A 68,269-nucleotide genomic window follows, 5' to 3' on the forward strand; every position below is an offset into this window, starting at 1 on the left:
AGTGAAATCGATGAAAATCAATTTAATTTAGCGTTTATTAACAGGATTGTATGAGAATTGATATGGTAATTTAATAGATTTAGTGATCAATAAGAGATTGTTGAACCTCTCTATATATTCTGGCTAGGATATTATATTCGGTGATAGTCTTGTCATTCATGTTACTTAAATGGATAAATTGCTATCGGTTTATCAAGCTGTTAATTAACGTTTCTATAGCCATATAGAAATTAATCAATATATTCTGGAGATGAAATCATTTTATAGTTATTTCAGAAAAACTATTTAAGAGAAAGATACGTAAGTTTTGCTTATGGCGAGAGAAAATATTGTAATTTAGAGATTTTATTTTATATAATTTTGTTTTTAAGAAGTGACGTTGTGGGTAGATTAATAAATAAATAATAAAAAGTAGGTGCACAAATATAAATTTATTTAATGAAAATTTAAACAGTCGAGAACCAATCGCCGGAGGCAGTTGCGATGACGCAGACCTGGACAGAAGAGGAAATACTTGTGATGTATGTCCCTGGGAAACTGGGCCTGAACCACCTCCAAGCAGACGAACACCAATGGGTAACAATCCTATAAATCTAACTCATTACATAATTATCAATCCCTAAACTTATTTTTTAATTTTTAGCTTCCACTTCCGAAGAGCCCTCAGGTGCGGTGAGTCCTGCGTCTTCAGCAGGCAAATCGCGCAAAAACTCGAATACAGATTCGTTTGCCGGGGTGATGAAAGTAATGTGTCAGCTTCTAATGCCGCAATTATTGGAGCTAATTCGACTAGTGCAATTGCTGCAGCAGCAGTCGGCGAGGTTGCGGAAAGATTGCGTCGCACTTGCGGGATTCGACAGAGTACTATGGACTGTGATAATAGATCAACAAGGTTACTATCGGAATAAATTCTAAACACTTTGCCGAGCTTATCTTCACTAAATTCAATTTGTTTCAGAAGACTTTCGATAGCAGCTCAACCAGAGCACAGACGAGCATCAGTAACTTTGCCAAGTACTACGACGAGCGGTTTGGCTAGTTCTTCCCTGTTTTTATCCGCGGATCATGCTCTTGCCTTACCCTTAATCATCCCACAATCGCGATCTGGGGAAATTACAAGTGCAGTAGTTGCAACCCCTAGAACTCCTAGAACACCTGCGATTAGTGTTAGTGAATCACTGCATGGACAACGAGAGGACACTTTGCAAGAACAACCTGAGGAACAACAAGAAAAAGATGATACTGCTGGAAGTGAAGTACTAGCGGATAGCCAGGTATGAAAGTTACTGATTGTCCCATAATTGAGGTGCGATTGTGGATATTACGTGTATTAATTGTTTGCCATAGTTATTGTTATCGGAACCTGCATCATCCAGTGAAGGCACTCCGTTACCGACGCCAATTCCTCCTAACATTGCTGGACAAACAGCGATTGCGCCGCTTGCAGAAGTTGAAACAGTTGATCCCACTGCCGAAGAAGATTTTGCACTTGTTGAACCTCAACCTAGGTCTACGCAGAACGTACAAGTATAAGTTTGTTTAATCTTATATAATAAAATAAAACTTCTTATCAAAGGAAGCATATCAATGTCTCAATGTCGTCTTACATTTTCTTTTACCATTCTAAGATGAAGCTGCCTCATCAATTGTCCGAATCGTCCAAAAAGAGCGAAGAAAATGTGACTCGTACCTCTGAGGAATCTGTGTCAGGAGAAATAACTGATGAATCAAAATCGACTCCAATTAATGACACAGAAGATGGCAAAACTAGTGATAAATCAGAAACTAAAGTTGGTGATAAAAATGATTCAAAAACAGAAGGACCAACCGAAGAATCGGATCAGGCCGCTGGAACCAGCGCAGAGGATGAACAGAGGCGAGAAGTTTGCCCATGGGAAGACGAGTAAGTGCGACTTTTGTAAAAAATAATCGAACTAGTAAAAATGATTGCGAGATAATTGAATCTCTTAGTAAGAAATTAATTTTTCTATAATAAATAGGTATATTATTTCAGAGAAACGTGTTTAGTGGACACTACGCCGTTCGTGAAAACTTATGCCACGCTCGGTTATCTGTGAAAATTGTGTTTTGGTTTACGTACTGTATTTCAAAATACTTCAACGCATTTAAGCGTTATGTACTAATCCTATAATGACTAAACTAAAAATTCAAAATGATATTGCGATCTATGATTCTTCATAAAGTAATTGAGAAAAATAACGCCCTTACCACTTCTACCAAAAATTTATAAAAATTTACATAATGAGGATATTCAAAATTTTATAAAAGTCTTGATTTTTTTTTTGTAACCTTGTACGAACAAAATTTTCGGTTAAAACTATACAAAATTCAGGATATTCAAAATTTTATACAAGTCTTGATTTTTTTTTTTTGCAACCTTATACGAACAAAATTTTCAGTTAAAAATATACAAAATTCTGAAACTAGTTAATAACTAGTAATTATTTACTAACGACATTTAAAAGACTACATTTTTAAGGGGATGAAAATACAGATAGTTAAATTTAAATGCAATTTGCAGAAATCACTCCAATTTCTGCTCCAAGGGGTTTTACGAACAAGTATTTGATGATGCAGTTTAAATTAAAATTCCTATAAAATCCATAGACATAGCAAATATATATTTTCAGTCTACAATTATCAATTATTATTATTTTGTTCATATTAATATTTTTTAAGTAATTTATCTCAAGCGAAAACAGTTAATAGCAAATTCATGTTCGTTAGTCGGTATAGGAAAAGCATAATTACAGTTGACGCGTTTAAAAAAAAGTAGGACTTTATTATCAAAAATTTGCACTTGTGTTAAATTTTAATTAATAAAGTTCATGAAATGAGACAAAGTTGTCAAAACAATTTGAAACTTATTTGCAGAGCCCGCAATAGGTTCCATATTCTGACAAACTTTTGTCCCATTTCAACAGTATTTGAATATTTATACTAGCAAAAATTTATTAGCAAATAATTTAATAGTTTTCATATAATGACCAATTTTGAATTTTAAACAGAGCGTTTTGAATAGTCGCCGTTGTTTATTTCGCCGAAATAAAAATATTTCTGTGTAGTGTGAAATTACTTGCATCTAGTGTAAGGAGTAAAAGTATACATTAAGCCATATAAAATATATTTATTAATAACTTATCACATATTTCAGTGTGTAACGATAAAAGATGTAGTGTAATTCGATGTATTAAATTTAAAATTTGTTATTTTGAGCCTGTAATTTGAGATCACTTCAACGTGAGGAAGACAAAATAATTGCGAGCGTAAATCAACAACTTTTTAAAAAAGTCTCCAAATCGTCGGGAGGTCTCTTATTAAAAAAACGGCTAAGTAAAAATAAATTTGTAAACGTTTCATATATTTGCTACTATTATCTTAGTAGCATTAAATTTACAATAGTTTAAGATAAAAAATTATTCCAAAAATCAAAAAAAAAAAATTAACCCGATAGGTTTTGTAGCTTGTAACCCATTATTAGTGTACGGAATCTATTTGTAATGTATAAGAATATATTTGTATCACATATAATGCATGATTAAATTTGACTTATATAATAAACTAATTTTAACATAACCAGATATAAATGGATGAAAAAAATTAAAAACCAAAAATATATGTATTTATATACGTTGGCATATGTACCGAACGCTTTTTGTCGGTGTAATCGTACGCAAATTAATATAAATTACACATATTATATCCAGTTTAGATTTTAAGTAAAAGACGAAATGAACCACGCGACTTTAATAAAATATTTCAATGGAAAATTATCGCTCTTATTAATTTTTAATATCAGTGATTATTGCTTCCAAGAATGGCCCATGATAATGTTATTGCTGGTCTAGGTATTTTCGCTTGGGTAAATCTTTACTAAACAAATATTAAATAAAAAATACTATTAATTATGCATATTCATAGTTTTACTTTACTTTGATCCATCGTTTCAATTTAATAGAAATTATTACATTTTTTTATTGGATTTGAACCTGTAACTACTTTTTGGTAATTAATTTTATTTAATAAAAATCTCGATTGGTAAAGACACAATTATTCTGCTAAACAAATGAATACAGATGAATTATTACAAAATAAAATACATAATTACTTAAATAATAATGTTGAAGAAAAATCATATTAAAATCCAACAAGAATCTAATTGGATTGATTGATTTGCATCTAAACCCTTTTATTTTCATATGTTCAATAGTATTGATGCTAATTAAAACAAATTGTACATTAACAGGAATATTATTCTAAAAAATTAAATTAGAAAAATATAATAATCAATCAAAAATATCTAAAATTCTTATTAAATAATATTAATCATTTTAGCAATCATAAGTAATATTGATCATTTTAATGATATTGTTTGAGTTTTTTATGAACTCTTAACTCAGAGTTACATAATTTATATCATTTTTTATTGCTAAGACAAGGTTCTTATTATTTTCTAACAAAAATGGAAATGTTAAAATTGATATAAGAATCCAACAAGAATTTAAATGAATTAGTCATTTTTTTTAATTTTAACTCTTTTATTTTTAATATGTTTAACAGTTTTTGATAGTTTTCAAGCTAAATATATAAATTCTGAATATTATTACAAAAATATGTCATAAATAATTATTTTTAAGATTATAATAATTCAAAAAGTGCGTAAATTTCATATTAAATTGAAATAATATTGATCTTTCTTATACAAGATTTTGCATTTTCATAATTATTATTATTTTTGACGAATTTTTAATTACATTTTTTATATTATTTATTACATGAGCATTTTGATTTATTACACATTTTAATTATATCGAGCTTTTTGTATAAAAAATTAAAATGATTCAGTGAAATTTCTATTGAAAACAATTCATTATTCATAAATAAACAATTATGCTGGTAAATAAGTTAAATTAGCAATTTTTATACTTTTTTTACTAATATTTAATATTTAAGGTAAAAAAAATCACGCCATTTTTTGAGGATTTTACTTTAAACTGTATATATCAAATATTATGTAATTGATTATACAATTAGACAAAATTTCACATTTTTAATATTACAGAATATTTTATTTTGGTTTTAAATTGTTTATACGAATGAATTCAAATTAATTTAAAAATTGGTAGTTTTTTTAAATAAGTATTAGTAAAAAAACAATCATTTTATTAACTATATTTAAAATACACATAAAACTATTAAATTTAATGGAATCTATTTATTTACATTAATCTTTTGCATTATGAAGAATCATTAGAAAGATCGCCTTGGCACTTATGATCATAGCTAAAAATATTAAAAAATTAATTCTCTATATTACAACGATAAGAATTTTTAAAATTAGTATTTGTTTGTTATGCAAATATGTAGTGAAATAGTTCATAGTTGTTAAAATGATGTATTATATGATATTTGACATAATTCAAATGATACAATACTCTTTAAATATTAAAACTTAATGAAAAATTAACATAATAAGAAATACAATTGCAAATAAGAATCATAATGGAATAAATATTATTTAAAAAATGAAGTAGCTGCAGAAAGCTCGGTTGGATATTTTTGTTAAACTTAATTTTTCGGTTCTCAAGTCTTTTAGGATATATTGTACAAAAATGTTTTGGGTCGTTTTTTATTTTTCCATGCAAAAATAATAATTCTTAATTTCTATAAATAATTATTTATAGAAATTTAAACAAAACATATAGTCTACTCAATGTGCATTATTAATATTCATTAATGTAGTCTATGTATTATTGTGAATATGTAATTTATGCGCTCTAAACAGAGGAAAAGTAAAATTTTAATAATTTTCAAGTATTCATAAAATTTTAAACTAATAGTCATATCTATGTGTTTCGAAATATGACTATAACAAATATATACTCGTATACAGGGTGTCCCAGAAGTCAATGACAAGGCGAAAGGGAGAGTGACTGTGTTGATTGTAACTATCATGAAAAAATTTAAAAAATTAAAAAAAATATATATACTAAAAATGAGTAAAAATAAAACATCTAAAGTTTAAATGAACAAACATAATAAAAATTAACCATAATAACCGATGAATGCTTAAAGTTTGACTAAAGCTCTAGGTTGTACATAAAAGCTCACAATTTTGAAACTGCATGTATAATTTAATTATAACTTTTTTGTGATAATTATAATCAATATAATGTTATCCCCTTTTGGTTTGGGGTTGAATTTTAAGACACCCTGTATAAAATAAATATTTAAATTTAAGTCATTTCAGTTACAGTTCAAAAGATCCTTTCAAGTTCCTTTTCATTTCAATTATCAGGTGATCATTTTCCCTCGAACGTGTTAGTTTAGTTATTGTGTGTCCTTTCTGAGGATTTTGATTTTGCTGATTATTGTAAAATAATTATTACTTAGCCGTAATTGATATAAAAACTACGAAGATATTGTCAAAAGTTCTAGTGATATTGTAGTTAGCAATGTATTGTAGTTTGAAATTTGCATAAATCTTTTGCGATCGTTTGAATGGATTCTGAAATTTGTTGTTCATCATAGCTCTCCAAATATGATAGAAAATTAGTATATTAAAAATGCCAACTCAGGTATTATAATATTTTACCTGTCACATTTATAAATTTCTGCTAATTGGTAATGCATACCTTCCCAAATATACTTTTTCATACATTTTTAATTCATGGGACGTTAAAATATTTTTTTTGTTTTTTCTGTAGTTAAAAGCTATCGTCTAACATCTAAATAAAATATTGAATATAATATGGATAATATTTTATAAATAATTTTGCGTAGATAGGTGTAGATAAAATAATTTTCATATATAATAGGGCTATAAGTAGTCACCTAAAGATTTAATAAAAAAAATTATTCTCGAATCAGTCTTTATGATATAACAATCTATTTAACTTTTTTATCTTTGGTCTATAAATTTTTTTATTCTTATCAGGACTCCATGAATGTTTTTACCATACATAAGTACTACAAAAAACCTTCATACTAAATCTACGAATTTAGCTATTAACAGTAACAATAAGTGAAAATAATTGTCATAAAACGCTAATCTTATTTAGTGTAAGAATGAATGTTTATTACATTGTAATTCCCAAATATATTCTATATATTTTTTATTCAATACTTAAAATAGAAATACTAAATTAATTTCGTTTAAAATATATTGTCCTATTAACGTTTATTAATATATTTCACTATAGCCATATGTTTTTGTGATCGAAAGCTAGAAATAATAATTATATTTTAAACCGTAAGTGTGAGCGTGTTTAAAGATGCATATATACATTAGATGTGTAAAAGTGTGAATATTATGCATTTTGTAGATGGTATGATGTTTTAAAATAATATTGTTATAGATATGCTTATATAGTGTTTAAAAAATTATGTAAAGCAGGATAGATATCCAATAAAAGAAATGTTGTTGGAACAATGTTTTTAAAAATATCATTTACACTTTGCAATCAATTTTCTCTTATGTAAGTAATGAAGAAAATAAAACCTGCTACCTTTTAATCTATTATGGCTTGGCCAAGTGGAAGGTATTTTAATTGAAACAGAATAAAATTGACTTATTAAAACTTTATTTACAATATATATATATATATACCTAATAACATTATGAATATCTATTTTTATATATATTTACATCATGTTTTTCTATTAAGACCAGATTAAATTTATAACATCTATGTACAACTACAAAACTGTATGAATATAATAATAATACTATAACATTGAATTAAATACCCATTTATATAGATATTAGAACATCTTCCGGAACCATGGATGCCTTTTTGTGGTGTCGCCATATATTAAAATCTGTAAGTATTGGGCGTCCATATGCTGTATGTAGTTCTCTAAATGTTATTTTGTTTTTGTTCTGCGAGTCGGTATTTTTTGTTGATTCTGGAAAAATATTATTTGTGTATATTTTTGAGTGATAATTTGACAAATTTAATATCTAATTTTACCTCTCTTAGGAGCTACAGGAGTAGACCCTTGGTTATTGTTGAATGGGTTATGTCTTTGTCTGGGTGGCGGAAGAGGTAAACCAGAAGCTCCATCACCATTTTCTGCAAAAAGGTAATGATAAAATATTGATAAATGATACATAGAAAAAGAGATTTAAGTGGTAAAAGTGCAGGAGAAATAATAGTCAATTGAATATATGATTCGTAGATATTCATGTAATATGCTATAAAGCCCATTTTATATGTTTGCCATGTAGTCTATTATATATATATATATATATATATATATATATATATATATATACAAATAGATATGACATTTATTGAATATTTACCTTCCAATTCATCCAACTGTCTCTGTAACTCTGCTACCATCAGTTTCATGTAATCGTAACCCGCACAAGCCAAAGCCTTCATCCATTGCTCCATGACTTCTTGAGAATCAGCACCCAGAATGTAAGATCTATTGTTAGGTCCATGGAACATTATTTTAAAACTAAAATGCTCTTCATCTTCTGCCAATTCTAGAAAACATTGGGAATGAAATGTAAGTTAGAATGAATATTATGTGATGTTATATGTATTTTTAATGTACCTATTGTGCATCCCTCGAGGATGATAACACCGAGAGGTTCTTTATCTGCTTTTTTCTCAAAATAAAATAATAGATTCCCTTTGAGAACGAACCATCTTCTTTGGAAGGCTTTGTTGATTTCGCCCTTTTTGCTAAGCCAACCTTCACGATCTACAGGAGTAGATGATGTAGCAAAAGCACAGAGATTTTTGTCATTGATTTTCATTTTATAAACTAGATTTACTTTACAGAATCGAATAAAAAATTAAAATTCGAGACCAAAGTGACGGCCAACATTCATCTGTCACTTTTTAGGTTATGAATCTGCAAATGTCAAAATCAGTGTCATGGTGTCATGGGGAAGTTGAAATATCTGTCAAAAAATTAGTAATAAGTAAAAAAATTGGCTTCAATTATTTTAGGTTTTTGTTTTCAATAATAGTTAAAAATATTGACCCCTTTGATGTGAATGTGTTAGGAAATGACCACATATAATGAGTTTAAATTGTCAAGTTACATTTTATCAAATACATATATTTTACTACTGTCATTTTCCAGAAGGACTGTAACTGTAATTTTCCAGAAGGCTTTAGCTTTTAGAAAAGGGCTTTGATATGGATTGGATATGGATTCTAATTGTTAAAAAAGAACTAACAGATTTATCAAAAACAATATTGATGTGTTCACCTGAAGCAGAAATTTTGAATCAACATCATTCTCAATTTCAAAATGATCTGAACATAAAGCATTTAAATTAAGGGATGATAGTAAGTGATATAATAAGTTATAATATGAAATATTCTCTGTAAAAACTGTTACAGTAGGTACTATTGTAGCTAAATCAAGACAAAACTAGTTACGGAAAAAATGTTGAACAAAAGGTTCCAGTTCATACATTTGGCAGAGCAACCTTAATTGTCTTATATTCACTAGGTATATAAAACATCTAAATTATATATATATATATATATATATATATATATATATATATTATTTCTATTACTTATTTAGGAGTAGCACCTTATCATAATGCTGACTCTATAAGAATATTCAGTAAGTCTCATATATAGTTATTTTTCTTTCTTTAAGTATTTATTAGCTGAGAATCTTGACACTAATGGACAAGTTGATGTTATTTACACTGGCTTCAGTGTAAATAACAAGGTTTTCAAGCTTTTGACAAAATTGATCATAACATTCTTCTTACTAAATTATCTAATATTGGTCTTAATTCTTTACTTATCTATTTTTTTAAGAGTTATCTTCATAATCGTAAACAGTTTGTCTATCTTAATGGATTCTTGAGCAATATTGAAAATATCAGTTCAGGTTTACCTCAGGGATCCATTCATGGTCCACTACTATTTATTATTTTTATTATTGACATATCTGAAATTATTAGCTGCCCACATTTATTATTTGCAGATGATCTCAAACTATATCTCAAAATAAATTCTATTTGTGACTGCTTATTATTACAGTCTCAATTTGACTCTTATCACTCTTCCTGTGTCTATAACAAATTACATTTAAATATATCAAAGTGCAAGATTTTTAGTTTTTTACATAAGCGCGTTCCAATACATTTTGATTATAAAATTTCTAACACCATCGGCATTGATAGATGTAATAAAATTTCAGATTTAGGAGTTTTATTTGATTGTGGTTTGTTTTTCACTGATCATGTAACTGATATTTGTAATAGAGCACATAAATCTTTAGGTTTGATACTGAGAAATTGTAAACAATTCAATTCTAACAATGCACTTCTTTGCATGTACTATTCTAATGTACATTAAAAATTAGAATATGGTTTGATTATTTGGTATCCTCATCAAGTCAATAACTCTGATGCGATAGAGAAGGTTCAGCGAAAATTTCTGAAATACCTTTATTATAAAACATATAAAATTTACCCTGAACGTGGCTTTGACCACAACACTTTACTAAAAGTATTTGGTATTCCTTCCCTTGCCTCACATCGATTTATCTGTACAATTATGTTCTTATTTAAACTTTGCAATAATTCTATAGACTGTCCTCTTATTCTTAAACAAATATCCTTTAATGTTCCAAGGCTATCTACACGTTCACAATTATTTTTCAATTATCCTACTCTTAAATCTAATTCTCTCTTAAATTTGCCTATTTTACTTATGTCCTCTAACTTTAACTTAATTAATAATGAAATAGATATTCACAACACTTCACCTAATCTCCAGCTGCTCAAGTTAATCTTTTTATTTTCTTTTCAAATATCTTATTATTTTATCTTATTCTGTAGTTTTATGTTAATAACTAGTATTTTATGTTAATAACTATATATTGTAATTTTGTATATATTTTAATTGTTATTCATTATGTAAAATAATTGTATTTTTGGGTCCTCTTGGAAGAAATCTGTGGGCTATATATTTAAAAAATAAATAAAACAAATAAATAATAATCTTCGTGAACCTGAGAAAAAAACAACTTACTTATAAAATAAATGATGCTGAAACCTAGGAATGATGAAATATTCTTAAGATTTAACTCATGAATGTAGCAATAAACTTAAGATTTTTTAATGATGATTTAGATTTGAAATATCTCAAATATCTATCAATTGTAGGAATCACAATAAACTTCTGCCAGCAAGTTTTCGAAGCTGCTGCTATTTCTGGATTAATAGGCTGATGCTGTTTTTTTTTGTATTATCGAATCCTACACTTGTCAAAATTACAAATGGAGCAAATTTGAAGTAAGTTTTAATAGACAAGGTTTTTAATTCATTAATTAATAACTGAAATATCATATATAAACAAATTAACTTCAGTAAAACCACCTATAGAAAATATGTAATCATGCTCATAATTATTTCTACCTAAAAAAAATTATGGCATCAATTATTACAACAGATGGATTGTTAGATCAAGTCATGACTTGTTAATTAATTATTCTTGGAGGTGAAATAAAATTAAACAACTTTATTTAATAGAAAAAATATTTTAATAATAATTTTATGTAAATATTACTAGTCATTTTGATATAGTATTTGTTCATATAAAATAATCAATATACACTTTATATGGAATTGAATCACATTTGTAATGAAATTTTATATAAATTATTTAACTTAGTAAGTTATAAATACATTTTAATTATATTTTGATAAATGTGGTTTAAGGCAAATTAACAAAGTTGTCTGTGCCAGCAAATAATATTCCTAGTACTAATACAATTTATTATTTATTATTACAAGTCATTTTTTCCATTATAGGAGATTTCAAGTATTAGAAATATACATTAAACAGAAAAACAGAGATGATGAATAGAAGATCAAGTAAGTTTTGCAACATTTTATATACCATTACTTATAATAGTTTTAGGAAGTTTAATTTTATTCATTTAAAAACTTAAATATCGAATGATAATTCCAATGAATTTGCCAATTCATGTGGTAATAGAATAGAATAAAATGATAAATCAAAGTAGATGCCAGTATATTAAACTTCAGTTGTAGTTACATGAAACACCAATATTTTTTAATGAAATGAGTTAAAAAAATAGTTAGAAATTCATATAGTTTGTTTAAGAAACACAATTTTGTACAAAAGTACATTTTGCTCACAATAATCTAAAAAAATACCACGAAAATCTATTAGAATTTCATGTGAATGTACTTGAATCAAATGAAATGAATGAATAATATATAATTGATTCTATAGATAAATTCTTTCTTAAATCAGATTTATAATGAAAAATTAATTCTTTGTCCCATCAAGCACTTTGAAGCAAAAGCATTATGGGGTTTTAATTAATTGTCAATGAATTGATAATTATTGATGTGCTTCGAATAATATTTTAATACCTTTGAAATGAATTGAGTTTAAAAATAATAAGAACTTAATATAGTTGATATAATATACATGCTTCACAAACAAGTATTTAAATATTAACAAATATTTCACTTATTTTATAGTGTTATGGATTCTTTTGCTGTTGCAAGTATACAAACTGTGAAGAAAAATAATTGTTCGGAATGGTAACAGAATTGTCCCTGTACTTCAGAGACAATGAGACAAAGTTCTTCATATATTAATAGAAGTATGCATTTATGCTGATTTCTAAATGCTGAAATCTTTAAAAATATAAATATAGGTAACTATAATTTATATTTGAAGAGTAACTATAATTTATAGGTAACTATAATTTAATGAGAATGAAGAATTATATTATAAAGAGAAGATAGATAACTTCAAGCTTCAAGCAAGACATGATTAATTCTCTTATGATACACATGCAAATACAATAGATAAATCACAAAACTAAGAAAGAAAAATAGATGTAACTTTATAAAGTAAAAGCAAATATAAAATATTTAATATTTTTTTCAATTAACGTTATAAGAATACATTGTTTTTTATTTAATTTCTCATATTTAATATGTAAAATAGTATAATTACATGCATTTAAATAATTTCATTCTGAATGATCTGAATTAATATAATATTTATAATAATAATGTAATTTCTGGGAACTTAACTTCCAAAAATAATGCTTTGATGATACTTTTTCATGTGATGTAGTTTATTATTTAATTAATTTTGCTAGCAATATAACATTTCATTATTCATTATTACAACCCAAAAATTTCTGTTATAGGAAATTCCAAGCATCCAGAACGATGTGTCTATCCAGATTATTCCCATCTGCAATGAACTTATAATGGATCACCTCCAACACAGACTATAGGAGTAATTTCAACTGGAATTAACTTATGAAGCACAATTAAGGAAAATGAAATATCTGTACATGAATATTATAATAAGAAAAAATGAAGCCATAGTGTAAATGTTTAAAACTTTATATAATTTTTTATGAACTGTTTGAAACTGTTTACAACAGAAGTTTTTATACAACTTATGAATTTCAATATAATACAAGTGCATTATTGAGATTTAAATCGATAGGAATTAAATTATTATATTTATTTGGTTATTAATAATACAGTAAGAATGTCGTTAGGTTCTGGTAATTAATATTATACATACAATTCTAATTGTAACTACAATTCTATAATTTTATATTAAAATATGTGTACAAATATGCCTGTATTATATTAGTTACAAACTTTTACTTCTGTTAGATATTGTACTTACTGTTTCTCTCTTTGTACTTAATGAAATATCTATTTATTTTATTTAGTTGTTGTCAAACAATTACAAATGTATTTAAATCATAATAATAAGCTTTCAATAGGCATTTTATAATTGCATAGTAAGTGCAATCTACTGTGTTATGATAAGAAAAAAATGTGTCTCTCAGTTGTTCCTTATTACATATAGGATAATTTATATATAAGTTTTATGGTTACATATCAGTTGCTAATATTTGTAATATTTTGTAATTATATAAATAAATATTTAAGTAATTTAATTTGATTTTTTTTAAACCTGGGTGTGTAATTTATAGAATTTTTCAGGTTGCTTTTGGCAAACAATAACCATAAATAATTTGAAAAACAATAATTAGTAGCTCTATAATTAATTTTATTTACTTAATTACAATCATATATTACATCCATCCATTTCATTTTATATGATACTCATTAATTTATATAAAATCGTTTATTAATAAATTTAAAATTAATTTATTCAAAAATCCTATCTCTTCTATCTTTCTTCTATGATAGAAAGAGCCGACATCGAAAGACCGAAAATGTTCATAGTAAACTGGGTCTGTAATCGTTGCGAAGTATCAGGCGAACAGACACGCTCAGAATATATATGATAGTATAGTACTATTCGCGCGGTCTATAGAGCTCGCGTACCCTTCATACATTTCATACATTTTCATACGAATTTTTCGGCCGATCTATTAGGGTAGCAGACACATTTTTCAATCAAATTTCGCTCGTATTTCACAGGGCCGGCTGCTGAAATGTTAGGGGTAATTATTTTTAAAATTAAAAATGCAATTTATTGTTTTGGGATATTTTGATAGGTTTTGGTGTTGGCAATGGTTGTTTACCATCAATATTATTGTATAAACATTGAAAAAAGTAGTAAATGTGCATAATGTAGCTGATAATTGCAAAATTTAGTTATTTGTGTGTACGTACTACAATTTTCGACCTTTCGTCAACGTTTTCAGAAGAACGGCTGTACCGATTTAAAAAAATTAAAAAGCATCGGATGTGGCTTAATGGGGACTCTACCCAATTCGGTTTTTGCCACGATCGGACAAGCCGTTTTTTTTAAATTAGTGTAATTGTGCAAAAGGTTTTGCCCACGTTTTTTCTAAAATCCTTAAATCGAATTTAAAAATTGAAAAACTATTCAAAAGATATTTGTTAGGGAATCATAGTTTTTAGTTTTTGGTAAAGATCGGCTGGGCCGTCTCTTTGTAATTAGTTAAATAATATGGAACAAATTTTATTTGGTATTAAATTTTATAAATTATACACATAGTATAATTCTTAAGATAAAATTCCATATATTAGTGATATTATAATTAGTGCAATTATTATAAAAATGTGTTTTTCCAACTTTAAAAAAAAAATTACATATTTGTTTTATTCAACATATAAAGATGTTCAAAATGCGGTCCTGGTTTCTTGTTAAATGTAGTCCTGCTTTCTGATTGGTCGCCTCGTTTTGACAGCTCCAAATATATAAATGGCGGACAATTCTCATTACTTCTTACGAAAATGCTCTTGTAATCGCTTCGAAGTATCAGGCGAACAGAAACGTCAGAATCTATATATGAAAGTGTAATGTTACTCGTGCACAATGTATGGTGTCTATAACGAATTCAAATAACCTCAATGTAAGTACAAATTGATTATCATTACGATCATTATATTTCAAATGGAATATCATGTGGCTATTATATATTATATTTTTTATATCAATTCCTATTTTTATGTTTATTATTAAAAGTTATATCTATGTTAATTATTAAAATTAAACTTTTAATTACATTGTTACATCGATGTAGTTTGAAAAATGATTACTATCTAGTGTTTCTTATAATAAATCTATATTCTTTCCACAGGTGCTTATAACTTGTAAGGAAACAAGAAAAAAAAATTAAATGAAATATATTATTGATGAATTATGTAAAGGCAGTTGTATTTAACTGTCTTGTCAGAAATGTACATTAAACAGAAAAACAGAGATGATGAATAGAAGATCGAGTAAGTTTTACAACATTTTATATACTATTATATATAAGAGTTTTAGAAAATTTAATTTTATTCATATGAAAACTTAAATATCGAACTACAATTCCAATGAATTTGCCAATTCATGTGATAATAGAATAGAATAAAATGATAAATCAAAGTAGTAATGTCAGTATATTAAACTTCAGTTGTAGTTACATAAAACATCAATATTTTTTAATGAAATGAGTTAAAAAATAATGAGACTTACATATAGTTTATGTAAGAAACACAATTCTGTACGAAAGTACATTTTGCTCACAATAATCTAAGAAAATACCACGTAAATCTATTAGAATTTTAAGTGAATGTACTTGAATCACATGAAATGAATGAATTTACTATAAGTGATACTATAGATAAATTCTTTATTGAATTCAATTTATACTCACAATTTCTTTTATTATGAAAAATAATTGTTTGTCCCATCAAGCACTTTGAAAAATAATTACTTTATATAGTGCAAATAATATATGTTTTCACTGTTGTAAGTATACATACTTCGGAGCAAAATAATTGTTCGGGATGGTAACAGAGGATTGTCCCTGTACTTCCGAGATAATGAGACAAGTTCTGATATATATATATAATAATAGAAGTATGCATTTATGCTGATTTACAAATGCTGAAAAATATAAATATAGGTAACTATAATTTTGTGCATGTACTGCAAAATAAGAATGAAGAATTATACTATAAGTGAAGAAAACTTTAAGCTTCTAAATACATTTATACAATCTTGTGGAAATGTGAAAATTTTTCATCACATGGAGATGAAAGATCAGATAGTAACCATATATTTTTCCTTTTGATACATACAATTACAATAGATAAATCACAAAACTAAGAAAGGAAAGTAGATGTAACTTCATAAACAAAAAGCAAATGTAAAATATTTAATATTTACTCAATTAACATTATAAAAATATCTATATTCTTTAAATATTTAATATTTAAAATAGTATAATTACAAGCGTTAAAGTAATTTGATACTGAATGATCTGAATTAATATAATTTTTTATAATAATAAAGTAATTTATAAGACTTTACCAAAAATAAGAATGGTTTGACTATTACTTTCATATTATGATACTTTTTTATATGATATAGTTTATTATTTAATTAATTTTGATTGTAATATAACATATCATTATTCATTATTACAACCTAAATATTTTCATTATATGAAATTCATCAAGAATCCAGAGCGATATGTCTATCCAGATTTTTCATGTCTGCAATGAATCATGCTGTGCATTTTCTGAGCTTAGAACTTATGATGGATTGCCTCCAACGCAGACTATAGGAGTACCTTTAACTGGAACTAACCTACAAAGTACAATTAAGGAAGATGAAATATCTGAGCATGAACATTATAATGAAATAAAATAAGTTTTAAATACATTTTAATTATATTTTGATAAATATACTTTAAGGCAAATTAAAGTTGTCTGTGCCAGCAATTATATTCTTAGTACTAATACAATTTATTATTTTTATTACAAGTCATTTTTTCCATTATAGGAGATTCCAAGTTTTTACCCTGAACATCATGCTTGTTTACCTATTATCCTGAGTATCTTTTAAGTTCAATCCTTGCAGTGGACCACTTCCAATGCAGTCTTTAGGAGTACTTTTAACTGGACAATAGGTGCAGTAAATTTACTACAATAGTAAATCTACTATACAATCAGTGTAGTAAAGCTACTATAATGAGACGTAAATCTAGTACAATGAGTGTAATAAATCTACTTCAATGAGTGTAGTAAATATACTACAATGAGTATAGTAAATGTACTTCGTGGATCGAGTAAATCTACTACAATAGATAAAGTAAATCTACTACAATGAATCTAGTAGTAAATCTACTACAATCAGTGTAGTGAATCTACTACAATGAGTGTAGTAAATCTACTACAATCAGTGTAGTGAATCTACTACAATGAGTGTAGTAAATCTACTACAATGAGTGTAGTAAATCCACTACAATGAATGTAGTAAATCCACTACAATCAGTGTAGTAAATCTACTACAATGATTGTAGTAAATCTGCTACAATGAGTGTAGTAAATCTGCTACAATGAGTGTAGTAAATCTACTACAATGAATGTAGTAAATCCACTACAATCAGTGTAGTAAATCTACTACAATGATTGTAGTAAATCTGCTACAATGAGTGTAGTAAATCTGCTACAATGAGTGTAGTAAATCTGCTAGAATGAATTTAGTAAATCTACTACAATGAGTGTAGTAAATGTATTTCAAGGATCGAGTAAATCTATTACAATGAGTGTAGTAAATCTAGCTAAATAAAATATCCTTATTATATTGGCAGTTTGTTTTAACTTTTTTTTGAATCAGTTTTACAGTTTCACACCTATTGATGATATAGATTTGAAACAATCTGTCGACATCTTGAAGTAATAAGGAAGATGAAACATTTGAGAATGAATTAATATTATTATCATATGATGTAAAAAGCAAGTTGCTTTTGTATCTTTGAGACGAAGTGAAACGTAAATGTTTAAAGACTAGATTTAGTTACATATGATATTCTTTGTATTGTCTTTTTATCAAATCAAGTATTTCATGTAAATGGTCTTTATAGAATGATGTACAATGCAATGCAATATATGTCCATTTATTTATTTAGATTTAAAATGTAATTGATAGTAATCAAGTTAATATTTATAAATTCAGTTAGTAATAATTATGTTCTGGCAATTAAAATTGTATTTGAATTTTCGATAACTGTATAAATTATTGTTATTATATTATAAAAGCTTATGGTATATAATTTATATTTTCAGCTCGTTTTAAGTATAAAATTGAAATCAAATATTTATTAATGAGCTAAAATAATTTCATAAACAATTTTAACTGGAAAAAATTATATTTTCAAGCTAATTTATTCACTTTGAACAATATACTTTATATAACAATACTTCAAACTTTTTTGTTTGAATTTCGCGCTTTAAATTGTACAAGATTGGGCAGCTGTCATTGGCTAACTTTAATTACGTATTACGTCAAATGTCAAGAGATTTTTGTGAATGAACTTAATCTCGCGTTAATTAAGATTTTTTAATTAAATCCTTGATTAGTTTTAATTAAATTGTGCATCAAATTGTTTAATTAAATCTATAGATCAATCTGACATAAAAAATATATCGTGCAACGTTTGTAAAAAGTAAAAAAAATTGATATGTGGGAAGTGCGTAGGTGTATCTTGAATAGTAATAATTATCTCTTTCAGTGCTAATGTATCCTTTTTTACCCTTTTGAATCAATGATTTACCCCCATTTTGAATCAATATTATAATTAAACCTTTTACTTTCAGTGCCAATGTATCCTTTATCTATATATATGCATATAGCAATTGTATAATTTATATATGAATGTGTATACTTTTGTAGGTTATGGTGGCGCATTTCCACATATCTATTTATTCAATTTTAAGTTCACAAAAGTCTCTAATGTAAGTCGTGTTTTTTGTGTTTCGTAGAGGATTTACTCGGACAATTGTAAAATGTCGAATAGACTTGTAAAAGACAAAGTTATGTAGTGGTTCTAAAGTAGTGATTTTGTGTCGAGTACTTGAGATTTCTGGCAGATGCTCCAGAGGTGATTCATGTATTAGTTTTGTGTTCTGCTAGCTGCTGCAGAGGATTTCTAACAATGTAAGTGCAGAGCATGTTTTTTACAAAGCGAGGCAAAAAATATATTTCTGATAATATATACAGGCATTTAACGTATTATTTATTTAATATTTAGCTTAATTTTGAATTCAAACAAGAATCAAATAATTATGAAAATCTTTGATGTTCGACACAATATTGTTTGTCGTCTTCAGTGAAACTATAATTTGAATACTAATAAATAAAAAAATATTACTTATAATTTATTTCCTGAAAAGGGTTTAGTATTATTGACCGATTTTGTATTACATGCTACTTTTATGCTTGTAATAATAATATTTCTCAATAATAATATTTAATGCTAGTTTTTCATATTAAATGAAGTTAATTTAAAGGTGGTTTGAGAACTTGTTCCTTTGTTATACGATATCATTTATAAAGCAGCTTGTATATATTTTAGTGGAATATTTTTTGGCTTGTGCATTATTATTATACAGTAGAACCTCGATTATCCGGACTAATTGCTGTCGGTAGGCATCCGGATAATTGAAAATCCGGATAATCCAAATTATGAAGAATAATGTTTTGTAAAAATAACAAATACATACATAGATATCAACAAAAATCGATGTTTATTAGAAAATTAACGCTTTTTTTTCACAATTAGATTACATTATACGTATTATATTAATCATGAGGTAAGATATTCAGGTGGTACGTAAAGTATCAATGAATAAGAAAAGTTGCTTACGAATAATATAGAGCTTCTTCTAAGAGTTAATTTTTTGGTCTGTTCATTTTCCGATTTTCACTCCCCTCTTTACTATCTAACTTGCAAGTGTACGACAAAATTGAATCGGCATTCTTTTTAGTATCGCTTATAGTGGATGTACCTACACCATACCTATTAGCTAACTTACGGCCTGTTTCGCGTTTTTTAATGATTCGATAATATCTGTTTTATCTTTAAGGGATAACACCACCCTTTAAAAATGTATATATGCACGTCAGAACAGAGAATGTATTATTAATGTATATATGCACATCAGAACACACTAGTAAAATATGCAAGTTTCGAGGTTCTACTGTAGTTATATACATATATCTGCTGAAAATATTGTATATATTATAATATTTGAGTCAATATCATTTTCTTAATAAGGTATACTTTATTAATTTTTAATGCATAAAATACAATTTATCTTTTGTTTATTCAACTACAACTATTTTGGAAATAAAAGATTTTAAATTTATTTGGCAGACATATGTATGAAAAACTTGGTTCTTATTTAATTTGTTATGGGGAAAACATGTTGATTCAGTTTTTTTTATTTATTTATTCAAGTGCATTTTATACTTGTTTTAAATATATAAAAGAGAAAAGTTTCTTTTTCTCTTATGTATCAAAGACGCTGAAAGTAATTTAAATTATTACAATTCCATAATAATATTCAACCAGAGATTCTTTTGCTGTATAAATAACACTATGAACTAATTTTGTATGGAATTTAGAATTTTCATATGTATATTAAATTTTTGTTACCAAATTATTAGTTAATTAATACAGCTTTTTGTAAGCATCGATTACTTATTTGTTGAAGGGGTCCTAGAATCCATCCTTAGGTAACTCCTAAATTGATGGTATTTTGTTACAACTTACAAATATACTTTGTTACAAAAATCTCTTTTTTATCACACTTGTTCATTATTATACAGAAAAAATATTTGTATTTGTATTTAACATTTCCAATATCAAGAATCATATGTTTTCCCTGTAGCGACATTGTCTGCATGTACATTCTTATTTATGGATAACACGATTGTTGGTTTTGATCAAAATATTTTAAATAGTCAATACAACTTACCAAATTGTTAATTAAATGCAGCTTTTAAAAGTCTTTTACTGTAGTTTAATTTTAAATTTATTCAATTATATTGCTGCATAGCTAAATGATAGATTTTTATTCTTTTATTGATAAAAACAATTTTGATCAAGACATGCAATCAAAGTTTCAAAGAGTTGACTTGAATGATTAGACAAAACGTAATTATGTTAACAAGTTTATTATTCGATTCAAGTTGTAAAAATTATTTAACTCAATTTCTAAAGGATAACAATCATATTTAAACAGTTTTGAAGTTTTTAATGTTCACATTTGAATATTTTTTATTATTTCATTTTACAAGTTTTATTGAATTTCTTTTCTAGCTTTTTCCAATAATTTGTATATTATTCAAGTCAACTACGTTTGTTTTTGTCTCGATTAATTGTAAAGGTTTCACATGCTTTATCAAGTCGTATAAACGATTTTAATTTGATTAATATGATTTCATTTCATCGATTAATTAAATAATTCTCTCGAATAATTTTTTTTTTTTATAAGTCCAAATTTTTTGATTATAATTCTTTCGAATAATTTTTTTTTTAAGTCCTTTCAGATATTTTTTTTTTCTAAGTCCAAATTTTCTGATTTTAATTTTTTCGAATAATTTTTATTTTCTAAGTTCTTTCAGATAATTTTTTTTTCTAAGTCCAAATTTTCTGAAACCTTTTCAATTAAGACAGACGAGTTATTTATGCATGCTGTATTATCCCAAAGCCAACATTCGAATGAATGAGGCTCACATTGAATATTTCACAACGAGAAAATTTTATTGGGACAAAGTTAAAAATTTTAACTAAGTCCCAGTAATTTTTTCTCGTTGTGAAAATTTCAACGTTGACCTCATTTCATTCGAGTGTTGGCTTTGGGAATTGGTGTGAGGGAACACTAAAAAACATAAAAAAGTTTCAGCATTGAACAGAAAAGAGAAAAATTCATCTGGGACTTAGGGGGTTTTTTTAGGTTCCTCCACCTCCCCTTCCCCTCCTCCTTCCCCTTCTTTTCCCATTTTTTTCCTTTTTTTTTCATTTTTTTCCATTTTTTTCCATTTTTTTTCATTTTTTTTCATGTTGTGGTTTTTCGGTAGATTTTTGGATCCGGCATGCATCTTCCGCAATGTGTCTCCCTGCGTGTAACCTCTCGCATCATGGACCTCAGGTTGACCATCACCTCGTGTGTTCGTTTCAGGATCCACTGCGCCTGCCAACAGCCATTTACCAGCACTGCTCCATTTTTTCTGCTTCCGAGTTGGTCGTCGTCGCCTTCAGCTGGACTCGATCCGCCTCACCTTGTGCCTGCCTCCAGAGCGATTTCACCGAGTATGCGGTCACTTAAACCGCTCGGCTATTTAAGTTATTGATGATAAAAGTTATTTTTATTCTCATATTGTATTAATATTGATTTTTAATAAAGAATATGTATCATACACATCTCTCTTATTCATCATCTGCCTCTACCCCTCTCTTTCCCCAGTGCTTCCTCTTTTTTTTTTTTTCTCTATGTATCTCTCTTACAGTCAAGTGCGAAACTTGAGTTTTTGGTTTTTCAGAAATTTACTAAGTGTCAAGGTCGAAATGCGACACCTGAATTTAATATTTTGAACTAATATTTGATATTTATGAAAAACTATACATTCGAATTTTCAAGCATCTTAGGGATTTGAACCGAGAAACAATGAGCAACCGTAGTGGCAACTTAACGATCTCGGCCAATTGGTTATAAAGAACCCTCCTCTATTTGCAAAAATATAAAGTCTTATTTTGATAATGAAAGATATAAGCTTCCTAAAAAAGTTGTGAGCCAATTGTGTGAATGGCCGAGGTCGTAAAGTTACGGTCGGTTCAAGCCAGAATAACAATTCGAGGTTCGCTAGTTCGAACCCCATTTATCTGAAAAAAATTTAAAGTCAATTTTTCTAACTATGTAAATAAGTAAGACATATAGATAAATAATTATATTTATTGAGTGTCAGTATTACAAAAATCGACAATATATATATATATATATATATATATATATATATATATATATATATATATATATATAATATAATATAAGAAATAATAGAAAGAGGATAATTTTTAACAAATTCGTATTTACGCCTGGTTAGCAGTAAACCAAACATACTTTGGTGTAATTTAAATTTTTTTTAAATGTTATTGAAAAAACCGGTTTTTCAGGGGCAGCCAAAATTGGCCAAAATCGTGACTTTCAAATGCAATTTTAAGGCCCTTAATGAATGAAATTAATAATTTTAATGAATGCATTGTGTAGACTAAAGTACAATCTTTATACAAAACCAAAAAATTACAAATTTATCGTCGTCTTCATAGTTAAAATCAGCTTCAAAGTTGGCCATTTTTCAAACTTCAAATTGGTAACAAATGCAGAAGAATTTTTTTTTCCAAAAACTGATTTCATATTCGGTATCAGCGCCTCGAAAACTATCAGAATCGGTCAAACCATTTTGAAAATCGCGAAAAAAAATTTTCATTTCATTAGTAAAATTTTGATTTTGCAACCAAAAATTTCGATTTTTCAGGGGGTGTATGTGGGTTTATCCAAAAACGGATAATATTTTCAAAATCAGCGTCCCAAAATCAATCAAAACCAATCAAAACATTTTGAAAATCGCGAAACAAAGTCGTTTTTTTTTAAAAAAAACTCGATTTTCCAACTAAAGATTTCGATTTTTCGCGAGGTGTATGTAGATTTATCCAAAAACGGATAGAATTTTTGAAATCAGCGTCCCAAAATCTTTTGGAATCAGTCAAAACATTTCCAAAATTGCGAAAACAAATCTATTTTTTTTGCTAAAATTACAATGTTGCAACCAAAGTTTTCGTTGTTTGGTTGATGATACACGCCCTGAAAGCTCATCAAACAGGATAATTTTGTCCTTTCCATCAAAAAGACTTTGTCCAATTAGTTGTTGATTATATTTTCCCTCTATTATAGGAGAGACCCAGGTTGTAAGGCATTTTCTTTGTCCAATTATAAGGCATTCTTATAAGTCATAAGCACCTGTAATAAGAATGAATTTGCAGAATACATCATTTATTATGATCGAATAATTTAGTATCATTTTCAAATTGAGTAAAATGTGTTTTAAAAAAAGCATGAATAACAGTCTATGTTTGTAATATGGTTTAGTAATTATAAATCTAAATTTTATCTATTTTTTACCAATATGGATAAATTGAAATGACTAGAACACAATTTTCAAGTTGTTTGATAAAATGTACACAGACACAAATTCGCGCTTCAGTTGAAAATTATACGAAATTTTAGTATCCAAATATATATACTAGTTTGCACTAAATTTTAGTAAGTTTTTAGTAAGTAATTTTAGTAATTTTAGTAATCTTTATACCAAACCAAAAAGATACAAATTTATCATCGTCTTCATAGTTAAAATCAGCTTCAAAGTTGACAATTTTTCAAACTTCAAGTTGGTCGTAGAGGTAGAAGGAATTTTTGTTTTCAAAAACTGATTTCATATTCGGAATCAGCGACTCGAAAACTATCAGAATAGATCAAAACATTTGAAAAATCGCGAAAAAAAATGTTCATTTCATTAGTAAAATTTTGATTTTGCAAACAAAGATTTCGATTTTTTGCAGGGGTATTTAGATTTATCTAAAAATGGATTACATTTACATTTGATTACAGCGTCTCAAAATCTATTAAAACCAATCAAAATATTTTGAAAATCGCGAAAAACAACTCGATTTTTGTAAAAAAAAATCGATTTTGCAACCAAAGACTTTGATTTTTTGCTAAGTGTATGTGGATTTATCTAAAAACGGATAGGATTTTTAAAATCAGCATCCAAAAATCTTTTGAAATCAGTCAAAACATTTCGAGAATTTGATATTTGATATTTTATTCATGCATCGGAGTTTATCCAAAAAACGGACAGCATTTTCGAAATCAACGCTCTAAAATTTATCGGAACCAGTTTAAACGTTCTAAAAAATGCGAAACAAACTCGATTTTTTTTGCAAAAAATTCGACGTTGCAACCAAAGATTTCGGTTTTTCGCAGAGTGTATGTGGATTTATCCAAAAACGGATAGGACTTTTAAAATCAGAGTCTCAAAATCTTTTGAAATCAGCCAAAACATTTCGAAAACTGCGAAAACAAATCCATTTTTTATGCTAAAATTACGATGTTGCAACCAAAGATTTCGTTGTTTTGCAGTGTTACATGCCCTGAAAGCTCATCAAACAGGATAATTTCGTCCTTCTCATCAAAAAGACTTTGTCCAATTAGTTGTTGATTATATTTTTCCTCTATTATAGGGGAGACCCAGGATTTATGGTTCTTTAAGGAATTGTAAGGCATTCTTTTCATGCTTTTTTTAAAACTCATTTTACTCAATTTGAATATAATAAATATCAAGTTCAAATCATGGACTATATCTATCCACGGATTTTTTAACAAAGTTTTTGCCCCTTTATATTTATGAAATATTCAAAGATATCACGCGGGTTTTTTATACTTTTTTAAACACATTTCACTTAATTTGAATATAATACATATCAAGTTAAAACCATGGACTGCTATTCACGGTTTTCTTAAAACATATTTTACTCAATTTGAGTATAATAAATATCAAGTTAAAACCATGCACTGCTATTCACGGTTTTTTTTAAAACATATTTTACTCAATTTGAATATAATAAATATCAAGTTAAAACCATGCACTGCTATTCACGTTTTTTTTTAAACATATTTTACTCAATTTGAATATAATAAATATCAAGTTAAAACCATGAACTGCATGTTGCAACCCAAGACTACGAGTTTGCGAAGAGGTATGTGCATTTATCCAAAAACAGATAGCATTTTTAAACTCAACGCCCCCAAAATATATACAAATCAGTTAAAACATTCAAAAAATTGCGAAAAAAAACTTGATTTTTTTGAAAACAATTCGATGTTACAACCAAAGATTTTGATTTTTTGCAGAAGTATGTGAATTTATCTAAAAACGGATAGCATTTTGAAAACAGCGTCCCAAAATCTGATAAATTCAATCAAAACATTTTAAAAATCACGAAAAAAGTTGGTAGTAGGGGAGTGAATTTTTCCAAAAACTGATTTTATATTCGAAATGAACGCCTCAAAATCTATCAGAATCAGTCAAATCATTTTGAAAATGCGAAAAAAAAGTTAATTTCATTAGTAAAATTTCGATGTTGCAACCAAAGATTTAGTTGTTTTGCAGTGATACAACAACCCTGAAAGCTCATCACTCGTGATAATTTTGTTCTTTCATTAAAGAGTCCAATGAGTTCCGGATTATATTTAAAAAAAAACGTGAACAGCAAACCATGAAAATAAACCATAGCTATATCTTTGGATAAACTCTGGATATATCTTTGAAAATTTGAAAAAATTAAACCGGCAAAAATTTGCAAAATAAACCATGGATATATCTTCGAATATTTTTTTTCTCAATGAAAACCATTCATAAACTCATTTCTTCGTATAAAGGACACGCACTGATTTCAGCCCTCCAAATAATCCGAAAAAAAAGATTATTAATCGTAATATGCATGTCGCATTCATACGAACTACAAAAATATTTAAAAAAATCACAATATATCTATAAAAAGAAATTTCTCAATTTTTTGATATTCTCGATTTTTTTTTAAATAGTAAAAATCTAAATTTAGGGAAGAGCGAAGTTTATTCTCTATAAAGAGACAAGTGTAATTGAAAATAAGAGCATAACTGTTTTGTTCTTTAATGATTACTATTTAGGGTATACCAAAATAAAGGATATAAGTGAAAAGCTTTACTTTGTTATGGATCCAAAAAGATTGATCAAATAGAATTTTTCAATGAACTTTCTAAAGTCTAAACGAATTAAAACCACAATTATATGCACGTCACCGTAATAAACCGTAGTATTATTATAAAATAAAAATTATTTAATTTTGAAAGCATACACTATCAATTCGAAATAATATGTTGTCATTTTCAATAAGTTTAACTATAGATGTTAATACAAATTAGTGAATTAATTAATATCTCAAGCCAACTACATAATAATATGAGAGTATATAAGAGTGTTTGTAAATATAATAGTACGAGAATGAGTAATAGCATTTTTGTACATAATAGTACGAGAGTATATAACAGTGTTTGTAAATATAATATAGTACGAGAATGAGTAATAGTATTTGCGTACATAATAGTACGAGAGTATACAACAGTGTTTGTAAATATAATATAGTACGTGAATGAGTAATAGTATTTGCGTACATAATAGTACGAGAGTATATAACAGTGTTTGTAAATATAATATAGTACGTGAATGAGTAATAGTATTTGCGTACATAATAGTACGAGAGTATACAACAGTGTTTGTAAATATAATATAGTACGTGAATGAGTAATAGTATTTGCGTACATAATAGTACGAGAGTATATAACAGTGTTTGTAAATATAATATAGTACGTGAATGAGTAATAGTATTTGCGTACATAATAGTACGAGAGTATATAACAGTGTTTGTAAATATAATATAGTACGTGAATGAGTAATAGTATTTGCGTACATAATAGTACGAGAGTATACAACAGTGTTTGTAAATATAATATAGTACGTGAATGAGTAATAGTATTTGCGTACATCATAGTACGAGAGTATATAACAGTGTTTGTAAATATAATATAGTACGTGAATGAGTAATAGTATTTGCGTACATAATAGTACGAGAGTATACAACAGTGTTTGTAAATATAATATAGTACGTGAATGAGTAATAGTATTTGCGTACATAATAGTACGAGAGTATATAACAGTGTTTGTAAATATAATATAGTACGTGAATGAGTAATAGTATTTGCGTACATCATAGTACGAGAGTATGTGTTTGTAAATATAATATAGTACGTGAATGAGTAATAGTATTTGCGTACATAATAGTACGAGAGTATATAACAGTGTTTGTAAATATAATATAGTACGTGAATGAGTAATAGTATTTGCGTACATAATAGTACGAGAGTATACAACAGTGTTTGTAAATATAATATAGTACGTGAATGAGTAATAGTATTTGCGTACATAATAGTACGAGAGTATATAACAGTGTTTGTAAATATAATATAGTACGTGAATGAGTAATAGTATTTGCGTACATAATAGTACGAGAGTATATAACAGTGTTTGTAAATATAATATAGTACGTGAATGAGTAATAGTATTTGCGTACATAATAGTACGAGAGTATATAACAGTGTTTGTAAATATAATATAGTACGTGAATGAGTAATAGTATTTGCGTACATAATAGTACGAGAGTATATAACAGTGTTTGTAAATATAATATAGTACGTGAATGAGTAATAGTATTTGTGTACATAATACTACGAGAGTATATAACAGTGTTTGTAAATATAATATAGTACGTGAATGAGTAATAGTATTTGCGTGCATAATAGTACGAGAGTATATAACAGTGTTGGTAAATATAATATAGTACGTCAATGAGTGATAGTATTTGCGTCCATAATAGTACGAGAGTATATAACAGTGTTTGTAAATATAATATAGTACGTGAATGAGTAATAGTATTTGTGCACATAATAGTACGAGAGTATACAACAGTGTTTGTAAATATAATATAGTACTTGAATGAGTAATAGTATTTGTGCACATAATAGTACGAGAGTATATAACAGTGTTTGTAAATATAATATAGTACGTCAATGAGTAATAGTAATTGTGTACATAATAGTATGAGAGTATATAACAGTGTTTGTAAATATAATATAGTACGTGAATGAGTAATAGTATTTGCGTACATAATAGTACGAGAGTATATAACAGTGTTTGTAAATATAATATAGTACGTCAATGAGTAATAGTATTTGTGTACATAATAGTACGAGAGTATATAACAGTGTTTGTAAATATAATATAGTACGTCAATGAGTAATAGTATTTGTGTACATAATAGTACGAGAGTATATAACAGTGTTTGTAAATATAATATACGTGAGTAATAGTTAAAAGTATTTGCGTACATAATAGAACGAGAGTATATAGTACAGTATTTGTAAATAGTACGAGAGTAATAGTAACATGTGTACAATGTAGTAATATAATAGTTTGTAAATATAATAGTACGAGAATGAGTAATAGTATTAAAAGTCCATTTGTTCATTTGTTTAATATGTGTTGAGGAAAAAAATTGTACTTTACAAACCCTACACATTTAAATTTTGTATAGCAATCTATTTTGAAACAGGAAATATAGGCTTGAAATAGACCATAACATTCACTATATTTCTCAATCCAAACATTTGTCATTACCTGCATTTTATTATATGAACTCCTTTTTCTATAAAAATGTAAATGTACAACTAAATAAATATTGAAAATATAGTATAAATACAAATTATACTGATTGCAGAAGTATGATCCACGAAAGGTTTTGGAATGATTGAAATTAACCACTCTGGTATGTTGATGAATTTTTGGATTCTCATTGAACTGATTTTAAGAATGTTTATTGCAATCATGTACAATGTATATTCCTGTTATATGGACACTTAGTAGTTAAGAAACATTTTAAGTTTACTCTATAATAAGCGATTATATTTCACAATTATAAATTAAATTGAGTAAAATAGTTCCTAAAATGTGGGCGCCATCTTTAGCCCTTTACTGTTGTAGTCTAAGCCTTAACAGTTAGAAAACATTTCAAGTTTACTTACCAACAAAGCGTTTATTTTCGATAATCATAAACAGAATTGTGTAAACAAGTAATTCCTGAAGTGTAGAGGTCTTCTTAAAATAACAAAACAATATTGCACTTAACTATATTCGAAACGGAATCACATAAACGTCATGACACAATATTTAACGTTTTATTAAAACATTAATTAATTAATTAAGTGTCCAGGGATCGTTAAGAGTTTGTAAACGAATAATGTGCTTTATGCACAAATATTTAACTTTTTTTTCTTTAGTTTCATTTAATTCAATAAATTACTGGAATAATTTGTATGTTTGTAAAAATTTTAAGTAACAACTTGACTGCCTGTTAATACCGACTTTGACAGTCATGTTCACCAACTCTAGACTATGATCAACAACTTAATGAGTGATACCAACTTAATTTTAAACATAGTGTCTATGACAGGGCTTCTTAAACTATGGGTCGAGTAGGAAAATTCTGGGGTCGCGAGATATTTTAATATCAAAAATTTATATGTAATTATATATCATGTCTATATATTTTTATAAGTTTCATGATGTGCTTATGTATATGCATAGGTAAAAGAAGAGTATATTGTGTATTGTTACCTAATAAACTAAGTTGTGGCATCGTGCCTTAATATGGTTCTTAATTTTTTCCATATTTTCATAAACTGGCGTTATAAATAATGCAAAATTAGAAATAATTAAAACACACATCTTGAACAATAACAAATATCAGCTTCTTTTTTCTATGTATTCTTGTTTCATTCAAGTTCTTGTTTTTTTACCTATGTGCTTATTTATGTGTGTTATTTTTATTAAGCTTCTTTTATCTATGTTTTTCCTTTATTTAAATTTTCCCTCTTTTAACTATAAGCTTATTTATATTAAGCTTATTTATTTATGTGTAGAAAAAGTTTTAATATTTATATTGTCTAGTCTAGGATATAAGCTATCCATCATTGCTATATTGTCTATGCTTACCATTTCCAAGATGTCCGACTTGGCTAGTTGACGCTGTCAAAAGTCATATTATTACTGAACCTCGACAATATTGAAACTTTTCAAAAGCGTCGATTATTCGATTCAATTTAACAATATATTGGTGATAAAATTAAGTGAAAAATATTGCGTAATATAACGTTTATGTGTGGCATAACTAACAAACGAATGTAAAAATCCTGTTTCGTTTAGGTTATATTAACCAAACATTATTTTTATAATTAAATTCATCTAATTTTGTATTGTTATGTTTTGAAATTAAAGTAATATTCAGATTCGAAAAGAAGTATTGGCCATGGCTTCTCAGTTATCACGTAGAGATGTTGAGGATATGAAGTCCTCTATTGATAAAACTATACACAAAGTTGTAGGAAGTTCAGATTCCTTGATTTATAATACCGTAGAAAAATGTTTATTGAATGGTTATGATAGAAGAAAAATAGTAGATAAGTTGACTTCTGTAATAGACAGCAAGAAAGCTAGCAGATTGGCTGATAAACTACAAGATCTTTTGGATGATTTAAGGCATAGCCAAAAGTCTAAAAAAAGATCCCACGATGCTGATTCTAGAGATAGAGATTCCAAAAAACTTCGCAAAGAAGAAAATGATAAAACCGATACCGACAAGAAAAAGGAAAATAGTGCTGATAAACCACCTGAAGAATTATCACCAATGAAAATCAAAGAAATGATGAAAACAGCCCAGCGTGAAATTGAGGAACGCAAAAAGTCTTTACTAGAATTAAGAAATAAAACTCAACCTAAAGTGCCAATGAAGTTGCCTCCTCCTCAATTAGTTAAACCTACAATGCTCGGGCCTCAAGTGGGCTTGTTGAAAAGAGAAGATGCTGAAAAAGCAAGAAAAATTGCTCAACTACAAGCTCAAATTCAATCAAAATTAGCTAGTGGGATAATAATGCAAGGATTGATATCACAGCCACCTCCTATTGATAAGCCTAAACCTTTAATTTTGGATGATAAAGGTAATACTATTGATGTAACTGGAAAAGCTATTCAGTTAACACATGTTGCGCCAACACTAAAAGCTAATATTAGAGCTAAAAAGCGTGAGGAATTTAAAACTCAATTAAACGACAAAACTGGTGATGATTTATCTGAGAACAGTTTCTTTGATAGTAGAATTGGTGCTAAACCTTCCGTAAGGAATAAACGAGCTCTGAAATTTAATGAACCTGGTAAATTTCAACAAATTGCTGATAGAATACGAATGAAGGCGCAATTAGAAAAATTACAAAATGAAATTTCTCAAATAGCTAGGAAAACTGGTATTTCGTCCGCCACAAAATTAGCATTAATAGCTCCAAAAAGTGAATTGCAAACTGATGACATACCTCATATAGAATGGTGGGATTCAGTAATTGCAAAAGATGATTTGAATACGATGGATGGTGATAATATAGCTATCAGGCAGTTTTCAATAACTAATTTAGTAGAACATCCAACACAAATGAGACCTCCAACAGAAACCAATAAACCAGTTTACATGCCTGTTTTCTTGACTAAGAAGGAAAGGAAAAAACTTCGAAGGCAAAATCGACGTGAGGCTTGGAAAGAAGAACAAGAAAAAATTCGTTTGGGCCTAGAAGCACCACCAGAACCTAAATTAAGAATTTCGAATCTCATGCGAATCTTGGGAACAGAAGCTGTTCAAGATCCAACTAAAATTGAAGCTCACGTTAGAGATCAAATGGCCAAAAGACAGAAGGCACATGAACAAGCAAATGCTGCAAGGAGGCTAACAGACACTCAGAGACGCGAGAAAAAAATAAAAAAATTGAAAGAAGATACTTCTGGTGGAGTACATGTTGCTGTTTATAGAGTTAGAGATTTGCATGAAAATGCTAGTAAGAAATTCAAAGTAGAAACAAATGCCAAACAATTGTATATGACCGGATGCGTTTTATTATTCAAAGATTGTTGTGTAATTGTTGTGGAAGGTGGAGTCAAACAGCAGAAGAAATATAAAAGACTTATGATGAATCGCATAAAATGGGAAGAAGACTTGGTAAAGGACAATGATGGAAATGAAGTACCTAACACCTGTCATTTAGTATGGGAAGGTACCACTAAGTACCGGAATTTTGGTGAAATTAAATTTAAAGTTTGTCCAATGGAAAAAATGGCCAGGGAGTTCTTCCAGAAACATAAAGTAGAACATTACTGGGATTTAGCTTACAGTGGTGCTGTTTTGGAACAGGCTGAGGAAGAAATTTAAGAAATGAATAATGTTATTTGTAAAACATGTATATAATTAAGCAATTTTAATATTAGATAGCAAGAAATGTCTTATTTGAAAATAAAGCATTATTTTCATAAACTTGTTTCATTATATTTTAGAAAATAGAAAATTACGAGAATATGTACCAAGGAAAGCATCCATAAAGAATGAAGAAATGATGTTTAATTATATCACATAAAAGTATTTATTAAAATATTTAATTCCATGTTAATTGCATTTCATATGGTTTGAAATGTCTACTGCACACTGGAAAAAACTTGTCAATTGATTGGATTGATTATTTCTTAGAAGTTTTTTAAGATATAAGTATTCATATTTCTAATCAATAAAATATTTACTAATAAATATCTTATATTCTTATAGCTATAATTACATAATTATGTCCTTTCTACTTTTTTTAACCAGTTGACTATAGCTGCATAATTTCGATCCATCCATGCAATATTTCCTTCAGCTCTTTCAACAGCCTGGTCAATCGCTCGGCCTAGGTCTGCTCTATGAATATGACCGAAACGTCTTAACTGCGATATAAATTAATGGTTAATAATAATGATGCTCTCATGTGTTATTAAATTTAGGTAACATAGTATTTGAACGATCAATTGAGAATTCAATATCTAATACAGAACTTAATGCATTCTAAATTAAGTTATTAATCCTGCAATTTTTTTGTTACATGTTTATTAATGTATACTCACTTCGTCCAGTTCAAATTTAGTATTTATCTTCAAGGCTGCCAGTTTTAGAATACTTTGTAAATTTGTGAGTGTACTTCCAAGGCTAAAATCATAAATTGTTAGCAGGTATATTCTGAATTTCTTATGGAATAATTTAGCTTGCTTACTTACTATTTTTTAAGTTTATTCCAATTTTGTCTAATATAAGAAAATACGATTGGCTGCCCTATAACATTATCAGATACTGCTCCAAAAACACGGTACAGATCCTGTTTTCGAATTCCATGTTCTTCGGACATTGCACGATCCAAGTATCTAAATAACAATGAGTTAATAATTTGATGAATTATTATATTAAACAAAATTGCTTTGGTATTTTTACCTGGCAAGTAACCAGGTTTCTCTGGTGCATCCCAAAGCGCTCAAAAGTAGTTCCTTTTCAGAGCTAACCGTTGCTTTCAAGTAACGTTCCCAGGTGAAATCCCAATGATCCTGGCCACCAACTCGAACGGCTGTACAATATACTAAACTCTTCATATTTGCTGGAATTCTGGAAATTGTTAAAGTCAACATTTGATAGAATGGTCGTAATGATTAATATTGTTTAATTTCTTACGGATTATCACGATCTGGATTTGGCGTATTCTTCCAATTTTCAAACATGGTGACGCAATGTCTTAAACAATCTTCCAAACCCAATTCGCAAGCTAAAGAATAGATTTCCATTCTTTTATAAACTGTTAATAAGCTTTCTCCAGATACTTCTTTGAAACCAACTTCCATGTAGGTGGCTCGGAGTAAACGCAACAAGTATTGCTGTGATAAATGATATGTGTAATATAAAAACAATTCGAGCATTTAAATTGTTTCAATAATAAACCTTATAATATTCGAAAGCTCCGGTTTTTGCTAACATGTCGCCAATCATGGTCATTCCATTTATCGCTGCTTTCCATGGTACATATTCTCGTTCATGTGCTAAATATCTTGTTATTTCCAATGCAGTTGAATAATCTAAAAGATCAGCTCGAGCCAAAGGTTCAATGCATCATCCAGCAATTGAGCCCTATTGACGGCACTGATTTGAGCAAACCGATCAGGATCCAAAAGATGCTGTGAAATTAAACGCCAATTTTGTCGGTCATAATTAACTCTGTAAAAACCTAGAAAATAATAATGGATACAGTATATACTTATGTGTTAATACCTTAATAATATTTTACCAGTTTCTTGGATATTAACGATGATCCATTGATTGGAAGACAAAGAAGGTACTTCTACTTTTAGTGAACGAGTATTAAGCCAATGCTGTGTCTTAGTTGAATTAAAATCTGATACTTCTGAAGTTGTAAATGTAATAGGAATTTTCCAAACTTGTTTAGATGCTTTTCTTTCCGAAGACGATAACATAAAACGTATCTATTAAAAAAAAAACAAGATAGAAAATTGCCATTCAAAATTCAAAATTACTATAAAGCTTAATAGTTTTTTAATTATTTTTAATTACCTGACTAAAACTAACAGAAAATTTATCATAATCTCTATCAACGTGCACTACAGGAAATCCAGTTTGAAGAGTCCATGTATCCATAATGTCTTTAACAGTATATCCATCAAGTAAAACGCCTGCTTTTTTGCCTGCTCTGGTCAACGCCTCCCAAAGATCATCTTGTTCAGCAGCCTGATATTTTCTAAAACATAATATTGAAGAAAAATTATTACACTATAATAGTAAGAATTGAGAATTATATTATTACCTTGACTCTAAATAATCGTTCAAACCATGTCTGAAAACTTTGTTTGTAAGAAAGTGATCCATCATCCTTATTATCGCGGCACCTTTTGCATATGAAATTCTATCAAATATTTCATCGACTTCATCAGGATTGTGCACAACAACTGAGACTGGATGAGAAGATGATAAAGCATCTAGACCCATAACACTCTGCAGATCCAGAACTACGAACTGCTCCATTGACCGCCACGTGGGTTCAACCTAGAATAAAATATTTTTTAGTTTAGCTGAAGGATATTTGCTGGGTGACAATTTTTAATTTAGGTACCGCTTCCAATCCAATGTATTCAACATAAGTCGCAAATCCTTCATTCAACCAGAGGTCGGTCCACCAGAATGGAGTGACCAAGTTCCCGAACCATTGATGAGCCAATTCATGAGCCACTACGGTAGCAACTCTTTCTCGAAAAACACTCGATGAAACGCCTTCTTCATATAACATCGCCGTTTCTCTAGAAACAATAAAAGGATTAATTTAAAATAAAAAATTATTAAATATCTTAACTATTTTCTACCTATAAGTGATAAGTCCCCAATTCTCCATAGCCCCTGCACTGAAATCTGGCAATGCTATCATATCAAGTTTGGGCAATGGATATTTTATTCCAAAGTATTCTTCAAAGTATTTGAGCAGTCTAGGCCCCACATCTAATGCATAGCTGGTTGAAGATATTGCTTCACTTCTAGCCCATACAGTGAAATTACCATCAGATTTATTTGCCAAATCTGATACGACAAAGGCCACAAGATAAGTTGACATAGGCACCGATTCTTCGTAGTGATCCCAAACATAGCCTGGTACGTTTTCTCTAAAATTAGAAATTACTTATAATTATAATTATAATTATATATATATATATATATATATATATATATATAATTGTGTTTTATTCTTACACTGGTTCTGAAATAACATTTTTCTTTGGCATGTTCGATATAGAAGTATATTCACGAGGTCTCGCAACGTTTATGGTGAATCGAGCTTTCAAGCTCGGCTCGTCGAAGCACGGAAAAGCTCGCCGGGCGTCCGTCGCCTGGAACTGTGTAGCAGCTAACCATCTTGAAGGAAGAAATTGGAATAATAATAGAATATTAAGTTATTTAGGTAAAATATTATTTCAAAAACAATTTTTTTGCTTGCACTAAAAATTAATCAATATAATGTCCAAATAATGTCTATTACACAACTTACAATATCAGTAATAGTATAAATTAAATGAATTCTTTCAACACATTTTATTTTATCCAATTCAGGTTCTAAAAACATTTTATTTAAAGTAAGGGGGCATCCATTAACCACGTGATGGATTTTTAAGGACCTTTGGACCCCCCCTTGGTGATTTGTGGTAATATTCAAAATTATCCCCCCTCCCCCACCGAACATCACGTGTATTTTTAATTACGAGAAAAAATTGTAAATTTTCAAATTTTGTTTGAAAATGTTTGGATAAAAAATCAGGTTTAGAATAAATATCCTCTACGTGATATTTTGTGATTTTTTGTCAAACTCCCCTTCCTCTAAAAACCACACGTGATTAATAGAAGCCCTCTAATCATGGAACGTATATATATGCTCGTCCTAGATTCTGATTAGAATCGCTTAGTCTCATTTAAAATTCAATTGCTTATCGTAGGCCTATGATATTTTAGTATATTATTTTAGATTATAAAATGTATCGATATACAAAATTTTATTAAAATTGTCAAAATATTTTTTCGGTTTTTGGTTTTTTAAATCCGTTCAAAATTGTGGGCTAAAATGTGGATAAAAAATGTTACGCCATTCTGCTAGCTACAGAGAAATGGTTTGACCGATTGTTGTGCAAAAGTGATGAATGCTAGGGTTTATTGAGTTACATCAAATGGCTTTTAAATTTTTGAAATCGGTCCAGTTGAGAAAATTATCGGCTTACATACACAAACAAACACAGTTTTCAAATATGGTATCATTGGATTCAGATTGACTTGAAAAGTTGAGAATAGATAAAATTAGCAAATCGGATTTTTTCAAAAAAAACAAACTGCTCCTTCGGCAAATTAATAATATTTTTTATACTTGGTAATGCTATCATCTTAAGGTAAATAAAAGGTTATATAAATCAGGTCACCTTACCTTGTAGAATTATTGACCATATATGAACTCCTGTAAAATCCTTGCATATAATCATTAAGCACACCTTCATATTTCATATACACTACATATTCCACTCCAGCATCTAGCAACTCGTTTAATTTTAAAACATAAAATTGTCTAGTTTTATCTTCAACTTGCGATTCAACAACAATATCTTGAATTTTATCACCTTCCACCAATCTTCTAACGTTCACAGAACTTTCATTGACTTTGATATCGTTCACATTTAACGTAATCGAATTTGTATTCTCTAACACTTTAATGATAATACTAACTTCTCCGTTGAATGTAAAATTCCCTTCGATTATAAAAGGCACAAGGGCTATATTGTATGCGACTGGTACTATTGTCTTGGGTAACCGCACATCGATTTTTTTAACGGGAGCATCTGTAGAAATGTCTATATCGTTCGCGACGGTTGTCGTGGAGAAAAGGGCACAAAATGTTGAATTTTCCTCTAAAGAAACCTCTGAAAGTGGATCCATTCGGGGACAAGCCGCAAAGTTGTAGACCGCCAAACCGGTACCGACGACGGTGCAGATGAATATCGCAGCCAGGAGCACCAGAGAGCCATAGGTGAGCTGGACGACACCTTTTCGACGCTCATCTGGAATGAAAATAGACAAAAGATATATATATATATATATATATATGTATTTGGGTGGTCCTTAATATGGACATTTTTGAATTTCCTAGCTCCCAAGGGCTCAAATGGTTCCAAATTGATAAAAAACAATTCTCTGATAGTTTTATCTCTTAATATTGTCTTTTAGATAAAGCGCAATTCAATCAAAGTTTTGTATGGAAATAGTATGAAATTTTTTTCAAAAATAACGCCCTACGACATGTGGTTTAAATTTAAAAAAAATCATCAAAGTTTAAAATTATTTGAAGAGTCGAAATTTTAGTCAAAATTTGCTATTATGAAAAATATAAATAAGAATTTCGTTAACGTTTTTCATTGATTAGTTTTTAGTGAAAGCGAGAACCTAATTTTCGAGCTGAAATATTTTGTCCAAATAGCTATATCTCAATTTCGGTCATTGTGTAATTGAATTATTATATATATTGGGGTGTTCCTAAACCTTGCCCAATGGCAAAATGACACTTACACCTAGTCACAATAATTCTACTTACCAAATACTAGATGAGAGTTTCCCAAACCCGGAGGTTCAACTACTCCTAAGGTCTCACGTGTCATGGTATTTGGGTTATTCTAGAAAACAATGCAAAACAATTTTTTATAATATTTATAATTAGCGAATTTTATTAATTTTAGTTTATGAGGTGTTATTGTAATGAAATGTTATTTACGTGAAAATAAGTAAATAACATATACTAAATTATTTTTATAAAATAATTAGAAAGTGAAAAATTAAAATATATATTTAAAAAAATACTATTAAAAATTATACTTAAATTAACATGGTCCATTGATATGTCAATTTTTTTTATCAAATATTAAATTAAAAAACGTGTAAAACCATTAAAGGATTATGTACCTAATATTTCAAAAATTATATCAAACATTGTAAAACAGAATGTCACTTACCGTCAATATAAAAAAACTAAGTAGAAAATTAAGAAGCTCTATTATAAAATTTTTATTTCAAAATTTGAATAAAATACATGGCGGTAAAAATCTTAAAGTAAAAATCTTGTTCATGTTTTTTTTCCTTGACATTTAATAAAAATGATGATTTTTTGTTTTGTAAATTGAGTAAAAGAAACAGTATATTGTATTCATATATATGTAATAATAATAATGGGTAATACTGCCCTAGGGCATTTCCGTAAACTGAGTTGAAATCCAACTAGATTCAGGGAAGAATAGTGTGATATATGTATATATATAACAAATTTTGATAATTCATAAATAAAAGTTGGGTGTTTTACTAAATCATCTAATCATTAACAGTATAGTATTTTTACAATTTGCCTTGGCCTTGGATATGGCTGTGTCTATACTACATATAACAATATATATGTAAACTATTGTTATATAAGTCAATGTCTTTTTTATTTAATTTTTACAGTGCTCAGAACGAATTAGAATCCTATTGTCCGCCTGTTGGTTACGTGAGATATGTTATGATGAATGACATGCACGCTACGGTTTAGTTAAACATGCTATTATATTTACTGGAAAGTATTTGCATCTTATTAAAATATACATAAATAAATATTAATCCAAGTGATTCGAGTATGTGATTATTAAAAAATTTTTTTTTTCATATTTTAACCCTTACGGGACGGCACCGATTTTAAAACAATCTACTGTACCGGCTGAAAACTTGATTTCATGGTGTATGTTATGCAATTTGTTTGATAAAAATTTGTAGTCATTGAAGGACATACATTTATAATATGAATTTATTTTTGATCATTCTATAAAGAATGGTGATGTTCAAAACAATTTCCAAAATGTATAGCTTGTTGATTTTGACATGTTTTACAATAAAATATTGTTCGTCGCGTTCCTCCTGGTGCTTTTCTGTCAGAACATACAATACAATCCCTTCTATAGCAAAGAAAAAGGCTAAAAACAGTACTAAAATTAATTAATTAAATTTAAAATTATTTTTAAAATACAACACTGTTTATCACTGTTATGTGTAATTTATTCAACGTTTCGATGCAGCAATGCCTGCGAAGGACAATTTTCATGGAAATATTTAAGATTTTTATCTCTAAGTAAAAATTGATCCATTAATCACGTGATCGATTTTGTAAGGATTTTATCCAATTTCCCTCTTTCATTCAAAATTAACCACCCCTTCCCCCACCAAACATCACGTGTATTTTTATATACGAGAAATAATTTTTGATTTTTTTTCAAATGTTTGGATTTTTTTAAAATTCAGGTAAAAATAAATGCACGTGATATCTTACTATAAATAATTATATAATTTAAGTCTCATAGATCTTATATCCGAGTTCAGTTTATATGCAGATACATTACTTTTACTTTCTGGAACATAGAAAACTTGATTTTCTGATGATTTAAAGAGAAAGGTTCGATAGTAAGGTTACTTTCACTATAATTGCCCGATTAGTAATATTTATAATTTACCATTAAAGTGGAAAATATAATATACGTTTATGAATATTAATATCAGTGTAACTTTCAGATAAATAATTTTATGCAAACCCTGTATCTAATTGCTTGTAGTACAATGTATTTTTTATTACCGTTATAAATATTTGAATAAGACTACAAAGTGCGTATAATTTAAAAAAAATACTGAGATTTATGCGCATTTCAATGAAACGATAAAATTCGGCCGACTTTTTATTTGAATTCATTTCAATATGAATTGTAGACACAAAAAATATAAATAAACATAAGTTTTTACAAATAAATCAGTTTGCGACAAAGCTTGTTTATAGACCATTAATTTGCATGCTCATTAAATCAGTGGTGATCAAAGTTCATATGAATCATTGCTCAAATAGAAAAAATATGTATATAAGTCATGCTATAAATTGCTAAAATAAATAGTAGAACACTGATGATTTTCTTCTCATTTTTTAAAAAATTTTATAGTTAAAACTATTTATTTTTAAAGTACATTTATTTAAATTTGTAATGATTATTGTCGATCACGTTTGAACAAAATTTTGATTATACAAAAAATATAAAGTCCAAAATTCCATAAAAATTAATCCAATATAAATTGCTAATATCAATAATAACATGTTTTATATAATAATAATAAGTATGAATGTTGTTAATAATTGAACTACGGAATTATTAAGCATAGTGTTTAAATAAATCAGGGTGAACGTTTCTATTATTTTTTTAAAAAATAATTTTTTCATAAGATTAATTTTTAATCAGTATTTTTTGAAACTTTGAATTTAGTTCATTGCATTTTAAGGAGTTAAAAAAATTCAAAACGGCATTAATTTTTATTAAATATATATTTAAATGTAATATATTTTCTATCTTTTCTTCAAAAATTTTTCTAACTTCAGAAAACAATTCTCAGATATGGCCAATATTAGGAACAAGTTCGTTCCTACTATTGACCATATCTAAGAATTATCTTCTGGAGAGAATATATAAGAAAACATACTAATATTCCAATAACATTATTATTTTTACTAAATAACAAATAAGTATAATGTATTTTCTAACTTCCATTCAAGTTGTTTTTCTTTAAATTTGATCCTAATATTGGCCATCTCTGAAATGTATCTTCCGGTAACAAATCGTTAGAGATTTAATAGACACGTTTTCGTTAGAGAATTTTTTTCAAATTGTCAATAGCTGCTTACATTCTTAAACACATTATAATTAAAATCGCTTTAATAAATCACCTGTTCTAAAATTATAAATGAAAAACGTGGCTCGAATCTGTAGCAACTATTTAAACAAAGAGATTGAATCAGAAACAATTCGAGTGTTAACTGAAATATTTGTATGAAACAACAAACAAAAAAATTAAATTATATCTTGCAATTAAGGAAATATTGAATTCATAGTTTTTATTAGAAGTTGAATATAATTAAAAAAAATATTATAACTAAAATTTCATATTTTTTACTACTAGTCTTAATACTGTTAATTATTTTGAATTGAATTTTAGTATGAGTTGAAATATAAATATAAAAAATAATAAAATTAAAAACGACTATATTAAAAAGGCTATTTGTATATATATATATATACTAGCTGACCCGGCAAACGTTGTTAAGCTAAATAAGGTATATTCTAGACAATTTCTAGAGAATCAAGAATCGTATAATTCAATCGGAGTCCGAATAACTGGAAAAATGTTATTCGACAAAAGGTCCATTTGATCGATACCAAATTTAGGTTCTGAATTTAAATAACATTCCGGAATAATCCGAAGTCCGGATAATCCGAAGTCCGGATAATCCGAAGTCCGGATAATCCGAAGTCCGGATAATCCGAAGTCCGGATAATCGGAAGTCCGGATAATCGGATGTCCGGATAATCGGATGTCCGGATAATCCGAAGTCCGGATAATCGGATGTCCGGATAATCGGATGTCCGGATAATCGGATGTCCGGATAATCGGATGTCCGGATAATCGGATGTCCGGATAATCGGATGTCCGGATAATCGGATGTCCGGATAATCGGATGTCCGGATAATCGGATGTCCGGATAATCGGATGTCCGGATAATCGGATGTCCGGATAATCGGATGTCCGGATAATCGGATGTCCGGATAATCGGATGTCCGGATAATCGGATGTCCGGATAATCGGATGTCCGGATAATCGGATGTCCGGATAATCGGATGTCCGGATAATCGGATGTCCGGATAATCGGATGTCCGGATAATCGGTTGTCCGGATAATCGGTTGTCCGGATAATCGGTTATCCGGATAATCGGATGTCCGGATAATTGTATGTCCGGATAATCGTATGTCCGGATAATCGGATGTCCGGATAATCGGATGTCCGGATAATCGGATGTCCGGATAATAGGATGTCCGGATAATCGGATGTCCGGATAATCGGTTGTCCGGATAATCGGATGTCCGGATAATCGGATATCCGGATAATCGGATGTCTGGATAATCGGATGTCCGGATAATCGGATGTCCGGATAATCGGATGTCCGGATAATCGGTTGTCCGGATAATCGGATGTCCGGATAATCGGATGTCCGGATAATCGGATGTCCGGATAATCGGATGTCCGGATAATCGGATGTCCGGATAATCGGATGTCCGGATAATCGGATGTCCGAATTCCGGATAATCCGAATTCCGGATAATCGGATGTCCGGATAATCCGAATTCCGGATAATCCGAAGCCTATATATTTTTTTAACTTCCCGTAGGGCAAGTTATAGTAATCGCAAAAAAATCAAAAATGAATTTTTTTTTATATCTTTACGTTTCAAAGGTTTCTGAACATTTTGGCATACCTTAGAAAAAATGGATGTATGTGTGTGTGTATGTATGTGCGGATACAAATTTTCGTCGACGATTTCGGGAACACGAATCAACCGATTTGAATAATTCAGAAAACATTCGATTCGTATTGATAAGGAGACGTGCTGATTAGTTTTTGGCGAAGGCATGTCTAGCCGTTCCGAAGATACGGGGCAAAAAGTGCCCAAAACGGAAACTCAGTTTTTAAGAGAACGGAGTGTCCGATTTGAATAATTCAAAAAACATATCACTTGTATTGACAAGATGAAGAATCGGTAAAATGTCCGGATAATCGGATGTCCGGATAATCGGATGTCCGGATAATTGGTTGTCCGGATAATCGGATGTCCGGATAATCGGATGTCCGGATAATCGGTTGTCCAAGTAATCGGATGTCCGGATAATCGGATGTCCGGATAATCGGATGTCTGGATAATCGGATGTCCGGATAATCAGATGTCCGGATAATCGGATGTCCGGATAATCGGTTGTCCGGATAATCGGATGTCCGGATAATCGGATATCCGGATAATCGGATGTCTGGATAATCGGATGTCCGGATAATCGGATGTCCGGATAATCGGATGTCCGGATAATCGGTTGTCCGGATAATCGGATGTCCGGATAATTGTATGTCCGGATAATCGTATGTCCGGATAATCGGATGTCCGGATAATCGGATGTCCGGATAATCGGATGTCCGGATAATAAGATGTCCGGATAATCGGATGTCCGGATAATCGGTTGTCCGGATAATCGGATGTCCGGATAATCGGATATCCGGATAATCGGATGTCTGGATAATCGGATGTCCGGATAATCGGATGTCCGGATAATCGGTTGTCCGGATAATCGGATGTCCGGATAATCGGATGTCCGGATAATCGGATGTCCGGATAATCGGATGTCCGGATAATCGGATGTCCGGATAATCGGATGTCCGGATAATCGGATGTCCGAATTCCGGATAATCCGAATTCCGGATAATCGGATGTCCGGATAATCCGAATTCCGGATAATCCGAATTCCGGATAATCCGAAGCCTATATATTTTTTTAACTTCCCGTAGGGCAAGTTATAGTAATCGCAAAAAAATCAAAAATGAATTTTTTTTTATATCTTTACGTTTCAAAGGTTTCTGAACATTTTGGCATACCTTAGAAAAAATGGATGTATGTGTGTGTGTATGTATGTGCGGATACAAATTTTCGTCGACGATTTCGGGAACACGAATCAACCGATTTGAATAATTCAGAAAACATTCGATTCGTATTGATAAGGAGACGTGCTGATTAGTTTTTGGCGAAGGCATGTCTAGCCGTTCCGAAGATACGGGGCAAAAAGTGCCCAAAACGGAAACTCAGTTTTTAAGAGAACGGAGTGTCCGATTTGAATAATTCAAAAAACATATCACTTGTATTGACAAGATGAAGAATCGGTAAAATGTCCGGATAATCGGATGTCCGGATAATCGGATGTCCGGATAATCGGTTGTCCGGATAATCGGATGTCCGGATAATCGGATGTCCGGATAATCGGTTGTCCAAGTAATCGGATGTCCGGATAATCGGATGTCCGGATAATCGGATGTCTGGATAATCGGATGTCCGGATAATCAGATGTCCGGATAATCGGATGTCCGGATAATCGGTTGTCCGGATAATCGGATGTCCGGATAATCGGATATCCGGATAATCGGATGTCTGGATAATCGGATGTCCGGATAATCGGATGTCCGGATAATCGGATGTCCGGATAATCGGTTGTCCGGATAATCGGATGTCCGGATAATCGGATGTCCGGATAATCGGATGTCCGGATAGTCGGATGTCCGGATAATCGGATGTCCGGATAATCGGATGTCCGGATAATCGAATGTCCGGATAATCGGATGTCCGGATAATCGGTTGTCCGGATAATCGGATGTCCGGATAATCGGATGTCCGGATAATCGGATGTCCGGATAATCGGATGTCCGGATAATCGAATGTCCGGATAATCGGTTGTCCGGATAATCGGATGTCCGGATAATCGGATGTCCGGATAATCGGATGTCCGGATAATCGGATGTCCGGATAATCGGATGTCCGGATAATCGGATGTCCGGATAATCGGATGTCCGGATAATCGGATGTCCGGATAATCGGTTGTCCGGATAATCGGTTGTCCGGATAATTGGTTGTCCGGATAATCGGATGTCCGGATAATCGGTTGTCCGGATAATCGGTTGTCCGGATAATAGGATGTCCGGATAATCGGTTGTCCGGATAATCGGATGTCCGGATAATCGGATGTCCGGATAATCGGATGTCCGGATAATCGGATGTCCGGATAATCGAATGTCCGGATAATCGGATGTTCGGATAATCGGATGTCCGGATAATCGGATGTCCGGATAATCGGATGTCCGGATAATCGGTTGTCCGGATAATCGGTTGTCCGGATAATCGGTTGTCCGGATAATCGGATGTCCGGATAATCGGATGTCCGGATAATCGGTTGTCCGGATAATCGGTTGTCCGGATAATCGGTTGTCCGGATAATCGGATGTCCGGATTATCGGATGTCCGGATAATCGGTTGTCCGGATAATCGGATGTCCGGATAATCGGATGTCCGGATAATCGGATGTCCGGATAATAGGTTGTCCGGATAATCGGTTGTCCGGATAATCGGATGTCCGGATAATCGGTTGTCCGGATAATCGGGTGTCCGGATAATCGGATGTCCGGATAATCGGATGTCCGGATAATTGGATGTCCGGATAATCGGATGTCCGGATAATCGGATGTCCGGATAATCGGTTGTCCGGATAATCGAATGTCCGGATAATCGGATGTCCGGATAATCGGATGTCCGGATAATCGGATGTCCGGATAATCGGTTGTCCGGATAATCGGATGTCCGGATAATCGGATGTCCGGATAATTGGATGTCCGGATAATCGGATGTCCGGATAATCGGATGTCCGGATAATCGGATGTCCGGATAATCGGATGTCCGGATAATCGGATGTTCGGATAATCGGATGTCCGGATAATCGGATGTCCGGATAATCGGATGTCCGGATAATCGGATGTCCGGATAATCGGATGTCCGGATAATCGGATGTCCGGATAATCGGATGTCCGGATAATCGGTTGTCCGGATAATCGGATGTCCGGATAATCGGATGTCCGGATAATCGGATGTCCGGATAATCGGATGTCCGGATAATCGGATGTCCGGATAATCGGATGTCCGGATAATCGGTTGTCCGGATAATCGGATGTCCGGATAATCGGATGTCCGGATAATCGGATGTCCGGATAATCGGATGTCCGGATAATCGGATGTCCGGATAATCTGTTGTCCGGATAATCGGTTGTCCGGATAATTGGTTGTCCGGATAATCGGATGTCCGGATAATCGGTCGTCCGGATAATCGGTTGTCCGGATAATCGGATGTCCGGATAATCGGATGTCCGGATAATCGGATGTCCGGATAATCGGATGTCCGGATAATCGGTTGTCCGGATAATCGGATGTCCGGATAATCGGATGTCCGGATAATCGGATGTCCGGATAATCGGATGTCCGGATAATCGGATGTCCGGATAATCGGTTGTCCGGATAATCGGTTGTCCGGATAATTGGTTGTCCGGATAATCGGATGTCCGGATAATCGGTTGTCCGGATAATCGGTTGTCCGGATAATCGGATGTCCGGATAATCGGATGTCCGGATAATCGGATGTCCGGATAATAGGTTGTCCGGATAATCGGATGTCCGGATAATCGGATGTCCGGATAATCGGATGTCCGGATAATCGGATGTCCGGATAATCGGTTGTCCGGATAATCGGTTGTCCGGATAATCGGATGTCCGGATAATCGGATGTCCGGATAATTGGATGTCCGGATAATCGGATGTCCGGATAATCGGATGTCCGGATAATCGGATGTCCGGATAATCGGATGTCCGGATAATCGGTTGTCCGGATAATCGGATGTCCGGATAATCGGATGTCCGGATAATCGGATGTCCGGATAATCGGATGTCCGGATAATCGGATGTCCGGATAATCTGTTGTCCGGATAATCTGTTGTCCGGATAATCGGTTGTCCGGATAATTGGTTGTCCGGATAATCGGATGTCCGGATAATCGGTCGTCCGGATAATCGGTTGTCCGGATAATCGGATGTCCGGATAATCGGATGTCCGGATAATCGGATGTCCGGATAATCGGATGTCCGGATAATCGGTTGTCCGGATAATCGGATGTCCGGATAATCGGATGTCCGGATAATCGGATGTCCGGATAATCGGTTGTCCGGATAATCGGATGTCCGGATAATCGGTTGTCCGGATAGTCGGATGTCCGGATAATCGGATGTCCGGATAATCGGATGTCCGGATAATCGGATGTCCGGATAATCGGATGTCCGGATAATCGGTTGTCCGGATAATCGGATGTCCGGATAATCGGATGTCCGGATAATCGGATGTCCGGATAATCGGATGTCCGGATAATCGGATGTCCGGATAATCGGATGTCCGGATAATCGGATGTCCGGATAATCGGATGTCCGGATAATCGGTTGTCCGGATAATCGGTTGTCCGGATAATCGGTTGTCCGGATAATCGGATGTCCGGATAATCGGTTGTCCGGATAATCGGTTGTCCGGATAATAGGATGTCCGGATAATCGGTTGTCCGGATAATCGGATGTCCGGATAATCGGATGTCCGGATAATCGGATGTCCGGATAATCGGTTGTCCGGATAATCGAATGTCCGGATAATCGGATGTCCGGATAATCGGATGTCCGGATAATCGGATGTCCGGATAATCGGATGTCCGGATAATCGGTTGTCCGGATAATCGGTTGTCCGGATAATCGGTTGTCCGGATAATCGGTTGTCCGGATAATCGGATGTCCGGATAATCGGATGTCCGGATAATCGGTTGTCCGGATAATCGGTTGTCCGGATAATCGGTTGTCCGGATAATCGGATGTCCGGATAATCGGATGTCCGGATAATCGGTTGTCCGGATAATCGAATGTCCGGATAATCGGATGTCCGGATAATCGGATGTCCGGATAATCGGTTGTCCGGATAATCGGATGTCCGGATAATCGGATGTCCGGATAATTGGATGTCCGGATAATCGGATGTCCGGATAATCGGATGTCCGGATAATCGGATGTCCGGATAATCGGATGTCCGGATAATCGGATGTCCGGATAATCGGATGTTCGGATAATCGGATGTCCGGATAATCGGATGTCCGGATAATCGGATGTCCGGATAATCGGATGTCCGGATAATCGGATGTCCGGATAATCGGATGTCCGGATAATCGGTTGTCCGGATAATCGGTTGTCCGGATAATCGGATGTCCGGATAATCGGATGTCCGGATAATCGGATGTCCGGATAATCGGATGTCCGGATAATCGGATGTCCGGATAATCGGTTGTCCGGATAATCGGATGTCCGGATAATCGGTTGTCCGGATAATCGGATGTCCGGATAATCGGATGTCCGGATAATCGGATGTCCGGATAATCGGATGTCCGGATAATCGGATGTCCGGATAATCGGTTGTCCGGATAATCGGTTGTCCGGATAATCGGATGTCCGGATAATCGGTTGTCCGGATAATCGGATGTCCGGATAATCGGATGTCCGGATAATCGGATGTCCGGATAATCGGTTGTCCGGATAATCGGATGTCCGGATAATCGGATGTCCGGATAATCGGATGTCCGGATAATCGGTTGTCCGGATAATCGGATGTCCGGATAATCGGATGTCCGGATAATCGGATGTCCGGATAATCGGATGTCCGGATAATCGGTTGTCCGGATAATCGGATGTCCGGATAATCGGATGTCCGGATAATCGGATGTCCGGATAATCGGATGTCCGGATAATCGGATGTCCGGATAATCTGTTGTCCGGATAATCGGTTGTCCGGATAATTGGTTGTCCGGATAATCGGATGTCCGGATAATCGGTCGTCCGGATAATCGGTTGTCCGGATAATCGGATGTCCGGATAATCGGATGTCCGGATAATCGGATGTCCGGATAATCGGATGTCCGGATAATCGGTTGTCCGGATAATCGGATGTCCGGATAATCGGATGTCCGGATAATCGGATGTCCGGATAATCGGATGTCCGGATAATCGGATGTCCGGATAATCGGTTGTCCGGATAATCGGTTGTCCGGATAATTGGTTGTCCGGATAATCGGATGTCCGGATAATCGGTCGTCCGGATAATCGGATGTCCGGATAATCGGATGTCCGGATAATTGGATGTCCGGATAATCGGATGTCCGGATAATCGGATGTCCGGATAATCGGGTGTCCGGATAATCGGATGTTCGGATAATCGGATGTCCGGATAATCGGATGTCCGGATAATCGGTTGTCCGGATAATCGGATGTCCGGATAATCGGATGTCCGGATAATCGGATGTCCGGATAATCGGATGTCCGGATAATCGGTTGTCCGGATAATCGGATGTCCGGATAATCGGTTGTCCGGATAATCGGATGTCCGGATAATCGGATGTCCGGATAATCGGATGTCCGGATAATCGGATGTCCGGATAATCGGATGTCCGGATAATCGGTTGTCCGGATAATCGGTTGTCCGGATAATTGGTTGTCCGGATAATCGGATGTCCGGATAATCGGTCGTCCGGATAATCGGTTGTCCGGATAATCGGATGTCCGGATAATCGGATGTCCGGATAATCGGATGTCCGGATAATAGGTTGTCCGGATAATCGGATGTCCGGATAATCGGATGTCCGGATAATCGGATGTCCGGATAATCGGATGTCCGGATAATCGGTTGTCCGGATAATCGGATGTCCGGATAATCGGATGTCCGGATAATCGGATGTCCGGATAATAGGTTGTCCGGATAATCGGATGTCCGGATAATCGGGTGTCCGGATAATCGGGTGTCCGGATAATCGGGTGTCCGGATAATCGGATGTCCGGATAATCGGATGTCCGGATAATCGGATGTCCGGATAATCGGATGTCCGGATAATCGGATGTCCGGATAGTCGGTTGTCCGGATAATCGAATGTCCGGATAATCGGATGTCCGGATAATCGGATGTCCGGATAATCGGATGTCCGGATAATCGGTTGTCCGGATAATCGGATGTCCGGATAATCGGATGTCCGGATAATTGGATGTCCGGATAATCGGATGTCCGGATAATCGGATGTCCGGATAATCGGGTGTCCGGATAATCGGATGTTCGGATAATCGGATGTCCGGATAATCGGATGTCCGGATAATCGGTTGTCCGGATAATCGGATGTCCGGATAATCGGATGTCCGGATAATCGGATGTCCGGATAATCGGATGTCCGGATAATCGGTTGTCCGGATAATCGGATGTCCGGATAATCGGATGTCCGGATAATCGGATGTCCGGATAATCGGATGTCCGGATAATCGGATGTCCGGATAATCGGATGTCCGGATAATCGGATGTCCGGATAATCGGTTGTCCGGATAATCGGTTGTCCGGATAATCGGTTGTCCGGATAATCGGTTGTCCGGATAATCGGATGTCCGGATAATCGGATGTCCGGATAATCGGATGTCCGGATAATCGGATGTCCGGATAATCGGTCGTCCGGATAATCGGTCGTCCGGATAATCGGTTGTCCGGATAATCGGTTGTCCGGATAATCGGTTGTCCGGATAATCGGTTGTCCGGATAATCGGTTGTCCGGATAATCGGTTGTCCGGATAATAGGATGTCCGGATAATCGGATGTCCGGATAATCGGATGTCCGGATAATCGGATGTCCGGATAATTGGATGTCCGGATAATCGGATGTCCGGATAATCGGATGTCCGGATAATCGGATGTCCGGATAATCGGATGTCTGGATAATCGGATGTCCGGATAATCGGATGTCCGGATAATCGGTTGTCCGAATAATCGGATGTCCGGATAATCGGATGTCCGGATAATCGGATGTCCGGATAATCGGATGTCCGGATAATCGGATGTCCGGATAATCGGATGTCCGGATAATCGGATGTCCGGATAATCGGATGTCCGGATAATCGGATGTCCGGATAATCGGTTGTCCGGATAATCGGTTGTCCGGATAATCGGATGTCCGGATAATCGGTTGTCCGGATAATCGGGTGTCCGGATAATCGGATGTCCGGATAATCGGATGTCCGGATAATCGGTTGTCCGGATAATCGGATGTCCGGATAATCGGTTGTCCGGATAATCGGTTGTCCGGATAATCGGATGTGCGGATAATCGGATGTCCGGATAATCGGATGTCCGGATAATCGGATGTCCGGATAATCGGATGCTCGGATAATCGGATGTCCGGATAATCGGATGTCCGGATAATCGGTTGTCCGGATAATCGGATGTCCGGATAATCGGATGTCCGGATAATCGGATGTCCGGATAATCGGATGTCCGGATAATCGGATGTCCGGATAATCGGATGTCCGGATGATCGGATGTCCGGATAATCGGATGTCCGGATAATCGGATGTCCGGATAATCGGTTGTCCGGATAATCGGTTGTCCGGATAATCGGATGTCCGGATAATCGGATGTCCGGATAATCGGATGTCCGGATAATCGGAATGAGCCATTTGGCGGTCAAAAATGATTATTAGACATATGCACATCAAATTATCAGATATTTTATAGAGATTTTAACAATCAGTATACATTTTGTTAACATTCCTATGGGTTCCGTACCAATGCTTACGCGTCAAAATAAAGAAAAAAAAATTTTTTCAAAAAAAAAAAAAATTAAAAAAAAAAATTTTTTTTTTAAAAAAAATTTTTTTCAAAAAAAAGTAATTTTTTGTCCAATTTATAGTTTCTCAAAAATCTTATCTTTTCAAAGTATATTTTTTTCAAAAATGGTAATCGTTTTTAAAAAAATAATAATTTTTGGTACGGAAAGTTCCAGCAATTTGCCTTAAGGCACGATGCCTTAATTGCCTTAAGACAGAATTCCACTTACAGTTAGTTTTATTGTTTGAACAGCAATCAGAACTCCTATATGTTCTATAACCGAATAAAGTGTGTGTTAAAATCCGGAGTGTTGTATTGTTCATATTTAACATTTAACATAATATATATATATATATATATATATATATATATATATACGAGTATATATATATATATATATATATATATACTAGCTGACCCGGCAAACGTTGTTTTGCTAAATAAGGTATATTCTAGACAATTTCTAGAGAATCAAAAATATTAATACTTTAAGTGTATAAGGATGTGTTCTTTGAATGCTATATACAATGAAGTATTATAAAAACAATAAACCCCATTGGTTTATTTAAACTGGAAGATTTATACACTTTCTATAGGAAATAGTATAAACCATCCAAGTCTTTTTTGGTCTTTCCACTAATTGATTACGTTTCAAGTTTTTCATATTGTTTTTGGATTCTGGATTTTGTGTATAATTGTAAATAATACTACTGAGTTTATACAAAATTTTCAAATTTTTGCGAGGAGAGATAGAAAATAAATATTTAAAATTCAAAAAAGTATTTCTTTTTTCACCTGCTTTTTGAAAAGTTTCAAGTAACATTCGGTGAAAAAAAGTAAATATAATATAAAGTATATATGTAGAGCAGGGCGAGGCACAAAGGTCCAATTTGACTTTGAGCAAATGTAAACTATATTGTGAAAACCATAACAATTATATCACAGCAAATAACACATATCAAACGAACAATTATCTGAGTTCAATAAACTGCCTTCTACTTCATCATTGTAGAAATGTGCTTTTTTGCCGTCTTTCAAAAATTTGTTATCTAGACCTTTTTACCCTGTAGGCGGGGTAACTTGAAACGGGCAGGTGGCAAAAAGATTTAAAACCTTATTATAGTTTCAAAGGAATTTTACAAAATAATTACATTTTTAACTAATGCTTAAAAACTACCAACGGAAGAAAATACTTTTATTATGGATTCTCAAAGATTACCGTTTATCTCCCCCATTTCAAAGATTACCGTTTTCAAATCAAGCTGGTAGCTGGCTATACATCTTTTCTCCTCTACTTTCAAATATTGTTGTTAAACAATGCTTAACTTTACTGATTTTTGACAAATCGGTGGTTGGCCTTTTTAACCCCGGACCTTCATATATTACTATCTATTCTGCGATAAATTCTGGGAAATTATAACTGGAAAAATGTTATTCGACAAAAGGTCCATTTGATCGATACCAAATTTAGGTTCTGAATTTAAATAACATAAATAAAAAATAATATAACCTAGAAAATGTTTTATAAATACCAATGAGCATATAATTATACAAATAAGATCTTTTAGAGCACCGTGTTTGAGAAAAATATGCCAAAAATGCATTTTCATATTAACATATCAAAAAAGTTTATATTTTGAGTCTCTAGTAACACTTGGGGCCCGTTTACTAACGTTTTTGTATATAAATAAAACTACAAACAAAACTACTTACTACAAATTTATCACAAAAAAATAATATTCGCGTAAAACATCCTATTAAACGTAATTGAACATCATCTGTCAAAAGCGTTTGACATTTCATGAAATTGCCACCGTCCATTGTTCTATTTAAATTACGCTTCTACAAAAATTTTCAAATTCAAAATGTAAAGTTTCTACGCGGATTTGAAATAATTTCTTACCTTTTGGACATTCTCTGGATTAGCACGAATTTTTCAAGACTAAGACTGGCCCAATCGATTCAGCCGTTTTCGAGTTTTATTCGGACATTTGAAAGAGAGCTCCATTTTTATATATAAGATATATATATATATATATATATATATATATATTTATAAACGATTATAAAAGATTTTTTGATATGTTAGATAGAGATACAGCCTGTATCATGGATGATCATCCAGCATCATACACAATTTTTCATATAAAATTCATATAATGCATGCATTTGTATGATGTAGCGTTTCACCATAATTAAACTTTTTTCTATAATAAGTAATAAATTACAATGAAAAACAAATGATGACTTCACAAAAGAACATGTTAGATTTTTTAATAGGTCCATCTTAAAAACAGGCATCACCAACATCACCAACTTTTTCTCTTGTAATTATTTATATACATAATTTTATAAAAAATGTTAATTCATAATTTAAAGCATAAATAAACACTTAGATCAAATTTTATTACAAATAATAATTATTACACCATCAATAATTGCATAATGTATGCTAACTTTTTAGCACATCCAAATAAAATTCGTGAGCAATTATACCATTCATGCAAAAAATGCTCAAAATCGGTTATAACTTGTTAATGTATACTAGTTTAAATGATTATTTAGTGTATATATGTTTAGTCTATATTTATTTTGTTATAAATTATAATATATCGATTTGGTTTGCTGATATATTGATTGAACTAACGTAAGAGCAAATAAATCTCAAATGTAGTATAAACATAAACACAATTTTAATTGAAAATTTTATATATATATATATATATATATATATATATATGATAAAACATAAAAAAAATAATGATTTATAAATTAATCTTTAATTCCTAAACGTTTCGACATACAATTTGGTGTCATCACTGGGTCTATAAAGGAATAAATTAAGAAATTGATATAAACTATAAAAAAATTGGGTAAAATGTCATCAAAATTAACTACTCATAACTTAACTATCATATAAATTTATATATAAAAATAAAAAAAAAATAATTTGTGGATTTATATTTATAATTTAATCACTTGTAATGTAAATATTAATTATTTAATTTCGAATAACAAAATAATTGCTCACTTTATTTGTGTATATATAAATCGAATCGTTATTTTTTGTATATATATATATATATGTATATATGCATATATATAATTAAATTTGATCAATGTTTGTATGTATATATTTGACCGAATTAGCAAACATGTACCGTAAATGAAATTCGCAGCAAAAAACTTGATTGTTTTTTTTTATGATCGCGTAACACTTTTATTATCCAAGTAAAAAATGATTCTCATTTCGATTGAAAACAATCCCATAGCACAATAACATATAAATATATTAGGGTGGTCCTTAATATGGACATTTTCGAATTTCCTTGCTCCCAAGGGCTCAAATGGTTCCTAATTGATAAAAAACAATTCTCTGAAAGTTTTAGCTCTCAATATTAACTTTTAGATAGTGCGCAATATATATATATATATATATATATATATAATTATATACATTTTTTACTTTCATAATTTTTTGAAATCTTACATGGTTTGCTATCGTTTTAGAACTGCCCCATGATGACACACATTTATTCCAGAAACGTATGAAATTGATATTATTGAATAACATTATTTTTTACAAGACGCTGATAATATTTTCAAAAGTATAAACAAAATATAAATTACAAAAAAATTCTATATATTTCATTCAGAAAATAATTTGTGTGTGTGTTATAATTTTTCATCAGTTTTTCCATACAATTTAAAGTATAAGTTCATGATGATCATAGTGGTATATGTATAAATTATTACTAATCATTTTGAATTTTTTTGAAACATATATAATTTTTACATTATATATATGTATATATATATATATATATATATTTTATTTATTTTCTTGATTTGTTTTACTATTAATATTTTTACGCTAACTATAGTGAAAATATTTATTCGAAACTAATACAATTTTTATATTTTAAAAGCTTTTAACTTTTACGTGCAAAAAATGGGCTAATTTGTTCCACAAACCGTGATTTATCTTACAAGTTATAATAAATTGTTTTAAGAGTGTTCTAAAAATAAAAAGCAGTGTGCAGTTTCTATGGCTTAGAGAAACTATTCAGTAAATTATCCTAAACATCACAATTGTAATGAAATATACTTTAATAATTAATACTTTAATATTAATTTAATTTGCAAAAATTATTAAACATATTTTTATTATAGCTGAATGTACGTGTTTAGTTTGCTATGAACAATAAACCAAAAAAAAAAAATATTTAGATTGAAGTTATTATTCATGATATTTTTTTAGGGAATTGGTTATAAAATTTACTTTTTAATGGGGATTTAATTGAAAAAAAAAATTAGTACATCAAAAGTACTAAATAGTGATTAAATTTTCAAATATTTGTATAAAAATTTGTATTTTTTGTTCTGCTCCTGAATAAGGAGGTATCCCATTTCTTCGAAACCTAGGAATATATGACAAATCAAATATTATCTTGTAAAAAAAGTCTTATATATACGATGAGAAGTATATTTAATAGCATAAGGCAAAGTAAATATACAAAATGCAAACAAATAATATAATTAATGTTTATACAAGAACCAAGTGTATGAAAAATCGCTTATATGATTTATATATCTCTTTAAATCTTGAAACAAATATTTCAGTATACATCTCATATTATTTAGTATCGTATTTTCTGATGAACTAATTTATTTGTCAAAACAAATTTATAAAAAATTTATAACTAATTTATTACTAATTCAATACTAAAAACTAATTGCCCAATTCTTTACAAGACGCATATATAAATTATTCTAAAATATTAAAAATAATATAATATTGATATATTTGATATTTAATTTTAATTTAAAAATATTTAAATATGATAATAAATATTTAAACTAGATCATAAATGATGCTTTAATAATGAAAAATTGTAGCACATAGGAATTATTTTATGAAGTGAATAAATATTATATAATTTTGATATACGTACACCTGTATAAGTAACTACCTGTATATATACACTTGTACATATACACAGATGTGGAAGATTTTTAAATTTCTATTTACCTTACTTATACTCATTACTACTATAGAAAAGTAATTTTCCTAATATGTTACGGGGCTAATATTCAAATCAATTAAAAATCATCAAAAATATAAGAAATATATAATTGTATACCAAAATGAATAATTTATAAAGAACCACACCTGTATATGCAGTAAAAATTTTGATTTTTTTTTTATTTATCATATATATACTACTGGCTTTGAATAAAATAAATTTATAAAATTTTGCAATACTAGTAACGTAGATTTTTCTATTGGAGAATATTCTAATCAATTAGAAATCATTAAAAATATTTGAAAATGTAATACACACATGTATAAATGTAATTAATATATATACATATAAAAATGTATATAGATAGACGAAAAAAAAATTTCTGAAAAATAATTGAGAAAAAAACTATTTTGAAACAATTTTTTTTTCCAAAATCAATTATTTTATTAAATAAGCAAAAAGTCTTTGAATTATTCAAATCGGACGCTTAGTTCTCTCAAAAACTGCTACTTTTTGCACATTTAGCTCTGTATCTTCAAAATGGCTGGGCCTGCCTTTGCCAAAAACTAATAACCCTTTATCCCAATCATTACTAATTGAATGTTTAGAATTAGATCATTTCAATCGGATACTCCGTTCTCTCAAAAACTCGATTTCTATTTTCTGCACTCTTTGCTCCGTTTCTTCGTAACTGCTGGACCTGCCTTTGCCAAAAACTAATCAGCTCATCTCCCTATCAATAGGAATCGAATATTTTTCGAACCATTCAAATCGGTTGATCCGTGCGCCCGAAAACGTGGACGAAAAATTGTATCCATACATACATACACACACACATCCATTTTTTCTGAGATACTCCAAAATGCTCAGAAACCTTCAAAACGTCGAGAAATGTAAAAATTTTCAATTACGATTTTTGGACGATTACAATAACTTACCCCACGGGAAGTTAAAAAAAAATAAAAAAATATACATATACCAAAATTATGGTTTAATTGATGCATAAATAGAAACTAAAGAAAAATTATAACAAATACACCTGTTATTTCAGGTAATATTAATTGTAATTTTTTTAACTCACACCTGTGTGTTTCTGTGTATGTAGTGGAAGATTTTTAAATATTTATTTACCTTATATTTCATTAAAAGTTAATCTAAAGTCTCCACAGCCATCCAGCACTTAAAAAATTAGGCTAAAAACACTTCCCACATTAATTAAGCACATATGTCGACTAATTTTCCCACAACATCACAAAGCACATGGTTGTAAATACTATCATAGGACCGACCTATAGGTATTATTTATTATGTGTTTTTCGAGGTCATTTTTAACAATGTCGTTACATGGCCACATAAATTGTGTTTTTTTATATAAAGTTACTTGATTTAAAAAAAATATTTTTTTATTAAAAGCGTCCTGAGACGAACGCGACGAGTTTCATACTGACTGTTAGAAATTTTCAGCGTGTTCGCATTTGCCGGGTTTGTAAGTTGTAAGGAGGAGGGACGTAGTAGTAAAGGCGCCGGAAGACAGGGCCGGATAGTATAGTTCACTATTGAGGACCTTGAGGCAAATTGCTGGAACTGTCCCTACCGCAATGAAAAATTAATAACAAAAATTTATATCCGCACACACACATCAATTTTTTCTAAGATGTGCCAAAACGTTCAGACACTTCTGAAACGTAAAGATATATAAAAATTTTTATTCTCGATTTTTGGACGATTACAATAACTTACCCTACGGAAAGTTAAATATTCGGAAATTTTAGTCGTTATTATACCCAGGCGATATTCGACATACTCAGACAAAAGACCCAGTCTCAGACATACTCAGACAAAAGACCCAGTCTGGGATGCATAAAAGCATTTCCTTCGTTGCACAAAAAAAACCAAAGACTAAAATTTTTTTCAAATTAGTTCATATGATTTTCATATCAATTTTATATTGAAAAAGCAAATCAAGATATTATATTTCTATTTTCTAGCCAAATATAAGAACACGAAGAAGATATCCAAAATTAATTTAACTTGTGATCAATTGAGTAATAAAATAATTATTTGTGTTTGAAATTGGACTCAGGACAATATAATCTTAAAAAAACTTAAATTTTTATTTAACTTTGACTATAGAAAAAAAATATGTTGGCACTACGCTTCAAGTCATTCTGCAACTTTTAACACCAGACTTTTGAAAGTCTGCTCTTTCGTCGATTTTTTCCTAAAAACGTACAAATTGACAAATAATATTCACTTACAGATTAATTATTTTAATTTTAGTTGCTTTATTTTTTGCATAATTAGATTTAACTATACAGGTTCGAAATAGATCCACTGTAATTCAATAACTTTTTTATAACCTGAAATCAATTTGTTGTTTCTGTTATTTTCGGATGTTTTCATTCAACAGTATCAATAAAGTTGCATATCAGAATAATAAATTATATGATGATTTACTGAAATATTCCATTCGCCTTTGATCTTGAGGCGTCTTGAAAATTTATAGCTTTCTATTTTTGTCATTTTTTTACGTTAGGTCGTTCCATTTGAATAGTTTTATTTAAAACAAATAAAAAATCTTAGTAGAAGCATTCTAAAATTCTTTTAGTTTTAACACTACACTTACAGTTTTATACACTTGCCCCATTTTGAATGGAAAATCCTATTTTCAGCAAATATTAGAGAAGATTCATAATAAATTTTGATATAAAATATATTTTTTAAAACATATTTTTGGAAAACCTCAGTACAGATTTATTAAATATAAAATATTGATTGTACAAATTTACATACCTTTTGAGAAAATATATCAGACATTTTCACCAGACATTTAAAAAATATTTAAACAGGTGTTTCTTTTCAAACCATGTTCTATATTATTTGCAAAATTCATTCCATTTTCTTTCAAATCTAGTACAATTTGTGCCATTTATAGAATGTTGTTATTAAATCTGTATTTTTGGGTGTTCATAGTTACTTTCTCGCAGGTAAAATGAATATTTATGCAAATTTAACAATAATAAAATAGTGTTTTTATAAATGGACATTGAAATGTTTGAACTTGACCTCGAACGTTTATTGAATTATTGATTTCAATGCGAATGATTTTTGCTTATTAATTGAAGATGATTCGATTTGGAGGATAACTTGATTTTTTTTATCAATGTTTTCTAGACTCATCAGGTTATTTATACTTACTAATTTTGAAAACAATATCTTTCATAGATTGTTCGTTGATGTATAAAAATTTCTCGTTAATTTTTTTATTTATATTGTATAACTGGGCATTTAATGAATTTTGGACTCCTTCCAAATTTCCAAAATTTATAGGAGGATCTATTAAACACAACCAATTTTAAAAATTTTTAATTTATATTCAGAAAAAAGTCCTAATTCTTAAAAACTTGAAGCGACTGTGTTTTTTGTACGATGGTCCTAAAAATTTTATTCGCGGTTACGATTTCAAACCAAAAAATTGTAATAATTTCATCTAGGTAAGATCTAGGTTGCACATAATTTTTCTAATTTTTTCTAATTTTTAATTTTTTCCAGAACAGTTAAGGTTAATATCACCCTGTACCGGCTTGCCGTCAAAGTCTGGAACACCCTGTACATATATATTGGAAAGCAAAAAATGTTGATCTTAAAAATTTGCTGAATCTTTTTGCATTTATTTAAATTATTTAAACTTTGTTGTATTTATTCTTAAATATTATGGGTCCAAGTGGTTTAATTACAAAAAATCATTACAGCTTGTAACTAAAATTTCAAAATTCAATCTTTACGATTTTAAAAGTTGCTACACATATATCAATTCTTGTGGAATAAGATAATCATTTACACATATCAGGACGTTTCTGCAACTTGCCTTAAGAAAATGCCACTGTCACCTAGTTTGTGAATATTTTCACACCTGCCAAACCAGAAAAAAAACTACATTTTAATAAAAAGATCCAACACAGATACTCCGAGCGTGCGAATCGATTTCATTTCCACCTGACTGTATTTTTTCAATTTCCTGTACATTTTTTCGATCAGAAAAATGACTCAATCATCTCGAATTTCCTTTACCATTCGAATACGATATTTTTCGAATGTAATTTGGTTTTTGGTCGATAAATAAAAATTCGCAATATTTCTCGGTTTCAGATTATTCACTCCATCTTCATTTCAAGGCACTCAAAGAAATTAGCTGTTTGATGTATTCCCAGAGGTCTATTGATGTATAGGGTAATATAAAAATAAGAGCAGGGGTGGAAAAGATTAATATGAAAGTGGGTCATATTTTGGATTGATTTAGTATTAACGTACTGATAATTTTGGTCGTTTGTGAATATTTCTATTCATATTAAATATCTTGTTTTAAATTATAAGCATAGAATTCAGCAATATCTTTAATTAGATTGCTTTCATTAATATTCACAAAAATCTCGGTCATATAATATGATTTCTTGCTTATGTGCCCATCGACTTAAATGTGGCAATTTACTATCCAACTGTTCATCCATACGAATTTTAGATTTTAATTTTGTTAATTTTTTAATTATTAATAATTTTAAAAAATATAGAAAAAATCAGTAAGAATTTTAATAATAAAGTACATTTGCATTTTGAAGTCTTTTGTCCATTTATTTATCTGCCCATTTATTTTTGAACACATCTGTCCATCTGATACGCAAATTTTGTCATTTTCTAGAAAAAAATTTATAAAATAATCGAAAAAATTTAATAAGAATTAAATCTTTATATTGAAATTATTTACTTCAATTTTTTTGCCCATTTAGGTAACCGCCCGCCTATTCATGAACCAATCTGTTCATTTGATATTTATTTATTTTTTTATTATTTTTCAAACTATCATTTACTAAAAATTTAGATAAAATTATATTTTAAAATTACAATTTCATTTACAATTCAAGATGAGTTTGATCATCAATGAAAATCAAACACCTTATCCCCAGATATATATTTGCACGCAATATCTAACTTTCTTGAAGTGGAAAAACGTGGAAAACTTTTATATAAAAGTTCTAACAGGGTTGTAATATAAAATTGGAAATACTTGCAAATTTAGGAAAATAAATTGTTTAAAAATCTTGGACCTAAAGTATTTAAAATAATTTAATTTGGAAACTTTCACAAATATACAAACACAGGAAATAGCTCAAGAATTTAAGAATTCAAAATTAAGACGACCATATTTTTGGTATCAACATGTATTGAAATTATAATTTTTGAAAAATTAATTAGATATCAAAGCCTTTAGGCAACCCTTTTTATTAAATTACCTGTAAGTTTTTATTTATTTTTTGTTTTTTTCTGGGAAAATCAGAATTTTCATACCAATGTATGTCGAGCTTAGTTTTGGAATTTGCAAAATGTAATTTTCTGAATTAATTATCAAACAGATGTAATTAGTGCCATAAAAATGCGATTGGAATTCCTTAGCAATATTATTTAGTTCATTAAATAATTTTATTTTGTGTTTGTTTGTATTACTTAATAACAATTAATATATAAACATTGTTATCTTAACATTGTTGTTTTTAATGTGTTTTAAAACTACTATATTAAAGACTATATTGTAATTAAATTAGAACTTGATATGTTAGACAAATGTATTTATGATGCATTTTAAAATATATAATTATAATAATCAATAATTCTAAACTATCTTAAAATTTTTGTTATCTACATATAATTAATAAATAAAAAAATAACTATTCGACCAGAGTGTTAAATCCAGGAACAGTTCAGAAACCATTTCATTCTATAAGATTTTATTCAAAATTTTATATTTTGCCTTTGCCACTCAAATCGACGAACCATTACAAATTGATATAACCAAATTTAATTAAATTAGTTTAATAATTAATTTTTTGCAGAAATCCATTATTTCAACTTTATCCCTTCAAACTCAAATCTACGAACCATTATCAACTACAACTTTGAGGAACACTTTAGAGGCTCCTGAAGAACAAAATTGGCCTGGAATGCACGATTATTTCGACAACCTCTTGATAGAACACGAAAATAAAATACTAGAAGAAAAAAATGAAAGTGAGAGTATTCATTTGTCCAAAAGAGATTTGAAGACAATATTGATATCGTCTACTGCCACTTTGTTGGCGGTGATATTGGTCATCATGGGTGTGATCTGGGCTTGTGAACAGGAAAGAATGGATAGGGAATTATTGGATTACTTGTTTAATGAATGAAAATAAAAAAAGAAAATTGTTTAATCCTAATATCTTGGAAATTTGAATCTTTCTACTATATAATTATTGAGCAGACAAGGGAATGATGTGGATCATTCTGGAAAATGACCCAGAATGAATGATGGAAGGGATCTCCATCTAAGGATGGATAAGATGTTCTTTTGGTTCATTTGGAAATGATTGCAAGATAATGTTTACAGAATAAAAGTAACTATTTGTTGAGGAAATGTTTTGGAATTGGTTACCATAATGAATTTTTGACTAACAATAAGACATGAACCCAAATTACAAATTAGGCAAATTGACTGAAAAAATGAGTGTTTTGGTTAAGACAATAATTTTGCCTGTAATCTATCTGCTACCAAATAGTTAATAAAATGAGACTATTATTGAAAATATTTATAATGAAGTAGAGAAGTATAATTGTTGAAAGTGATAGAAAAAATAATCATTTACTGCCTGACTTTACTGACTGAAAAAATTAGTGCTTTGATTCAGACAAATTCTGATTCAAAAAAAATTCAATTAGTATGGTTTAATTAACAATAAACACCTTGCCATAGTTATAAAAAAATCATAATGTTTTCCAAGATTTTAAAATCATGTCAACACACAGTTTTTATCCAACTTTATCGCATGAGTTAAACTAATAATAATTTGTATGTAATTTTTAATTTGAATACACAACATGCAGATAAGATTTTTTATATATTTGTAATTACGTAGGTACAGAAGCTATTACGTTTTTTTCTTAATCTGAAGATGATTTCATTTGCTTTATTTATAAAACTAATTGCTAATTATCTATGTTTTATAGACAAATTATCAAATGTATTAATTTTCTTGCATAATTCGTACACATGCTCGTTTTTATGACTTGAACTCTTGCCAAAAATTATAAAATGATCATTATTGGATCAAGACTAGATAATGGAGTATGAAATATTAATTAATATGTTATTATTTTAGCATTAAAAATTTTATTAATTTGATTTAGATTTTAGTTATGTAAAATGTAATATAGATTATTTTTACACGTAACCAATTAATTAGTAATCAGCTCTTGTTTTTTGTTTATGAGTCATGAATAAGAATTATTAATATCATATATCGATTCATAGAAAATGAATTAATAACCGATCTAATATGTATTAAACACACACACAAAATATCATACATATATGTAGATGAAAAGTGTAAATAAAATAATAATTGTTTCCATTTATTGATTTTGTGGATGTCTTTGAATATCTCATTAAAATTCATTCTCATAAATTGGATCATTCAAATCGGATGCTCCGATCTCTCAAAACTCCATTTCTATTTTCTGCACTCTTTGCTCCGTATCTCCGAAACGGCTGAACCTGCCTTTGCCAAAAACTAATCAAAACATATCCCTATCAATAGGAATCGAATGATTTTTGAACCATTCAAATCGGTTGATCCGTGTGCCCGAAAACGTGGACAAAAACTTGTATTCATACTCGTACATACATACACACACACCCCCTTTTTTCTGAGGTATGCCAAAATGTTCAGAAACCTTCAAACGTCGAGAAATGCAAAAAAAATAGATTTTGATTTTAGGACCATTACTATAACTACCCTACGGATGAAGTAAATAATAATTGTTTATATTTATTGATTTTGTGGATAGATTCTTTCAAATTTTCATAAAATAAAGCCTTCGAGTGCTGAATACTTTGAAAATTCATTCCCAATTTTTCAAAATTATTATATTACTTATTATGATTTAAATTTTAAATTTTTTAATAAAATGTAATATTTTTTCTACTATATTACTAATATTTACCATCTTTTTGTTTATTTTCATCGATAATTCTTTCATGCGTCAACGATATACGGTACATATTTAATATGGACAAACAGTATTGTTTTGTGTATAAATGCAATTAACAATTTTATATTAATTCCACAAACATTGTGATACACATATTCGGTAGAAAGACAAATACTTTACACATTTGAAAATTGGACCAAAATAAGTTTTGAAATATACTTCTACACTTATAATTAGAGATCGTAGTAATATACATATTTATATACATTTGTGTATTTGGCATTTTCTCAGGTTGCAAAATAATTTCATTCTCAGTAAAGGTAAGAGAAATTCTTTAAAAATTTAAATGGATGAATAATAAAATTGTTTTTTTTTTTATGTTTTGAAGCTACATAATTATAACTTTCTCTAGGGTAAGTTATAGTAATCGCAACGAAATCTAAAAAGATCTTATATCTTTACGACAGAATAAATAAAAAATGCATGTGTGTATGTATATGTATGTATGTTCGGATACTTTTTTCACCACAATTTTGGAAGAACAGATCAACCGATTTAAATGATTTTAGAAGCATTTGTATTGTATTGAAAGAAAGGCGTGCTTAGTAGTTTTGCCGAAAGCAGGTCCAGCAGTTTCGTAGATACAGAGAAATATGTGCATAAAATAGCAGCTTTAAGAAAATGGAACATCCGATTAGAATGATTCAAACAGAATTTGATTCGTATTGATGGTGAGATACACTGATTGTATATACTGTACTGATAATATGTATGTATTTTTGAATATTTTTTTGTCCACGATTTCTGTAGCACGGATCAGCCGATTTGAATGATTCGAACAACATTGCATTGAGTTATATTACTTTTGGTGAAAGTAGGCCCAATCATTCTGGAGATTCAGAGAAAAAAATGTGAAAAAGTAGTTTCGAGAAAAACAGTGCATGATTATATTGATTTAAACAAGATTTGATTCGTATTGGTAAGGAGAAGTACTGATTAATTTTGACAAAAGCAGGTCTAGCTCTTTTGGAGCAAAAAGTAGTTTTATACTATAGTCATAAAAAATTATATTTTAAATTATATTCGTACAAAACTTCATCAACATCCTCAATATCCTTTACCCATTATCCATCAATGGAATTGGCAGTAACTTTATAGAACATGTGCAACATTTTGCTAGAAAGTTGTACGAGCAAAATAACATAAAATAGAATTCATTCCCGTCACGTATTTTCTCGGATAGACCGCATTGTGAAAATTAACACTTCTGCAACGCGGCATAAATAAACACCAGCACCTTTTTCATTTTATTGCCTTTCAAATGTATTTTCAAATTTTCAAACTACCGAGGAAATAAACTGGGTAAAATTGGTAGCAGATAAAATAATAAACTATCAAAATAACTATTATATTCAGCATTGAATATATACCTATATGAAATAATTACCTTACTCACTTTTAGTCGATTGAAGGTACCAAAACACTTGCTTTTTATAAATACACTAGTCACTGCATATATTTTTACACTACAAAAAATCTAGAAAATTTTCCAGCGATTATTTGTTCCTGCATAAATTATAATTCATTATCTAAATTGCCAACATATTCTGATAACTTGCAATTTAAGTTGAGTGCGAATTAAAATGCATTTATATTACGAACACACGTTTAATAAAGATATAAAAATATTTTTAAAATATCACTTCTTACTTTTTACAACAACTTACATACTTTCTAGTTGTTTGTCAAAATATCTTCAAAGGAAAAACGGTTTGAAGGTGTATCCTTCTCCAGAGTAAAATTTGCTCATGTATTCCACCCTGAGAAAAAATTAGATTAAATTTAACATGGTTTTGATGATGACTCTAAATTTATGTTTGATTACCAATGCAATCGTAAGGTATGCAAAAATGCTGATAATCCTTCCATAAGAACCAAAACAGTGACAGTCAATACTGCCCAAGCAGCAAAAGCTCCATATAAAAATAATGGTGCCAAAGGACCCCGGAGATGAGAAGGTCCTGATATCACTCGCGACCAGAGCACTTCAGAAAGTTCTGAAAAAAAATTAATCTTGTTACTTTTAAAACTGAAAAATTTCCCAACATATTTAGAATTTTATTAGTATTTTTTTCTTACGTGAATGTGCCAAAGAAAGGGCCCACAATCTCAAATAAGAAGCAGTATGTGACACAGTGGCTCAGGACAAATTCAATCGTGTGGATTGCTTGAAGAATAAATTCATCTCCTAAATTGTATTCTTCATCCAAATGTGGTTCATCATCATTTGGTAATAATGGAGTCAGCTCGGAAGTGATTCTGTCTGGAAAAACTAGAACAAAATCATAAAAATAATTAGACAAATAATGCTAGAAGCTACAGCCAAAGAAGCTAAATCTTACTACTTTATCAAATAGAAATCAGCATGGAACAAAATAAGACTTGTAAATAAATCATTTAATAATGTATCTTTACAATATTCGCCTGAACCGTATATGTGCTGACCGCATTGCACCAACGTGGTTATTTTTGTACGCCAGATTTTGCTTATCACAATTAACGGTTTTGCTAAACAACATAAGGGAATGTTATCAAAGCTAAAGTAACCAGTAC

At 30.4% G+C, this 68,269-nt stretch overlaps 5 protein-coding genes and 1 long non-coding RNA gene across 6 annotated transcripts in view; 3 read left to right on the forward strand and 3 right to left on the reverse strand.

Annotated features, from left to right (window-relative positions):
- Positions 1 to 2,297, forward strand: part of LOC113383217 (regulator of G-protein signaling 9-like) — a 9,241-nt gene extending 6,944 nt beyond the window's left edge. Inside the window, 6 exon segments of the mRNA XM_026621463.1 lie at positions 455 to 576; positions 644 to 892; positions 958 to 1,274; positions 1,348 to 1,527; positions 1,629 to 1,903; positions 2,015 to 2,297. Of these exon segments, the coding sequence (XP_026477248.1) occupies positions 455 to 576; positions 644 to 892; positions 958 to 1,274; positions 1,348 to 1,527; positions 1,629 to 1,903; positions 2,015 to 2,078 (1,207 nt within the window). The 3' untranslated portion in view covers positions 2,079 to 2,297.
- A 5,399-nt stretch (positions 2,298 to 7,696) lies between these two features.
- Positions 7,697 to 8,875, reverse strand: LOC113382959 (sesquipedalian-1-like). Its single transcript, XM_026621215.1, has 4 exons — positions 8,590 to 8,875; positions 8,330 to 8,518; positions 7,995 to 8,096; positions 7,697 to 7,929 (listed from the first exon to the last, which is right to left on the reverse strand). The coding sequence occupies exons 1-4, from the start codon at positions 8,792 to 8,794 to the stop codon at positions 7,775 to 7,777; spliced, it is 651 nt and encodes a 216-aa protein (XP_026477000.1). The 5' UTR covers positions 8,795 to 8,875; the 3' UTR covers positions 7,697 to 7,774.
- A 6,379-nt stretch (positions 8,876 to 15,254) lies between these two features.
- Positions 15,255 to 17,232, forward strand: LOC113383755. The gene is made up of 3 exons (XR_003367761.1): positions 15,255 to 15,378; positions 15,607 to 15,748; positions 16,976 to 17,232. It is a non-coding gene; the product is annotated as an uncharacterized LOC113383755 (long non-coding RNA).
- A 13,931-nt stretch (positions 17,233 to 31,163) lies between these two features.
- On the forward strand, positions 31,164 to 33,320 carry LOC113383246 (U4/U6 small nuclear ribonucleoprotein Prp3). Its single transcript, XM_026621494.1, has one exon. It carries the CDS (start codon positions 31,321 to 31,323, stop codon positions 33,259 to 33,261), a length of 1,941 nt encoding a protein of 646 aa, XP_026477279.1. The 5' UTR covers positions 31,164 to 31,320; the 3' UTR covers positions 33,262 to 33,320.
- An 812-nt stretch (positions 33,321 to 34,132) lies between these two features.
- LOC113383322 (aminopeptidase N-like) lies at positions 34,133 to 59,051 on the reverse strand. The gene is given in 14 exon segments (XM_026621587.1): positions 34,133 to 34,277; positions 34,345 to 34,512; positions 34,579 to 34,778; positions 34,843 to 34,998; positions 35,001 to 35,125; positions 35,186 to 35,381; positions 35,470 to 35,653; positions 35,720 to 35,958; positions 36,026 to 36,209; positions 36,273 to 36,566; positions 36,655 to 36,816; positions 37,871 to 38,498; positions 39,029 to 39,107; positions 58,769 to 59,051. Coding segments are annotated over 14 exon segments (2,772 nt in total). The 5' UTR covers positions 58,781 to 59,051.
- An 8,361-nt stretch (positions 59,052 to 67,412) lies between these two features.
- Positions 67,413 to 68,269, reverse strand: part of LOC113383365 (V-type proton ATPase 116 kDa subunit a-like) — a 6,282-nt gene continuing 5,425 nt past the window's right edge. The window contains 4 exon segments of the mRNA XM_026621637.1: positions 67,413 to 67,476; positions 67,542 to 67,713; positions 67,796 to 67,853; positions 67,855 to 67,988. Of these exon segments, the coding sequence (XP_026477422.1) occupies positions 67,413 to 67,476; positions 67,542 to 67,713; positions 67,796 to 67,853; positions 67,855 to 67,988 (428 nt within the window).

This window comes from Ctenocephalides felis, unplaced genomic scaffold, assembly GCF_003426905.1.
Source record: "Ctenocephalides felis isolate EL2017-DRISC unplaced genomic scaffold, ASM342690v1 CF-g0.4_SCAFFOLD_03570, whole genome shotgun sequence".
Classification (NCBI taxonomy): Eukaryota; Metazoa; Arthropoda; class Insecta; order Siphonaptera; family Pulicidae; genus Ctenocephalides; species Ctenocephalides felis.

What these genes read in the sequence shown, in the direction of transcription:
- LOC113382959 (XM_026621215.1), bottom strand. Translation starts at nt 8,794, where the DNA reads ATGAAAATCAATGACAAAAATCTCTGTGCTTTTGCTACATCATCTACT. An exon ending in CCTCGAGGGATGCACAATAG is followed by an intron (nt 8,519 to 8,589) that starts GTACATTAAAAA and finishes AATGTTTTCTAG; the next exon opens with AATTGGCAGAAGATGAAGAG. An exon ending in ACAGTTGGATGAATTGGAAG is followed by an intron (nt 8,097 to 8,329) that starts GTAAATATTCAA and finishes ACCTTTTTGCAG; the next exon opens with AAAATGGTGATGGAGCTTCT.
- LOC113383246 (XM_026621494.1), top strand. Translation starts at nt 31,321, where the DNA reads ATGGCTTCTCAGTTATCACGTAGAGATGTTGAGGATATGAAGTCCTCT.